Source organism: Acomys minous (genome assembly GCF_964271855.1).
Source record: "Acomys minous genome assembly, chromosome: 5".
NCBI classification, from domain to species: domain Eukaryota; kingdom Metazoa; phylum Chordata; class Mammalia; order Rodentia; family Muridae; genus Acomys; species Acomys minous.
Window position 1 is genome coordinate 25,155,286 of NC_140494.1, and position 71,038 is coordinate 25,226,323.

At 44.2% G+C, this 71,038-nt stretch overlaps 2 protein-coding genes across 8 annotated transcripts in view; one reads left to right on the forward strand and one right to left on the reverse strand.

The window, feature by feature from the left end:
• Positions 1-243: 243 nt before the first annotated feature.
• On the forward strand, positions 244-40,758 carry CUL2 (cullin 2). 7 transcript variants are annotated; one of them, XM_084781966.1, is made up of 21 exons: positions 244-414; positions 16,725-16,865; positions 19,451-19,553; positions 21,761-21,855; positions 24,577-24,682; positions 25,519-25,601; positions 26,167-26,263; positions 26,351-26,461; positions 28,404-28,566; positions 30,073-30,197; positions 31,066-31,173; positions 32,214-32,273; positions 32,782-32,910; positions 33,004-33,090; positions 33,392-33,544; positions 33,794-33,871; positions 35,734-35,800; positions 36,852-37,054; positions 37,325-37,426; positions 39,262-39,378; positions 40,198-40,758. In XM_084781966.1, exons 2-21 carry the CDS (start codon positions 16,747-16,749, stop codon positions 40,327-40,329), a joined length of 2,238 nt encoding a protein of 745 aa, XP_084638092.1. In that variant the 5' UTR covers positions 244-414; positions 16,725-16,746; the 3' UTR covers positions 40,330-40,758. The 7 variants fall into 7 exon arrangements, with proteins under 7 accessions (XP_084638092.1, XP_084638086.1, XP_084638087.1 ...); XM_084781960.1 differs by lacking the exon at positions 244-414 and adding an exon at positions 1,477-1,563; XM_084781961.1 differs by lacking the exon at positions 244-414 and adding an exon at positions 1,481-1,563 and having other exon boundaries at positions 16,722-16,865.
• Positions 40,759-69,106: 28,348 nt separating this feature from the next.
• The window catches only part of LOC311597713 (ral guanine nucleotide dissociation stimulator-like), a 2,441-nt gene continuing 509 nt past the window's right edge, over positions 69,107-71,038 (reverse strand). The window contains exons 2-5 of the mRNA XM_084782017.1: positions 70,995-71,038; positions 70,391-70,438; positions 69,745-69,953; positions 69,107-69,478 (exon numbers count right to left, since the gene is read on the reverse strand). The exon at positions 70,995-71,038 is cut by the window's right edge and continues 153 nt beyond it. Coding sequence (XP_084638143.1) covers positions 69,432-69,478; positions 69,745-69,953; positions 70,391-70,438; positions 70,995-71,038 — 348 coding nt within the window. The 3' untranslated portion in view covers positions 69,107-69,431. The remainder of the gene's footprint in view (positions 69,479-69,744; positions 69,954-70,390; positions 70,439-70,994) is intronic.

The following is a 71,038-nucleotide window of genomic DNA, read 5'->3' on the forward strand; positions in this document are numbered from 1 at the left end:
ACAGTCCAAACTCGCCGTGTGGGGGGTGGTGGTGGGGTGGTGGTTGGGGGGGTGGGACGCAGAGAGAGGGAGGGACCCAATAGGGAAGCCCCGCCCCTAGGCTGGAAAGTTCAGGGTAGAGGGTTGGGTATGCCAGCCACGCCCTTTCACAGGTAAGGACTGGGGGATGCTGGGAGAACCTGGAGGCCAAGTCCACTTTGGTATGTTAAATATGCACCTCAGGCGAAAACACCACGTTTCTAGACTTTCTCAGCTGTCACTCATGCTGGGATGGGCTTTGGTCCTATCTGTCTTTGAGTCACTGTGCTTCGGTAAGTGACCCCTCACACATAAGTAACTCCAGTAAAACTCACTGGGTCACCAAGTTGGACTTCCGTGGTATCCTTTGGTCTGACCGTGGGCTCCCTATCTGTGGTGAGTAAGAGTTTGAATTCTGTCTCCCCTGGAAAAGTTTGTCTGTCTGTCTGTCTGTCTGTCAGTCAGTCTGTTTGTTTGTTTTCAAGACAGGGTTTCTCTGTGTAGCCTTGGCTGTCTTGGACTTGCTTTGTAGACCAGGCTGGCCTCGAACTCACAGCGATCCGCCCACCTCTGCCTCCCGAGTGCTGGGATTAAAGGCGTGCCCCACAACGCCCAGCCTGTATTAGACTTTTAAAGGTTTCTATTTGTCTGTTTAGAGACAGGGTCTCATGTAGGCCAGTCTGGCCTCTAATTCCCTAAGTAGCTGAATATGACCCTGAACTTCCCATATTCCTGCCCACCCCTCCCAAGTGCTATTAATTACAGACTGGTGCCATCACACTGGTTTGTGGGGGAGCTTGGGGCTTTGTGCATGCAAGGTGAGCACTCTTCAGGCTTATAATAGAGTTCTAGTGCCTTCAAAAGGGGTTTCTACAAAGACAGATTCAGATATGCACCCTCTGGACTATTAAAATATATTTTAGCAGGGCGTGGTGGTGCATGCCTTTAATCCCAGCACTCGGGAGGCAGAGGCAAGTGGATCTCTGTGAGTTCAAGGCCAGCCTGGTCTACAAAGGGAGTCTAGGACGGCCAAGGCTACACAGAGAAACCCTGTCTCAAAAAACCAAAAATAAATAAATAAATAAACAATTAAAAATGAAATAACCAACTTTAACTTTTAAAACTATTTGATTCAAATCAGGGATTAATTCTTCTGAATAACAAACAGCGTATCTTTCGCAAAATCCTATAGGAAGTTTGCTCAATCAAAGCTGATCAATACCCAGAAAATAAGAGTTCACACCAATGCCAGATGTATTTACCTTTTCTTTTCTTTTCTTTTCTTTTCTTTTCTTTTCTTTTCGAGACAGGGTCTCTCTGTAGCCTTGGCTGTCCTGGACTCACTTTGTAGACCAGGCTGGCCTTGAACTCACAGAGATCCGCCTGCCTCTGCCTCCCGAGTGCTGGGATTAAAGGCGTGCACCACCACGCCCAGCTTCCCTTGGCTTTATAAGGAGAAGGCAGGAAGGAGTCCAGATGCTAGTCCTAGTGGCATCAGTAGCTCCTACTTGCACCTCACTGCTAGGCTTTGGATCTGCCAGACAGGTATGGTAATTAAGCTCCTTTTAAATTTAAGATGTATTTGATGCTCAGCACTCAGGGGGGCAGAGAGAGATGGACCTCTGTTTTCAAGGCCTGCCTGGTCTGCAGAGTGAGTTTTTAAATTATTTTACAGTTTTTAGAATTACTTCATTCTTCGGAGAGGTGGTGGGAAGGACTACTCCGACGTTCGTTTGTGTGCCACAGCTCATGTGTGGAGGTCAGAGAATACCTTTTGGGATCCGTTCTTTCCTATCTGGGCTCCAGAGGTCAAATTCAGGCTTGGAGCATTTACCAACTGAACTACTTCACAGGCCCCACTGGAATCTTTTATGATGTTGGTCATTTGTTGTTAAACAATATTCCTTTATATTATTTGTAGTGTTGAGGATCAAATCAGAGCCTGGTACATGATAAGCTTTATTTTTATTCTTTATTTTTTATTTTTTTGGGGTTTTTTTCCAGGCAGGCTTTCTCTGTGTAGCCTCTGCCTGGCTCATACTAAGCTTTAAAGTAGTTGGATTTATGTAATTTATTTTCTCTGTATATCCCTGGCTGTCCTGGACTCACTTTGCAGACCAGGCTAGTCTTGAACTTACAAGATCCCTGTCTGCATCTGTCTCCCAAGTGCTGGGATTAAAGGCGTGTGCCAACACGCCCTGCAGGTTTATGTAATTTATTTTGGAGAAAATGTTTGTAAATTCTAAAATTATAGTAACATTAGTTCATTTCTCTTTCCTTTCTTTCTTTCTTTTTTTCTTTCTTTTTTTTTCCTGGAACTTACTCTGTAGATCAGGCTGGCCTCAAACTCAGATCCGCCTGTATGTGCCATCACCTGATTTTATCAGGTATGGAAATAGAATTTTATTTTGAGACCCAGTTTTTCCATATAGCCTTGGGGGGGGGGGCGGCCGCTGAACTTCCTATCCTACTGTCTTGACTTTCTAAATACTGGGATTATAAAGCAAGAGCACCACACCTGGGGCACAGATTGGAAAGAGGGCTTGGAGGTAAAAGTGTATTCAAAAGTCTCCACATCCACATCCCCAGCCACTGACATCTTCACTATAGGAAAGGCAATTAAATGATACAGGCAAGTCGGGCATGGTAGGGCACGCCTTTAATCCCTGCAGAGGCAGTCGGATCCCTGTCACTTCAAGGTCAGCCTGGTCTACAAAGTGAGTCCAGGACAGCCAAGGCTGCACAGAGAGACCCGGTCTTCCTGTGTTTCTGTATGTAAGAAGAGGTGATGTGTTGGGAGGCAGAGGCAGGCGGATCTCTGTGAGTTCGAGGCCAGCCTGGTCTACAAAATGAGTCCAGGATAGCCAAGGCCACACCGAGAGACCCTGAGATGAGTTAATATGTAATTTGTCAACACTGACCTTTCAAAGGGGGGAGTTTACCTATCACTGTTGTAAAGAGATATATAGTTAGATCTTTGAATTTGTCTGAAGGTAAATACAATTCAGGAGTGGTGGCATACTGGGGAGGCTGAGGCAGGAGGATTGCTAGTTCAACACCATCTCGGGCTATAAAAGCCAGGCCTTCAGGAGTAGCCTAGCTAGGCCAGTCTCAAAAACACAAAACCACATACAAGTAAAACAGAGACCCCTTGTTGTGATTTGGATATAAATAGCCCCCTATTTTGTGGGTACTGCATCCCTTGAGCTCAGGAAACTGCAATTGCCCCTTTGACAAGTGCGCTGGGCAATGAATTACTTTGACAATTGAGTGCTAGGGATTCGCGAGTCCCAAAGCGTGGCTCCCCGCGCTTGCCGTAACCTGGACTGGACCATTGCATCCTGCGGGTGAGTGAGTGCTGGAGACAGGAGAGCCGAACGGAGGGCGTGTGTCGGGCAAAGCCCGGAGCCCTGGAGGACGACTGGGTCCCCGAGCCCGCTACCTGCCGGTCCTCCTCCCCTGACCCAGTCCCGCCCCGCGGCCCCGGCCTGGTCTGCCGGACTCCCTCGGGAGCAGGTGAGTGGCGGCGCCTTGCTCCGGGCACCCCCGTGGCCCTGGGGCGGTGGCGGTGGCCGGCCGGGGAGGCGGCCTCGGCGCACAGTAATGGCAGCGCTGTGAGCCGGGGAACGCGAGCTGACAGCCGCCGCCGCCCACCCTCCGAGCCGGGGGCTTCGTCCTTCACGCCTGCGGGTTGCCTCCCTCCCCGGGCCCCTGCCCTCGCCCTGCTTCTGCAAAAGGTAACCCTGCTGAAAGCTGGGGAGCCGGGCCCCGGGCGCAGGGAAACTTCCCTTCCCGGCGAATGGGTGGCGGGGATGGGGCGGAGGAACGGAGTTAGGGGCGACCTGGCGGAGGGGAGCGGGCTGAGAACTGGAGGCCCAGCAAGATGGTGTCCTGTGAGTGACCTCGGCTCCCCCAGACTGCTGACCCTTAAGCCAGGCACCCCCCCTGGACCAGATCCCGGGCCTCCCGGATCCACTGTCGGCCGCCCCTCCCTCGGCCTCATTTTCCTGCTAAGGAGGGAAGGTGAGAGTGTGCTTTCGGGCTTATTTACGTGCGCACATGGAGACCAAAGTCTCTGGTGAAGGGGGTGGTATCAATCTCACACATCCTAGCTGCGAGTGTTTTCACTTTTGTTTCCGCAGACAGGGAAGATTGATAGCGTTAGGGAGGAGTATTTTTACGTGCATGTTACACCTCCTGCCTCAACACTTCTGGCCTCAGTCTCCCCAGCACTTGTTTACGTACTAGGGGGCAAGACACTTCCCTACCGTTAAGGGCGTGCAAGTAGAAGGTCTTTGAATTTGTATTGTTATTATAAGTTATCCTCATCCTCCTTGGTTAGTATTACTGACTGGATGACAGGACCCTTTAAGTTTCAATTTGAAGAAACTACTGAGTTGCAAATGTAACTCAGTGCTGCAACACTTGACTATCATGCACTGCCTTCTGCAAAAAAAAAAAAGTGTGTGTATATTTGATTTTTTTTTCTATAGAAAATATCCTTGCCCTAGAAATCTCAAACCCACATTGATACACAATCTAGGAGATCACTTTATTCTCCCTCATATGTGTCATTCCAAGACACAAAAGTGGTCTAAATTAGTTAAACTTTGGTTCTTTTTGCCCATATACAGTGTTTTGGAAGTCCCTTCACAAACGAACACAGCTTTTTACGACTTCTCCCCTCATTCTATTTATGAGATGTGGGGGGTTTCGTGTTTGGGGAGGGGTTGTTTGCTTGCTTTGTTTTGTTTGAGGCACAACCTCTGTTTTACAGCCCTGGCTGTATAGGACTCACTGTAGACGTTGGGATTCAGAGATCGACCTGCCTCTGCTTCCCCAGTACTGGGATTAAAAGCATGTCTTTTAATCCAGCTGTCTTTTGAGGGTCTTGTATAGCCCTGACTGGTCTGGTATTCAGCGTGTAGCCCAGCCAACCTCACATTCTCAAGACTCCCACCTCAGCAGGTCCTGGGATTACAGGTGGGTGCCATCAGGCCCTGCTTCCTTTAATTTTCTGTATTTTATCAATATATTGAGGTGAAAGGTCATACTACTTGTTTTCTTTTTTGGCTTCTGTTTTTTCAAGACAGGGTTTCTCGGTAATAATCCTTGTAGACCAGGCTGGACTCAAACTCAGAGATCAGACTGCTTCTGCCTCCTGAGTGCTGGGATTAAAGGTGTGGACCTGCCTAATTGCTTGCTTTCTTCTTTTGATTTTTCCAGACAGGGTTTCTTTGTCTAGCCTTGTCTGTCCTGGATCTCTTTGTAGATCTGCCTGCCTCTGCCTTCCTAGTGCTGAGACCAAGCCTCTCTCTGTCTCTGCTTTCTCCCCGCCCCCCACAAACCCCCACCCCAGACAGGGTTTCTTTCTTTTTGTTTTGTTTTTTTGTTTTTTGAGACAGGGTTTCTCTGTGTAGCCTTGGCTGTCCTGGACTCACTTGTAGACCAGGCTGGCCTTGAACTCACAGAGATCTGTCTGCCTCTGCTTCACAAGTCCTGGGATTAAAGGCGTGCGCCACCACCGCCCTGTTCCAGACAGGGTTTCTTTTGTAGTCCTGGCTGTCAGAGACTACAGAGTGAGTCACAGAGATCCAGCGCCTCTGCCTCCCGAGTGCGGGGATTAAAGGCGGCCACAACCAAGCCTGGATTAAACTCTGCTTTCTTAAAGCTTCACTTCTGGCTGAGATGGAGAGACACAACAGACAAGAAACAAATAGAATAGTGCCCTGAAGGGAGTAAGGAGAAGTCCGGAGTGATCCGTTTCGGATACCATGTTAGGAAAGGCCTGTCTGAGGTGACCTTTGACAGACATATTTGAAAAGGACCAGAATAGGTCTTTGGAAGTTCTGAAGAAATGCAAATGGAGAGACCACAGGCAGGAAGGAACTAGAAGCAGCTCAGTGAGGGTGCACCCAGGGGCTCAGTGAGGGTGCACCCAGGGGCTCAGTGAGGGTGCACCCTGAAGGAGAGGTCCAGTCACGCCAGGAGCCAGAGATAGGTTCTGAAGACATTTTAGATTTTGGAATTTGATTTACATTCCAGTCATGTCAAAAGAGTCCCCTTACTCCCATCTGGTTGTGGCCTTGGAACATTAAAGGACAAGCAACAAGGTTTCCAGCTTTGATGAAGATCCTGTTGGACGTGTTATAGTACACGAGATGGGAAAGGGTGGGAGAACCATGAGTTTACAGACTGAGCTGGATTGTGTGTCTTGAGTTGACTCAGGTCAAGTGTTACTGCCAAGGTTAAGGCGTCCATTATGCCATTCTTTGATTTGAAGAATTTCTTCATGGACCAGCTCTGGACGCTACCACTGGGACAGTGAAAAGCAAGACAGATCTGTGCCCTCATGAAAATTGGGGAAAGATGGCTAGAAGTGAGTTTATTTTTTCCCCCCCAAGACAGGGTTTCTCTGTGTAGCCATGGCTTTGTAGACCAGGCTGGCCTCGAACTCACAGAGATCTGCCTGCCTCTGCCTCCCAAATGCTGAGATTAAAGGTGTGCGCCGCTGCCACCACCCCAATCCCCCCCACCCCCCACCCCCCACCCCCACCCCCACCCCACCCCCCGCTAGAAGAGAGTTTTTAATCAGTCTTTAACTGGTGGTCCATTGAATAAAAGTAATACTGAGGTTCAAAATTGGAAAGGTTCCAAAGGGCATAGATTAAAACCCTTCTGCCTGCCTCTTAGTTTTCTCTGGAGCCAGACAGTAGTAACTTTCTTACATGTCTCCAAAGATATATTTTGTGTGCCAATTCAGCAGGTGTGTAAAAATGCTAGTATAGCTTATTCTGACACTTTGTATTTTTCACAGTATTAAACAGTATTTTAAAAGTTAGAAACAGGACCAGGCCCAGTGGCCCACACCTTTAATCCCAGCACTCAGGAGGCAGAGGCAGTTGAATCTCTGCATTCGAGGACAGCCAGGGCTATTAGACAAAAAAGTTACAAACAGGAAAAGGACGCCTGAAGAAAGACAAGGGAGAAATGAAGAGAGCTGCAGCATTTTCTGATGTGTTCTTTGCCACCTTTGAGTATTTCACTTACAGACGAGAAGTATGTGGTAGTTAGGTACCCAGGCCTGTGTGTGGCTATGTCGCTTAGGCTGGCCTTTACTCCTGGGTATTTCCTGCATCAGCCCCTTTCCTGAAGTTACAGGGACTATTGATGTTCACATTGGTATGTTCTTTGAAGAACATTAATTTATTACAAGAAACTTTTCTACCTTGCCTGTATTTCTTCATGTGTGCCAGGAAATGTTTGGTAATGATTAAAAGGAACATTTTCTTTCTTTCTTTCTTTCTTTCTTTCTTTCTTTCTTTCTTTCTTTCTTTCTTTCTTTTTTGTTTTTGAGACGGGGTCTCTCTGTGTTAGCCTTGGCTGTCCTGGACTCCCTTTGTAGACCTGGCTGGCCTTGAATAAAAACAAATTTTAAAACTATTACTATGTATTACTACACTGATCCACCTGACTCTTCCTTCCCGGTGCTGGGATTAAAGGTGTGCGCCATCATACCCGGCTTTCCTTTCTTGAGCCAGGGTTTCTCTGTGTAGCTTTGCTTGGCCTGGAACTAACAGATCCTCCTGCTTCTGCCTCCCTGACTGCTGGGATTCCAAGCCTGCGCCACCATACCTGGCTAGGGACATTTTTTTTTATGTGTACCATCCACTACAGTAAGTTCTTCACAGAATCAACTCCTGGAACTTAGTATTATAAAGACTTAAAACTGGTAAGGGAAAATTGAGGAAAATGCCAGGCCCGGTGGTTCAGGCCTGTGATTGATTCCAGCTACTCCACGCCTAAGTAGGAGGACATGTTCAGGACCTGCCAAGGTTACAGAGTAAGTTCAAGGTCTGTTGGAATTTAACAGAACTTGTTTAAAATAAAAAGTAATCATAGAGGTGGCAGCACACTCAAAATAAATAAACATAGGAGAAGTGGGCTGGGATATATCTTTTTTAGGGGGGAGGGATGCAGTTCCAGACAGGGTTTCTTTGTATAAAAGCCCTGCTTATCCTGGAACTCTAGGCCAGGCTGGCCTTGAACTCACAGATTCCCCTACTCTGGGATTAAAGGAGTGAGCCACCACTACTTTTGTTTTAAGACAGAGTTTCTTTGTGTAGCCTTGGCTGTCCTGGACCAGGCAGGTAGTATGCATGAAGCCCTGGGTTCAATTCCCTAGTATTGCTGAAAAGCAAGAGAAGAGCTGAGTTCTGGAATGTTGGGAGTTGGGGATATATTCAGTGGTACACTTACCTAGGCCTGTCTAGTCACCAGCATCAGAAAGGGAGTTTAGGTAATACGTGATTTGTGTTTAAGGTGTATGGCTGATTTGTCTTTTTGGTTTCTGCATTTAAGAGTTTTTGAAATATCTAGGGTTGAGATATATACTTGGTAGCTGGCATGCCTAGTGTACATGAGGATCTGCCTTGGATCCCTGACAGTGCTGGGCAGACCTGCCTGTAATCTCAGCACTGGGAGGTGGAGGCCAGATGGAAGCTCAAGGGCCTGAACTACCTTACCACAAAAAGAAAACAAAACAACAAAAACAAATACATCTGGTGTCAGTACGTTACATATAGCTTTTAATTGGGACAGCTGGGATATTAAGACATTATGGGTCTTAAAGTTTTGTTTATTTTGTTTTTTTCTAGACAGGTTTTCTCTGTAGCCTTGGCAGTCCTGAACTCACTTTGTAGACCAGGCTAGCCTCGAACTCACAGTGATCCCCCTGCCTCTGCCTCACCTCACATCTACATGCCTCTTCCCACCAAATCTTTGGATAAAACAAAAGGCTCCTTCTGTGACATCTGTGTGTTTCTTAAAATTATTTTTTGGTGTTTTTGAGACGGGGCTTCTTATAACACAACCTGATTGGAACTTACTATGGGACGGAGCAAGTAGCCTTGATCTTTCCCCTACCCGTACCTCCACCTCTGAAGTGAGATTACAGACTGCTCCGGCCACACCCTGTCTGTTCCTGTGACTGTGTAGCTCTCTGGGAAAGTTGTTTACAGCTTTGAATATTTTAGAGGGGAGGCTTTTGTATTTGTTTGTTTGTTTTGTTTTTTGGGGTTTTTAGACTGAGTTTCTCTGTGTAACCTTGACTGACCATGCTGGGCTCAAACTCAAGCAATTTCCCTGTCTCTGCAGGGATTATAGGCATGTGCCACCATGCCTGGGTGAAGTTTTCTTAAGTTGCTTTAAATTTCATTTAATTCTGTAGACCAGGCTGGAGATCTGCCTGCCTCTGCCTCCCAGTGCTGGGATTAAAGGCGTGTACCACCACACCCAGTCATTTTCTAGGTCAGAGAAACACAATCTTTGAAAAAGTATTAGTGCTTTTTGAAGCGCTAATAAGACAGACATTAAATGTGTTGTACATTATGCTTAAAACCCTAAAACGTGCAGGTGTTGTTAGTGTCCAATTAAAGGTTTCAGTTAATCAAGGGATTTTCTTTTATAGACTTAAACATTGTGTTAACCATTGTTAGTCATTAAATTATAGCCTTCATTAACATATGTCAGAATTTTCCATAAAACAGGCTGACAGCTTAGCATTTATTTCTCTAATCGGCTATAAATGTAGGCTTTTGTAACATCTCCAACATTTTTTGGAAGTCTAGAATACACTAAATATTTAATAGGTAAAGTCTGTTTTAATGTAAGCGTTTGTTTTTTAACTGGGTATGTGGTGGTGGGGAGCACTTGGCAAAGCCTGAAAGTGTGCATGGACCAGCAGCTCCACCCCATTATTTTTGCATTATCAATTTAATGTAAGTTGTTTCTCAAGGAAGCAATGCTCAACTTACCTACCCTATTTAAGAAAGTGCTATAGGCTACTTACATTTTTTGTTTATTTTCTCTGTGTGTCCTTGGCGGTCCTGGACTTGCTTTCTAACTCACAGAGGTCTGCCTGTCTCTGCCCCTCTGAGTGCTGGGATTAAAGATGTGTGCCACCACGCCCAGCTCATTTTTTAAAATTTGCAATAATTTTAGAGAAACAGAAAACTTGCAAAAATAAGTTCAAATATTCTCATTAGGCAGCATTAACCTGATCCAGGACCGACACTGATAAGAAGTTTCTAATTTCTGCTCTAGAGAGTTGGAAAATAACTCCAAATTCAAGTGACTGTTGTGAGCCACTTAATCTGGGTGCTGGGAACTGAACTCAGGGTCTCCTCCTTTTTGTTTGATTTACTTATTTTTACTTTATGTGTATGAATATTTTGCCTGTATGCATGTATGTGCAACATGTGCATGCCTGTTGGGTCCCTTAGAACTGGGTTAACAGATGAGTGCATAGATAGAAAAATAAGAGTGCAGAGAAGAGCAGAGAGCAGCACATCAGCTCTGTGCGGGTCATCTGATGATGTAACGTTGCCTTTTGTATTATTTTTATGCTGTTTAGATACATTAGTTAAGGCAGTCATCACTTTGCTCACTTCTGAGACCAACACTTTTTCTTTGAACAATTACATTTATATATGAATACTCATGTGTGCTCATATGACTACCTTGTGTAATTAAGAGGACAACTTGAGCCACTGCTTTCCATCATGTGGCAATGGGGATTGAACTCAGGCTGTCAGGCTTGTAGACAAGCAGCCTTGCCCCTGACCAGTCTCCCTGTTGGCCTGGAGAGAGAAGCATCCTCTGCCACTTTCTCTAAGGTAGTTTCACTCAGGAGCCCTGAGTATAGACTCTTGGCAGTCCGTCCCACTTGGCCTCCGTAGTGCTAAGATTTCAGGCATGTACCACTATTCTAGTCTGTAATTTTACCTATTTTTTTAAAACAGTCTTAGATTGAATTCAACAGGGCCTTACCTATGTTAGGATAGTGTTACTACTGACAAATACATGCCCAGGCAAGCCTGTCTGGTTTTTTTATTTATTATTATTATTATTTGGTTTTTAGCATAGTACACAGAGATTCTCTTAAAAAGTAAGAGCAAATTCCCAAGTATAGAGAGAGTGGGATTAAAGAGGAATTATTTCTGGTGTTTGAAGACGTGGTCTCAAGGAGCCTAGGCTGTCTTCAGATCACACTGCAGCGAAGGATGGGCCTTGAGTTCCTCAGACTTGTGCCTTCGTCTTCCAGCTGCCAAGACTGCAGATTGGTTGTGTTTTGGGGATAGAGTTCCTCTGTTTAGCCTGCCTGTGCTTCCTGAGTGCTGGGATTATAGGCATGCAGCACCACACCTGGCTTCAACTGAATTTTATTCTTTAAAATGCGCAGAATAATAGTGTTCAAGTAAGGCTTATATAAGAGATAGCATATATTAAGAGCTATTATATGTGTGTATATACATGTGTATATATATACACACACACACACATGTATTTATATAGTATCAGTTTCTGAAGTATCTATGGTTTGTAAGGTTGCTGTCATTAATGATTCCTTAATAGACGCTGTTAAGCTCCTCAATGTCCCTCTGGTAGGAAAGTGTGTGTGTGTGTGTGTGTGTGTGTGTGTGTCTGTCTGTCTGTCTGACTAAGCATGGCACCAAGGACCTTGGGTTTGTAGGGAAGTACCCTACTCCAGATCCTTAGCTCATCTATTTTTTTATACTTGCTATATTAGATGGCTTGCATTGTTTTTATTGTAACATTTCAGAATCTTTTTTGGTTTTGTTTTAGTTTGGGTTTTGTTTTTGCTTTTGTTATGTTTTTTGTTTTTTTGAGATAAACCCTGTATAACAGTCCTGGTTGTCCTGGACTCTCTAGCCCAGGCTGGCCTCACAGTCCCAAGCACTGGGTGTATGCACCATGCCTGGCCTTTTGTTTTGTTTTTTTAAGATAGAGTCTCACTATGTAGCTCTTGCTGTCTTGGAACTCACTATGAACACCAAGCTGGCCTCAAACTCTTAGAGATCTGTGGCCCTTTTTGTCTGCAGGACGGAGGACGCTCCCTCCGGGTGACAGGACATAGGTGAGCCAACCCCCTACTGACCCAACAGCCCGCCAGACCCAGATGTGTTAAAACATAGTTCCTTGCAGACCTTAACCCACACAAAAGGTGTCAAAAGCTGGCTCTATATTTAAAAAAAAAAAAAATCAAAGGTACCCTAGAGACAAGCCCTAGAAAGTGTCCTGGGAGTGTCCTGCTATTCAAGTAAGCTTAGTTTAAAAACCTAGACGCTGGAAGGTTCAGCAGCCTGGCCCTCCGCCCCGCCCCATCCCTTCCCCATAGCTCTCTGCCCTTGCCCTTTTTTAAGCTTGGTGAATTAAAATCTAGTTGTTTGACTGTTTTTGTCTTTCTTTTAAATAAAGTGTACTCTATCCCCCCTTTCCCCCTGAAAGGGACACAGATTTTTCTTGTCTCAACCCCGCTGAGCCTAGCTGTCCTGTGCTTCCCTGCTGCCCAGAAGGTCTTCTCCACGACTGTTCTCAGGACAGCATTCTTCAGCTAGCCTCCAGAAGGCTGTAGAAAACTCTGGGACCAGATTCTCAGCCCAGCCTCCCGGAGAAAAGAACCCGCAGAGATCTACCTGACTTTATCTCTCAGGTGCTAGGCTTAAAGGCATGTGCCATTATGTCCTGCACTATTTATATATATATAAATATAAATGATGTGTGTATGGGTGTTTTACCTCCACGTGTGTCTGTGCACCATGTGCATGTGGTGGCCACAGAGGTGTTGGATCCCCTGGAACTGAATTTGCAGGTGTTTGTGGCTTCTGGGCATGAACCCAGGGTATGTGCATGAGTGCAAGTGCCTGTGGAGGCACCACTTCCTGGAGCTTGAGCTGCCTGGCCTGGGCACTGGACTGAACTGCAGTCCTGGAAGAGGAGCAAATGGTAAACCATTTCTCTGGCTCCTTCCCCTGATTTTGTGAGAGAGAGCTTGATTATGTAGCCCAAGCTAGACTTAAACTCACCATCCTCCTTAGCCTCTGATGCTGGGATTTCAGGCATGCTGGGAGCTCACACAGGAAATTGTGTGTTTTACGATGTATTTATATCTTATATGCATGAGTATTTTGTCTGCGTGTGTGTATGGTGCCCAAGGAGGCCAGGAGAAGGTGGTGCATTCCCTGGAACTGGAGCTGTGGAAAGTTGTCCGTTGCTGTGTGGGTTCTGAGAACGGAACCTGGGTCCTGCAAGAGCAGCAAGTGCTCTCAAACACTGACCAGGACAGAAGACAAGGGAGACACATGGCAGAACTGTGCTGTGTGGCGTGCTAATGTGCTCTTCCCTTACCTCACCTTAGTGCATTGCTCAAACATGGTAAGACTTTCATAACCTCTTAATGTACGAAAGATTTATTGAATTATACTTTAATAATTCAGTGGCTTCTCTTAGCATCTTTGAGTCATAGTTTACAGTCATAACCCAAGTCTGTTGTGACTTCTACCTCCTGTCTGGTGTGTGTCTGTGGATCTGCTTGTTCCTGTTATTCCACAGAAATGAAACCATTTGACAAATGCAGCCACCTGCTTGCTGTGGTGTTATCTAGTATCTGTACCAAGGCCTGACCTGGGCTCACCTGCACGACTCTCTGCCAGCCAGATTCACCTACACTGCAGCAGACATCAGCACTCTATTCTCTTATCCTCTTAGTATGGTGTGTGGAGGTACTGACAGCATGTACGTGTTCTTCAGATAATACCGTCCCTAGGCTTTGTAAATTTTTTCTTTATGAATAATGCTTTGAGCATTTTTTGCCCTTATTTTGTGGACGTGTTTTGTATTTCTTGGCTATGTACAAAGGATTAGACATAGGTCAAGTGGTAGCCTTGTGTTCTATTTTTGTATATGTATATTTAAATAGTGCTATAAATAGAAGTTTGGTCTAGAAGCCTTTGCAAATGTAATATAATTTTTTTTATCTTTATGATTAGGGTTGACTTATTTTTTTTTAATTTTTAATTTTTTTTTTTTTTTTTTTTTTTTTTTTTGCGCTTTTTGAGACAGGGCTTTGTGGGTCTCGAAGTCAAAGAAATCCTCCTGCCTCGGCTTCCCAGGTGCTGCAATTAAAGGCGTGCACCACCACTGTCCTGCAGAAGAAAGTGAAACAACGTAAAGATGTTCTTGGCCAGGCGGTGGTGGCACATGCCTTTAATCCCAGCACTTGGGAGGCAGAGGCAGGAGGATCTCTGTGACTTCGAGGCCAGCCTGGTCTAGGACAACCAAGGCTATCACAGAGAAACCTGTTCTTTGAAGCTTTTAGAGGATACACAGTGTAACAGATGACTTTTCCATGTTCCCTATTGGTTTAGTGTTTGGTGTTTCACTAGGTTGGTGAAAGCGTTGGAGCTTCTGGTGCCTTTGCTTCCAGAATGATTCCCCCTCCAGCATGAACTATCACACATTTACCCCATTCTCATCATTAGTCACAGCAGGGAAGTGTTCCCTGTCAGATTCTGTAAAGATAATGGCATACTGAAGCATTAAAGCTACACACCAAGATAATGTCCGAGCACCATGTATCTGTCCCTTACCAAGGAAGTTTTTATGAAGCAGAGTTGGAAATGTTATTACGTATTGGTAAGCAGGAAGGTTAACAGAGAGGGGCCATGAGAAGGAAGCGAGACACGAAGCTGTGAGTGTTTACCCTAGGAAGTTTCTTTAAAGCATCTGGCCATGGATATAGGCTGCAGTTCACCGGGAATGTGTGTGGAGGGGAGTGTTAAGGAAAAGAACATTTTAGGTAGAGAAGCAGGAAGGATAAGGGCAGGACTTATGAGCCAGGTTAGTGAGTCAGCCAAGTGACCTCTAAGCAGACAAATGACTGGATATCTGTGTCAAAGAGCCTCATCAGGGCAAGCTGTAAAGCTAGCTGCCTTACCTAAGGCCTTCCATGGACGCTTGGCTACCTCTGTTGTGAATGAGTCTAAACTGTGCTTCCTGTAGTGGGACAGTTAGATGGCTTATGTAGGCGTGACTTGGTCAACTTTTTGCTTAGGTCATTTTATATTTGATTAGACTCTGAGGGAGCTCACAGTCTGGAAGAGTGTGCTGAACCTCCCAGGGCTACTTACAGGCTGTAACTCAGGTTACAAGGCTGAAAGGCTCTTCCAGAGGTAGCAGCTTTGGTTCCCGCCTCAACTCCAGAAGATCACAGCTGCCTCTGACGCTGGCTCCCTCTTCTGGTCCCCTCAGGCACACTCAGACATGCACATACATACAAAGATAAATTTAAAAAGCAAAAACCTAAGCCAGTATGGGCACGCACGCCTGTACTTCCAGTCAGAGGCAGGTGGATTTCCGAGTTTGAGGCCAGCTAGGTCTACAAAGCGAGTCCAGGACAGCCAAGGCTCCACGGAGAAACCCTGTCTCAAGTAAACAAGGAATTTCGGACTCATCTATTTTTGTCATCACACCGCCACTGTGTAGTGTTGCTGTCACCACCTGAGAATCTGAGGCGGTTCACTCTTTCTGTTGACAAACCTAAGAGTTCTTTAAAAGGTCATGTGAACTTTGCCTTCTACTCTAAAACTCTCCTCTGCTCACCTGCTTCCCCACCCCCCTCCCCCCGAGACAGGGTTTCTCTGTGTTCGCCTTGGCTGTCCTGGACTCACTTTGTAGACCAGGCTGGCCTCGAACTTGCAGTGATCCACCTGCCTCTGCCTCCTGAGTGCTGGGATTAAAGGTGTGCGCCACTGTGGCTGGCCTCCCCTACTTACTTTTTTAATCCTTAATTTTTTTATTATAAAGTGTGTGCCTGGATATATGTATGCATACCACGTGTTTGCCTGCTCCCTATGGACCCCAGAAGACAGGATCGCATCCCCTTGAGTTGGAGTTGCATGTGGTTGTGAGCAGCGTTACGGGTGCTGGAACCCGGGTCCTCTGCTAGAGCAGCCAGCACTAACTGCTTAGCCATCTCTCCAACCTTTCCTGCTTGGTTACATAAACGTAAATTTTTTTCTGAAACATTCATTCTAAAAACTTTACTTTCTGGTATTTTATATTCCCTGGTGTATAAATCATTTCCCAGATGAAGAATACAAATAACAGAATTTGTGGTCAAAGTCTTTATCTAGTGTCATTGCATATTTTTGATGAGAATTTACTTAATTTTTTCTGCAACATACTAAATGAAGCTTATCAATCTTTCACACCACATACTGTTCATAAACAATTTGAATGATTATAAAAAGGCAATAGCTAAAATTTATCATTTCCATGTTAATTTGTGTTTCTACTCCATATATATGTGTGTGTGTGTGTGTGTGTGTGTGTGTGTGTGTGTGTGTGTGTATTTCTTGTAATTCAATTATGTGGCATTTTAAATATTTTCATTATTATTTTAAAAAAGATTTTATTTATTATTTATACAGTATTCTTCCCACATGCTGGAAGAGGACACCAGTTTTCATTATAGATGGTTGTGAACCCCAGTGTGGTTGCTGGGAATTTATTAACTCAGGGCTTTTGGAAGAACAGACAGTGATCTTAACCTCTAAGCCATCTCTCTAGCCCCATTTTTATTATTTTTAATTATGTGTAAGTGTATTTGATAGTATTTGCACATACGCAGGTGTCCATGGAGGTCATAGGCTTGGGACACCCCGGAGCTGGAGTTGCAGGCTGTGTGAGGCATCCAGCCTGGGTGCTGGAACCCAGCCAGGGTCCTCGGGAAGGGTGGCGTGTGCTCTCAACCTCCCAGCCACCTCCCCAGCCCTGATAAAGTGGAATTTTAAAAGTATAACCATTCTTTTGGAATTCATGTTAATGTTGTTTTTAATTAGCAGGTTTCAACACTAAACTTGCACAATGTCTTTAAAACCAAGAGTAGTGGACTTTGATGAGACGTGGAACAAGCTCCTGACCACAATCAAAGCTGTTGTTATGCTGGAATACGTCGAGAGAGCAACCTGGAACGACCGGTTCTCGTATCCTTTGGTGGAAGCCCCAGGAAATAGGAAAGTGAAGCTAAGAAGTGCACACAGGTGTCTGGCAAGTGCTGACATCATAGGTGTAGGGTACCACGCCAGGCTTTGTCAGGAATAACAATCTACCGCCAGGCTTCCGGGAAGAAGATTTAGTAGATACTGTGAAGAAAGATAGAGCACGTAAAGGCATGGAGGAGTCTGGAGCCCATGTGTGCACGTGGCCCTGCTTAGATAAGGAGTCACGAAAGGCCACCACAGGGCCTTGTGGGCTAGTCTTCGGGTTACTCTAACAAAGCCATGAGCAAGTGAACTTGGGAGATTTAATCAACTGTGACTTGTCCCCACTGGCTGGTGGTAAGGTGCTTGTGGAGCAGGCATCTGTCCATCTCATGGAGGTCGGGAAGCAAAGAGGAAGGCCTTAGTATCCCAGAGCATCTGGGCACATTTCTAGTTCGTCCATTTCGCTAGGCCTCACCTGTTTCAGGCTCCAGCATAGCAGCCAGGCGGAGTGGCGCACGCCTTTAATCCCACATTCCGGGAGGCAGAGGCCAGCCTGGTCTACAGAGTAAGTCCAGGACTGTTACACAGAGAAATCCTGTCTCAGACAAACAGAGGAAGGTTCCACCATTTCCTAACTGCAGCTTGGCTGAGACTTGCACATAGGCATTTAGTAGACACTTTCCAAACTCTAGAGGATGGAACTGTAGGGAGCACGGAAATAGCAGCCCTCACTAATTTGCTAAGTGGATTGTGTCCATTTGGGTTGTTTTGTTTGTTTGTTCTCTGTGTATCTTTGGCTGTCCTGGAACTCTGCTCTGTAGACCAGGCTGGCCTCAAACTCACAGAGATCCGCCTGCCTCTGCCTCCCAAGTGCTGAGATTAAAGGTGTGTGCCCAGCCTGAATGTGTCCATTTGTAAACTGGGAGTTTTATATAAAAGTGCAGCTTTGTCCTGCTCTCACCAGCGCTGCCCTCTTAGTCTCCCTGGCCTACGCCTGCCCTTGTTATGGAACCTCTGTTCTTTAGAGAAGCTCTGATGTCCTAAGCCAGGATGGTTATTATTAAGCTGAGCATCGATACAATAGAGAAGTTCCTTTAGCCTGGCAGGAGATCATTTAACTTACTGTAACTGCACTGTCAGTGAGAACTAGTTGTTTGTCCTGTGTCCCAGATACTGACCATAAAGTGATGCTGCTGTTTCTGCAAGGCTTCTTTTGTGTTTTGCAGCAATGCAGTGTTTGTCAGATCATGAGGATGATGTTATTACTGTGGTGATTTGCTTGCATGTAGCCTGCACCTCCTGCATGCCTGGTCCTGGTGGAGGCCAGAGGAGAGCATCAGATCACTTGGGCGTGAGATGCCAATGTGCGTCCTGGGAATTGAATTCAGGTCCTCTGGAACAGCATTCAGCACTCTTAACCACTGACCCATCTCTCTAACTCTAATTACTGTCTTTATGAACTTGCCAGGGTCACAGAGATAATTGGAGCACTCGCTTAGACAACATTTAATTTTATCCATCTATTTTCGCAGCCCAGTATATCTAGAGTATGATAAAGATTCCACTGATTTCATCTCTTAGATAATTTTCTGCGAAACATTTTTAATTGTTCAGCAGCAGGAATCTAAAAAAGAAGTAGATTTTTTTTTTTGTATTTTACAGAGTAGCTGAGTGGATTGTAAGAGCTTCAAAATAGTTGACTTACCTGGAAAATTACTCCTTAAGTAACAACCATTACTTCATTTTGCCATATTTTTGTATGTACTATGTATACATGTCTATGTACAGATGTGTGCATCCTATGGAGACCAGAGCTCAGTTTTCAGTTGTCATCTTCAAATTGTCTCCCTTGGTTTAAAATTACTTTTTTTGGTATGGGCATGTGGCTCACACCTTTACTTCTAATATTCTAAGAGGCAAATGCAGGCTGATCTCTGAGTTCCTGGCCCAGCCTGCCTGGCTGCAGATCAAGTTGTAGGTCACCTAGGGCTACATGGTAAGACCCTGATTTAAATAAATAAGTTACAGGTAAATTAGAGGGACCACAGCTATATTCAGAGGCTCAATATACTATTTTGAGCATCTTTCCTATCAGTATCTTGGTTCCTGTCCCCATTATCAAACCATTGTTAGGTTTCCATAGAGAAAGTTGAAATTCTTAACTGATAGACATCATGCATTATATATAATATAATGTAGTTTTAAGTTGCTGATCGTAAATTGTTCCAACATACTGTGTTCTTTAATAAGGTTTATTATGTATATATGTGGAATTACACTAACATGTGGGTGCTTTCCAAGTCCAAAGCGTTGGATCCCTGGATTTTAAAGCAGTTAGGTGCCCAAAGTGGTTGCTAGGAATTGCACTTTGAATCACTGTAAGCCGTAGGTTCTGTTAACAGCTGACCCATTTCACCATCCCTCATATTGTGTTCTTTTCAGTAGAATATTTAGTTTATAGAGGTATATTACACTGTCCGTAACATACAGTTACAGGGTTCCACACACCCAGCTTGATGTTTCCCTTGTCAATGCCAAATATAAGTCTCATGTTCTGACTATGAAAACCTTAATAACCTATCTAGAGATATCTATGCTTTATGTGTGGCGTATCCTGAACCACTTGGAGAAAGACTTTATGTGGAAACAAAAATTTTTTTGGAAAATCACGTTCGGCATTTGTACAAGGTAAGGGGTAATATAGTTGTGATTTGCTTTTTTTTGTTTTTTTCCGAGCCTGGACTGTTGTGATTTGCATAATGCTTACACCTGCAGTTATTTGACTAGCTCACTGATTTCCAGTGGGAAACATTCATCAGATTAAAAAAAATATATTTTTAAAAAATTTAATTTATTGGGGCTGGAGAGATGGCTCAGCAGTTAAGAGAACTGATTGCTCTTCCAGAGGTCATGAGTTCAATTCCCAGCAGCCACATGGTGGCTCACAACCATTTGTAATGAGATCTGGTGCCCTCCTCTGGCCTGCAGGTGTAAATGCAGGCAGAGTACTATGTACGTAATAAATAAATACGTTGATCTTTTTTAAATTTTAATTTATTATAAAAATTATATAAATTAACCCCCCGAAGTAAAAAGCTGGGCTATAGTGGCGCACTCCTTTAATCCCAGCAGTCAGGAGGCAGAGGCAGGCAGAGTTCAAGACCAGCCTGGTCTACAATGCTAGTCCAGGGCAGCCAGGGCTACACACAGAAACAAGATATAAAAAGTAAAAACACACCTGTTAATCAGGCCATGTATCTTCCCATTCCCCACCTCCTGCCCTCTTTCCCTATTCTCCTCAGGCAGACATCTGAAACAGTGCTTTCCTACTTGTATTTAGGGTCTGTGCATTAAAGCATCATTATTTGGTTCACAGGAGAAATCAGTTTGGCTCCTCATGGTCTGTAACTGCTACATAATGGAGCCACCACCACCAACCCCATTTAGATGAGCTGCTGTGTCCCCTTTAGATCATTGGAACTGGAGGAGATAAAGTTATAGCCGAAGCTTGAATCTTGGACTCTACCTTGATGTTGTGGGCCACCATCAGATCTCACTTAATGGCCAAACAAATATACTGCTTTTAATTCATGCATATTGTCCATTGCACATGTTCTTTAGGGTGTATGCATGTATCAGCTCATGGCAGTGCTTTGATAAAATTGTTTCAGTGTTTAGTATGTTACATAGAGTCAAAGTTTGACTATTAAAAGCTAGTGAGTGAACTTGGCTATCCATAGTTGATGGCCATATAAGATATTAATGTTGGAATTTTTTTAAGTTAGGCGGTGATTGTTTTTGTTTTTTGAGACAAAATATCATGTTATCCAGGATAGCCTTAAACTACTAAGTAGCCTAAGCTGGCTGACCTTGACCTCCTGATCAACCCTAACTCCCAGAAACATTGAGGCTATGTAGGTCTTGTTTGTTGTATCTCTGGAGAGCCTGGATATCACGTAACTGTATTTAAAGGTCCATGCCACCATGTGCCACATGAATTCTTTGGGAAATAGAACTGAAGGTGTTTGTGGCCAAAGCCTATAACCCCGGCACTGGGGAGGCTCAGGCAGGGCTTCTGTGAGCGCAAGGTGACCCTAGACTACACAGTATTCTGGACCATGCTAGCCTACGAAGTCTTTTTGTTTTGGTTTGGTTTTGTCTTTTGAGACAGGCTCCCTCTGTATAGCCTTGTAGACCAGGCTGATATCACAAAAACCTGCCTGCTTCTATCTAAGTGCTGGGATTAAAGGTGTGTGTCACAGAGATTGGCCAATTTAGCTAGCTGGTGGACTGCTTACCCAAAGTGAAAGCCAGGCTTGCTCCCGCGCAGTACACACCAAACGGGTTGTGTTGGTGCACACCTATAATCCCAACCTAAGCAACAAGAGGTTCTATCTCACAAATTTTAAAAATAATTTAGATGCAGAAATCCATGAGCATAATAGCATTGGTTTTTATTTTATTTTGTGCTGCTGTAAATTGAACACAGGGCTTTACCTATGCTAGGTGAGCAAGCATGCTGCCCTGAGTACAGTTTCAGCCCATCTCTATCTGGAAAGTCACTTTTCAGGGGGGGGGGGTTAGAGTTAGGGTTTCTCTGTATAGCCCTGGCTGTCCTGGACTCTTTGTAGACCATGCTGGCCTCAGATTCATAGAGAGCCATCTGCCTCTGCCTCCTGGAGCGCTGGGATTAAAGGTGTGTGCCACCATGGCCAGCTTTGATAGTCACTTTGTATTCTTCCCCAGTTTCATTTGTATAGTTAAGAGATAATTTATAATTGTGAGTGATAATGCTTGATTTGTATTATTTTTATAAGTTTGAGTCCATAATTTTATAATTCCATTGAAATAAAAATGATTAGTACTTTCAAAGCAAAACATTTTTTTCTGTTTAGAGAGTTCTGGAGTCTGAAGAACAAGTGCTTGTTATGTACCACAGGTACTGGGAAGAGTACAGCAAGGGCGCCGACTATATGGACTGCCTGTACAGGTGAGAGCCCCTGCCCGCATCACAGCGCAGCTGAAGATGCCTTTCATGTGTATGGGTGTCTTACTGCATGTGTGTGTCTGTACCACTGGCATGCCGGGCGTCTTCAGGCCGGAAGATGGTGTCAAATCCCTTTGGACAGGAGGTATATATGGTTGTGGATGTTAGGAATTGAAACCATGGTCCTGGAAGAACAGCCAGTCCTCTGGACCACTGGGCCTTCTCTCTACCCCAGTAATATTTTTAGTATATATTATTCTAATGAGTTTCATTATGAAGGAGTGATTTATATTTTCCACTGGACAACGGATTACGAGTAGGGATTTTGTTAGCCAGGTCCACAGTCAGAAAAAGTGTATCTGTGAGACTGGCAGGTGTGTAGACCATTACCCTGTGGAAAAGAAAAGTAAATGCTGTGACTGTTTTCTTCGATTTGTCTGGAGCACGTGTTAAAACCCCAACAGATGCGTGCAAAAACTTGGGTTGGAAGATGCTTGCTTAGCGGAGTGTCCGACCCAGAAGAGGAAAGTGTATTTTCTGAGGCCACTCTTAGACTACTTGGTAGGCTTTTTTTTAAATATTTTTATTTAATTTTTAAATCTATGTGCATTGGTGTAAGAGTGTCAGATCTTGAAGTTACAGACAGTTGTGAGCTGCCATGTGGGTGCTAGGAATTGAACCCGGGACCTTTGGAAGAGCAGCCGGTGCTCTTAACCACTGAGCCAACTCTCTAGCCCCTACTTGGTAGTTTTTTAAGGTCCTTCCTGTCTTTGCCTCACTGTTCCATCTGCACTTGCATTCCTTTCTCTGGATGGCTAATTCTGACAGGTTTTTCCTATTTTCCTTTCTAAAAAAAAAATCCTCTTTTCTGCATGTATGTGGCGTCCGTCTTGTATTCCATGGTTCTCTGAGCTGATCCTATTTGATTCAATCTCTTAGACAGTAGCAGTAAGTGATCGCTGCAGCAGCATAGTGATGGAACTTAACCAGGAGGAAACAGTCAAGTCTGTATGTACCTAAGCTAGCGTGGCTGGGCCACCACTAAATGCCACAGTCTTGGGGATCCTTGTGTACTTAGTCCATCTTTGAGAATGTCTGGCCACGACTATTGTTGAGCAAAGCAGGCATTTGCTTATTGACAGAGTAAATAAATACCAAACACTGACATGGAGAGTCCGCTCTAGCAATCACTGTGGCCTGATATGATGCAGTGATAAGACTTGGTAGTGCCCCAGGCACAGTGTGCTGTTCCACCCAGCTCTGCAGCTCTCGGGTCTCCTTGCTGTACGGTTTACTAACATAATTAAAAATCCAGTTTACTGTGAAGTACAGGTTATTGTGGCCTTAACTTTTTTTGAAACCACTTCTTTTACCTTGAGCATCATTATGACGGTAACCCCCAGTTAGAGGCTAGGCATTGTTGGAATTTGAAGAGGGTGTGTGTGTGCACTTTCACCATTGCTTCTATGCACTGTGCAGTAGAGGGTCTCCTCAATAGTTTCCTTGAACTTGGTGGTCCTGTTCATCTAAATCTATTTAATACTATTACATAAAACCACGTGATCAGCCAGTTAGTTAATAAGGCAGGTTTGAGGTTAGCCAGCCTTTGGGGCTCATTTATTATATTATACTTTAGTCTTTCCATATATCTTCTGCATATGTTTTTAATATTGAGACAAGGTCTCATGAGCCTATGCTGACCTTGAACAGAGTCTAATTGATTACAGGTGTATGTCACCATGGCTGGTTAATGTGATGTTATTAAAAGTGTACTTACTTGATCAATGTGTAAAATCACTAACTTTCTACTGCGGCACTGTAGTAGAGCTGATGCCTGTGGGAGTCAGCTGCCTGCCCTCTGATGGTCATTCTTTGTTTTTTTGGTTGTTTTTGTTTTTTTTTTCCCTTTGGTTTTTCGAGACAGGGTTTCTCTGTGTAGCCTTGGCTGTCCTGGACTCACTTTGTAGACCATGCTGGCCTCGAACTCACAGCGATCCGCCTGCCTCTGCCTCCCGAGTGCTGGGATTAAAGGCGTGCGCCACCACCTCCCGACTCTGATGGTCATTCTTTTAGTTGTATTATGTTGGTAGGGCGAGCAGTAATGAGATCCTCTCACAGATGACATAGTTAGCAATATTAGAGGAAAACACCTATGTAGAGTTTCTCTTGGTGGTAGATTGATGTTGTCCTTTAGGTCTGGCTTTTTGTTGTTGTGGTTCAGTTTAGTTTTTAAAGAAAGGGTATCTTTGTAGCCCTGGCTGTGCTAGAACTAGCCCTGTAGACCAGGCTGGCCTGGAACTCACAGCCTGCCTCTGCTTCCTGCGTGTGGGGATTACAGGGGTCCTTTCCCTTAGCTGAATGAAAGGCATTGTTAGAAATGCGGTTGGAAGGCAATGGGGTATGCAGTGAAAATCAAAGCAGAGCATACCTTCTTTTTCTTTTCAGTCTGAGAGATGAACCCTGGGGAAACAGTTTTTGTTGCTTATTCCTGCTGTCTGAAATGCTGAAGTGGACTCCTTATGTTCTAGAAAGCCATGCAGAAAGTCCAGGGCTAGTATTGATACCATTTCCAATTCCTTCTGACTTTATATATTTTCTTCGGAGCTGTCACTGAATTAGTCTGTGTACTTATGACCCTAACTAGTCATAGAATTGTAAGCCAGCCATTTGCTTTCCTAACTGATTTTGACTTGACACCCATAGGTACTTGCATTTGATTTTCAGGTATCTCAATACCCAGTATATTAAAAAGAATAAATTGACGGAAGCCGATTTACAATATGGCTATGGTGGAGTAGATATGAATGAACCACTTATGGAAATAGGAGAGGTAAGAACTTCTTTAAGTGACTGCAAACATAATTTTGTACCTGCTCCCGTGGCATGGTAGAAACCAGAGGCCAACTTTGTGGCGTCGGTCTTCCCGTCCCCCTGTGTGGGAGCTGCAGGGTTGGGTCTTCCCTTCCCCCTGTGTGTGAGCTGCAGGGTTGGGCGGTCTCCCTCTAGCATTTCAATATTTAACAGTCTGTAAGGTTTTCGTATGTTCAGACTGTTGAAGCCATCTGGGCAGAGGAGATGGCTCTGGGTAGCGCACTTGCCTCCTAATGGGGTAAGACTGACAAGCTGCGTGTGATCCCTGGAACTGACATATGGTGAAAGGAGAAATCCAACTCCAGAAGCATGTGCTGACCTCCACATGTGCACCACTGGCGTACAGGTCCACAGTAACAACAACAACAGTCATCACCAAGGCATATCCATATGCACACAATAATAATAATCTGTTTTGCCTGGCAGGGTGGCACAGGCCTTTAATCCCAGCACTTGGGAGGCAGAGGCAGGCAAATCTTTGTGAGTTCCAGGCCAGGCAGAGCTGTTACACAGAGAAACCCTGCCTCATATTTACTGTTTTGCCTGCTTTTGCACCAGAAAAGGGCATGAGATCTTGGTAGAGATGGCCCCTAATATTATAGTTCTGATACAATGATTCCTGCTTTGAATAAGTTATTTTGCTTCATTCAGTTCTTACTTTTATTTTAAAATACCCAGTAATATTTCTGTTTATGGGTATTTTTATTAAAAAAAAAAAAAAAGCCCAAAACCTTGAATGAATGTTAAGGGGACAAGTACCTAATTCAGCCTTGATGATTTCGTTTTTCCTGGCAGCTAGCATTGGACATGTGGCGGAAGTTGATGGTCGAGCCCCTTCAGAACATCCTCATCCGAATGCTGCTCAGAGAAATCAAAAAGTGAGTGTGGGTTTTATCTCAGGGAGTTGGTGTTTATTATTGTGATCTGATAAATTGTTTTTTGTTGGCATGTAGTGGTTGCTTATCAGTTTTTTACTCTTAAGGCTTTCCTGGTTATTTCTTATAGCTAATGAATTCAGTTACTTTAATAGTGGCTTGCCCCTTCTCCCCAAAGGCCACCTGTAAACCAGTACTTTTTTTTTTTTTTTTTCAATTTGAATGCTATTTGGCTGTCTGATTGTTGAGGCTGGAACTAGTAGAGCTGTGTTGAGGAAACAAATCCCTTAGAGGAAGGCCTCTCTCCTCCCCATTTACTGTCTGGTAAGATAGGAGAAGACCCGCCTCAGTGACAGTCATGGCACATCATCCCCATCAAATCATTTCTAATGATTTCTAATGTGTATCAGCCATAATAACGATGATAGTGAAAAATTGTTTGAAGCTTCATGCATGCATTTTTGGCAATGTAAATTTAGTTAGGGCAGTAAGTTGCAGCAACACATGGCATGCTCTCCCTGCAGATGCGCCTGTGGTCTCAAGCATATTCTGTTTTACTTTGTTTCAGTGATCGTGGTGGAGAAGACCCAAACCAGAAAGTAATCCATGGGGTTATTAACTCCTTTGTTCATGTTGAACAGTATAAGAAAAAATTTCCCTTAAAGGTAAAAAGCTTATTTCAAATTACGATGAGATCTTTAAGTTCTGAAATTGTTCCAATTTTTACTAATACAATTTTAATTGATTTTCAGTTTTATCAGGGAATATTTGTGTCTCCTTTTCTGACTGAAACAGGAGAATATTACAAGCAAGAAGCTTCAAATTTATTACAAGAATCAAATTGCTCACAGTATATGGAAAAGGTAAGAAAAAACATACCACGTGCATTTTACCTGTTACCCATCTGGCAATATTTTAACAAATTTAATATTAATATTGTTTTAGTAGAAAAGGTTCTATTTTATTAAGTTCTATTAAGGAAAAAGTTGCTATTATAGTTACATCATTAAAATTGATATAATATGAGCTGAATAGCTTGCTCAGTGATGTATACCTCTGGTAGAAGACCTGAGTTTACTTCCCAGCACAACCCAGAGGACTTCTGCTGTGGGCTGCATGGGCACCGGTACTCTGCGCACACACCCACACAGAAATACATATGTCTACACATTTAAAAAATAGTCTTTAAAAGTAAATATAAAATGGACTGGGAGTAGTGGTGCATTGCCTTTAGTTCCATAGTCCCAGCTCTCGGGAAGCAGAGGCAGGTGGATCTCTGTGAGTTTGAGGCCAGCTTGGTCTATAGAGTGGAGTTCCAGGACAGCCTACACAGTGAATAAATAGCCAGGTCTACACAGAGAAACCCTGTCTCAGGAAAAAAAAAAACCCCAGCAACAATAAGAAAAAAAGTTAATATAAAATGAATATTGTACTGCTGTCCAATATGGTTGTGAGAGGGCAGCTGGGGTTGGATTCAGTCCTTCCATCAAGTGAGTTCTGGTCCTTAGGCTCGGCTGTAAATGCCCAGACTCACAGCCACCACGAGGCTCAGGTTCAGTCCCTAGCACGGTGAGGTGTGCATGCAATCCTAGTATTAATAGCTGAGGTGAGAGGTCAAGGAGTTCAAGGTCTTCAGCTACATGAGGAATCTCAGGCCAGCCTCGGTACATGTGACCCTTTCTCTAGTACAAATAAATAAATAAAAGAGGAAAGAAAAAAATGGAGAATAAAAATAAATTGAGTCACGATTAACTATTGGTCCACTAAGTTTTTATTTGTATGTAGACTTCCCTGCTGGGCCTTCTGGAGGTCTAATAACTTGTTAGCAGTCATACATCATTTATAGGAAAAAAAAAATATTTCTAAGCTGGGCGTGGTGGCGCACGCCTTTAATCCCAGCACTCGGAGGCAGAGGGAGGTGGATCTAATCAGAATTCTAACCTCCCCACCCCCAAGAGCTTCTCTGTGTAGCCTTGGCTGGCCTAAAACTCACAGCAACCTGCGTGCCTCTGGAGGCAGACATAGGCTGTATGTGTTCAAATCCAGCCTTATCTGCAGAGTGACTTCCAGGGCAGCCAAGGCTACACAGTGAAACCCTGTCTAGGAAAACAACAATAACAAAAACCTAGACACCTTTATTTTCTCTAACTACCCATTGCTCTTGGCATTACTAGTATGCATCCCCTGGTCTTGAGCCTCAGTTCACTGTTCTGATGAGATCCTCCAACGATTTCCCTTTCTTATTTCCAGGCAGACAAACCACAGTCTTGTAAAGGCCGCATCAGTCCAGAAACTTATTCCTTAGTTTCACCTCAGACTGATTTCCTAGTCTGCACAACTGTATTTATTTGTGCCTTGCTAGCATAGTCTTCATGGCTACAATATAATCATTTTGCTTTGTTAAAGAATTAGGTTCTTTACCTACTGTCTTTTAACTTTATTGACCTGTATTTTATTTGGATTTGGTTCCTTTTCATAGTCCTTAATAAAAAGTCTTGGGAAGTCTTTACTGTCCCCGTTGGGGATTGTTTATGTAGTTTGTTCCCATGTAATGCACTACACTCCTGCTTTGTGTTGGCTGCCCTGTACAGCGATGATTTGGGCTGAGGAGGGAAGGTAGTTCTTGTTCAGAACGCAGTGGGTGATTACAAGTGACAGCTTAAGTAGACCTGAAACGATTCGAATATTTTTAGTTGAAATGGTTGTGTAGAGCTTACCTGTGCTCCCCTGGAGGCATCAAGAGATGGCTGCTGTCAGACTTGGCATCGTTGCACACGATTTGATCCTAAGGATGTATTTCTGTAGGTTCTAGGTAGATTAAAAGATGAAGAAATTAGATGTCGAAAATATTTGCATCCAAGTTCATATACTAAAGTGATTCACGAGTGTCAGCAGCGGATGGTAGCAGACCACTTACAGTTCTTACACGGAGAGTGCCACAACATCATTCGGCAAGAGAGAAAGAACGGTAAGTGCACCCAGGGGTGTGTGAGTGAGCATCAAATGGTTCTTTACTGACTCTACAGGCCGAACCTTTTAGAAAAGCATTTTCAAAGTACAGTCTAAAGTAAAAGGGAAATCTGTTTATGCTTTTGTATATGGGAAGGACCCCTTTACTTAATATGTTGAGAATTCCTTATATCAATAGGAAATAAAATCAGGAAGGATAGAACAGGTGCCAGTCTAACTCAATTTAAAGCAATAGTACACTGAGAGATAGCAATAAATGGTGGAAAATATGTGCGTTTTTGTTGTTTTGGCTTGTATGTGTTTTGTACTCATTTGCTGTGTAGTCAGAAAGTAAATAAATACAGGGCACATTAGGAAACATGTAGAATACGCTGGATGAGAGTGTAGCTGGAGGTCTCCATCCTGCAGAGCTGTGTATGTGCACGGACGCAGTCCAAGTCTGCTAGGCACAGGCCTCCTCCTCCTCCTGTGTGTGTGCAAAAACACACAAGACAACCTACATGCCCAGTGATGCTTATTCTAGAGACTATTACAGAAGAGTAGAAATCAGCCAGCAAAGTTGTAGGCTTGTCTGTAGTTCAGGCCAAGGGAGCTCAGCCTGTGGTCACATGATCTCACGGAGGAGCAGCAGCAGTAGTAGTGTTGATGAGGGCGTTTCTAGGTCTAGATAATTCATGTCCCTTTTTAAGTCTGGGTGCCCATGTGTGGGGTATTGTGTGTTCATCTGTAATACTTCACAGAGCCACTTAGGTAAGATATGTACAGTTGTCTGTATGTATATTACACCTCAACATGTTTGACATAAGCCCAGTACATGGAGGCAACATTTCTCACCATTGCGTGGCACAGGAGCTATTTTCTTTCTTTTTTAAAAGATTTATTTATTTATCTTTATTTTTTGTGCATTGGTGTTTTGCCTGCATGTATGTGTATTTGTTGGAACTGGAAGAGCAGACAGTTGTGTGTCACCATGTAGGTGCTGGGATTTGAACCTGGCTTCCTTACTGCTTATTTTTCTGCTTAGAAGGATCTGCCCACAGGATTGACACAACCATACCACGTTTAGGGATTTATACTACACACATTCTTGTCCATATTATTAATTACAACATAATTTCCCATTAATTTTTAAGTAATTATAATAAAGTTGTGAGTGGGTGGAGTTGCTTTATGTACCAGAATAAAATACTTGTAAGTTAAGGCACTCTGCAGCTGCTGGTAGCACACATGATGCACTGTAGCGCTTGAGTAAAACAGGGGAAGGATGTGTGTGTCCACCGCCATTACATAGTAAGCAGCAGTGTTGCTTTCTTGTGGGGAGGGCGGTGAGGCAGCTGGAAAGTGTGTGTGTGTGTGTGTGTGTGTGTGTGTGTGTGTGTGTGTGTGTGTGTGTTCGTTCAACTGGTGCATGGCTTTTATCCACCTTCCTTTTAACTTGAACATTTAAAGCATGTCTCACATAATACGGTTGTTCAGGAACTTACTGAGTTCTTCTTCCTCTCAGATATGGCAAATATGTACGTCTTACTCCGTGCTGTGGCCACTGGTTTACCTCACATGATTCAGGAGCTACAGAATCACATCCACGACGAGGGCCTGAGAGCAACCAGCAACCTCACTCAGGAACACGTGAGTTGCAGAGACCTGTGCAGGTTTTACAGGCTTTCCTTTGGCCTTGGTGGGTTATAAAAAGTAAGACGTCTATAGTGTTTTAAATCTTGTTCTTCTTGGGATTATTGAGTTGTGGGAATACCATTAACATCACCTGCCTCCTAACAAGAATGTTTGCCGTGTAGTACTTGTTAACCTGCTGACAGGAAATCTTTTGCACTTCTTTGTGAGTGGCATTTTAAAAAACCTCCCCTGCATCTCCACACCGCAGTCACATACCCTCATCTTTCCTGACCTTCAGTATTGTCACTGTTATTACTAGCCTTGTTCAAAATGTATTGCTAGGTTTGTAGATTCAGTATTCAGAGTGACACTAAACTCATTTCAAGGTGGAGATGTGAAAATATGCATTTGCAGTAATCCTCATTCAGTCATTTTCTTTCAGAGGGAAACACAAATGAAGTATTGCTTCCCTCTGAGTTGTGTGTGGGCGGTTAATTCTACCCAACTCCAGGGCTCAGTCTCAGGCACAGGCTTCTAATCATTTTCTCTCAAGAGTGCAGTTTGCTGCTGATAGTTCTGGGATTTAGGGATTCACCCTGCGACCTTTAAGGCGTGATGCTCTGACATAAGAGAGTGTGGATTTATGTACAGAGGACTTGTTAGGCCTGGTGTTGAATGGCAGGCCCGTTTTTGATAGAAAGAGTCTTACATTTTGTTTTTTGTTTTGAGACACCACCATGCTCAGCTAGAGTCTTAGATTTTTAAGACCAATATAGCCAGATTTGTCGGGGGTCGGTATGGTGTAAGCATTTACTCTTCAGCCAAATTTTATTCTTGAACATCTTAAAAATATGGATTTATAATCTGCATTTTATGTTTTTAGATGCCAACACTATTTGTGGAATCAGTTTTGGAAGTACATGGTAAATTTGTTCAGCTTATCAACACGGTGTTGAACGGCGATCAGCATTTTATGAGTGCTTTAGATAAGGTAACTTTTGTTTTGTTTTTCCAGTCAGGGTTTCTCTGTCCTGGAACTTACTCTGTAGACTAGGCTGGCCTTGAACTCACAAGAGAGCCACCTGCCTCTGCCTCCTGAATGCTGGGATTAAAGGCGTGCGCCACCACCGCCCGGCTCAAATTCTCAAGTTTTAAAGTGGTTACAGTGAACACCTATAGTTTCCTATGCCCGTTGTATTCAGTTATTAGTATACTTGTATGCATAATTGTATACATTGAAAGTTTCTTTGTATAGTCCTGACAATGGGCTGGTGTTTTTCTTTACCGTATTTAGGCTGTAATCTAGGTTTGAAAGACACCAGGAATTTGAGTTAGCATTTGACATAAGCATCTCACTTATGTAGCTTGTGAGGTATTAAGAGGTATTGATCATATGTCGGTAATGAATAGCGAGTAGCACAGGTAACTCTTACTATATAATTTGGTTTCTGGGGTAGTCAACTTTCTGTCACTGTGACAAAACACCAGACTAAGCAGGAGTTTTTTTAACTCAAGGTTTCACAGGTTTCTGCCTAACTCATTGGCCCTGTTGCTTTGGTAAATGAAGATGTTTATCTACTAGTGACTCAAAGAAGCAGAGAGAGAGAGGTGGGGGCGGGGGCAGAGGGGGGGAGAGAGAGGGAGAAAGAGGGAGAGAGGGAAAAGAAGGACCCAGAGGAGCCATCTGCACCCACCCCCCACCTTTCGCCATTATCCCTTTTAACACATAGGCTTAAGAGCTGCGGAGGAGCTGGGGGCAGGGGTGGAGACAGCGATTATGGGGCCTCCTGTCCAGCTAGCTTAGTCCAATGATCCCTAGGTCCCAGTGACAGACTGCCTCAAAACACTAGGTAGACCATGCCTTTTTGCACATGGGCATGTAAGGAGAGCACCTTTACACTCACATTGGACAGAGAGGGAGAGAGGTAGCTCAGCTGTGGTGTGGCACGCATGCTTACAGCTGATCCTTAGCTGCCCCGTGTGTCCTTGTCCACTTCTGGTGACTAACCACTGGGCTGTTTTCTTGTTTAGGCTCTTACGTCTGTTGTAAATTACAGAGAACCCAAGTCTGTTTGCAGAGCGCCTGAATTGGTGAGTTCAGATGCTTAACGTAGACTCATGCGAAGTCAGTAGTTAGTAGCATGGCACATCAATCTGTTTTGTGTACTTTTCTCAGAATATGACTACTGTCTCCACTTATAACTTCAGCTTTACATGCAGAATGCATTAGACCACGCGCCCTTTACAAAGAACAGCACAGTTATATTAAGAAGAAGTGTGTGCTGCTCGTTGTGGTCACTAATTGCTGATTAGGTTCCTTTTTCTTTTTCCTTTCTTTCAAGTTCTAGTGCTTTTTGTTTCTAAAACTTACGTGATGATGCATATTTTCCATGCATGATTTTAAAGCCTAACTTTAGGATGTAACAGCTGACAGCGTCTGATGAGCCCTCTGCTCTGCTCTGCCCCACTGCTGGTGCCTATTTGCTGGCTTGTTTTCATGCTTAGACCCTTACATCCTATTGATGCTCTGTGTTGTCACCTTTGACGTGTCTGTCCTAAGGGTCCTCTTTGTAAGATTTGTTACCACTTTATTTTCTAGCTTGCTAAGTACTGTGACAACTTGCTAAAGAAGTCAGCCAAAGGGATGACTGAGAACGAAGTGGAGGACAAGCTCACCAGTTTCATCACTGTTTTCAAGTACATCGATGACAAAGACGTGTTTCAGAAGGTAAGCCAGGCTCAGCGTTGAGGCTGCAGTTGGCAGCTTTGCTGTGCTTTGACTTCAAGTGATAATGAAAGTAACCATGTACGTTGCCTTCAGTTCTATGCAAGAATGCTGGCCAAGCGTCTAATTCACGGGCTCTCCATGTCCATGGATTCTGAAGAGGCCATGATCAATAAACTAAAGGTAACACAAGTCTTTAGTATAATAGTGTAGAAATCATTGTACCAACAGCCACCTATACGGATTGTATGTAATGACTGCATAAATCGCACCAGTCATTAATGTGTGTGCATAAAGTGGGCTACGTTAGAGGTTAGACATAAATGTATCTGTATACACAATGTTGTATGTCAGTGTGAGACTCAAAGGGCCATAGCTTTCCAATGATTTAGAATGATCTCTAAGTTCAGTATATTTTAAACAAACCCCATGGCCTCCTAATTCATCCCTGGTTCGGCTATATGCTTTGTACTTTGTTTTCCAGCAAGCCTGTGGTTATGAGTTTACAAGCAAGCTGCACCGGATGTACACAGACATGAGTGTCAGTGCTGATCTCAATAATAAGTTCAACAATTTCATCAGGAACCAAGACACAGTGATAGATTTGGGGATTAGTTTCCAAATATATGTCCTTCAGGTATGGCAGCACTTTTTAAAGTTTTGAATCTTTTGACAATGTTGTAATTTGACAATGACTCCTGATACGCTTGGTCACCTAGTGAATTGTGGAGTGCACTTGATAGGCGGATGTCCTGATGGCGAGGGCCATGGCACTGTTAGCTTCCCAAGAGCAGGAAGGGCCGTTTCCGCAGCTCAGCATTTAAATGCCTGCTTGCAGGGTCGATGTCTGTCTACTGAGCCTCTTGTTTCACTGTCCCCATTCTAGGCTGGTGCATGGCCTCTTACTCAGGCTCCTTCATCCACATTTGCGATTCCCCAAGAATTAGAAAAAAGTGTACAGATGGTAAGTGTGCAGGAAAGATACAGGTAAACAAAGGTATTGTAATGACTTCATGTGTAGTGTGTGTATTTCTGTTTGGGGTCCATCTGTGATACACTACCCTACCAGCTCTCAAGTAAGAACTTGTATAGTTCATAAACTTTTTTGGTAACACACAATGTTAAGGGCTTTTTTTTTTAAAATAAAGATTTATTTATTTTACATATAGTGTTCTCCTGCATGTATGCCTGCACGCCAGAAGAGGGCACCAGATCACGTAGCTGGTTGTGAGCCACCATCTGGCTGCTGGGAATTGAACTTAGGACATTTGGGAGAGCAGCCAGTGTTCTTAACATTGCAGCCATCTCTCCAACCCCTAACATTTCAAAGCCTTCATAACAATTTTTAAAGATTTGTTTTTGTTGTAATTGTCTATTTGTCTGTAGTAGACTTCCAGGAAGGGCTGTGGACCAGCACCCGCAGGCCCATTGATAGACCCTGTAATTCCACTTGTGGGATCTGGCACCCTCTTCAGGCCTCTACAGGGCCAGGCACACATGTTGTGCAGACAAACATGCAGGCACAACACCCATACACATACAACTAAAGTATAAACAATAAGACATGGTAAAAGGAAACCTGTCCTGCTGCCATGACCTGTATTAGGAACCCCCATCTTGCCTTAAAAAGACTGCTTCTCAGTGCCAATGCCACTTGCTTTTGTTGAACTGGCTTACATCTTAGAATCTGGCTTATATTCAGAGTACTGCACTGTTTGTGCAAGTATATGGAATAATTAAGGTGTTCTGATTGTTTCCCTACATGCGCAGGTGCCCACAGAGGTCAGATGACATTGTGGGAGACCCCAGAAGTAGAGTTACGAGCAGCTATAAGCCATTTCTTGTAGTTGGGTGGGAACCAAACTGTCATTTGCAAGAGCAGTATGGGTTCTTACCTACTGATTCATGTCTTTAGACTCCTATCTATACAGTTATACATGTAAATGTGCTAATGTCAACAAAAGGCTATGTATGGGTAGAGAGATGCCTTGAGCCCCAAAGCTTTGCCTATGTCATTGTTGACACGGGTATTAAATCAGAACCCCCTTTGTGTTGACCACGCGTATGGGAGGCTCTGTGCTGGTAAACATAGGCATGGTTTTCGTATTGAAATATATTTGGTCTTTAAATAGCATCTATAAAGTCTATATTAATATTGTCAACAGTGATAAGTTGCTATTGATATTATTTCTGATTTTATGAAAAGAAGTAAACTTTGCAGGTGCTGAGGTTGGGGAATTCAGCTGGGATAGTACTGAGGCTCAGTGGGTGAGGTGACCACTGCTCAAGCTTGAGGACTTGGGGACCTGAGTTTAGGTGCCCAGGGCTGGGCATGGGGAAGTCACAAGGACACTGAGGGCTCTTGACTGGCCAGTGTAGCTGAGATCGCAAGCCCTGTCTTTAATGTGGGAAAGCAGCTGAGGAAGACATACCCATGGTAACTTCTGCCCTTCGCATATGCACGCACACCTGCGGGTAGTGAGCTGCCTGAGCCACTCGCCTTACCCTCCTAATGCTGTGTCCCAGAGTGGCCTTTAACTCCTGGGCTCACACGAACCTCTGTCAGCTTTGTACATCACTGGGGCTGGGAGTGCACTTGGCTATTACTGTTTATGTGCAGGAGTCCAGAGTGAGCAGGCACTACTGATTCTGCAGTCACCATAGCTTTGTACCAGCACCTACATAGCAACGGGGCCGTGCACTGGAGCCGATGCTCCCGACAAGGCTTATCATTACATGGATCAAGATGCTTTTACCTTTTCAGCATTGTGATCAGTAAATTTCAGGACCCAAAAAAAAGCTTGACATCTCTCTCTCTCTCAACAGTTTGAATTGTTTTATAGCCAGCATTTCAGTGGAAGGAAACTGACGTGGTTACATTATCTCTGTACAGGTAAAGAACCTTTAGTTACCATTTATTTAATGATTTTTACCTAATTGTGTTAATAGAGAACTGTTCATGTAGCCCACTTTGCTCCGTCTCCTTTTCTGGTACCGTTAAAGAACTAGTTTTAAAATGCTGATAATGTTCATTTTAAGACATTCTTTGAGTTTTGTAATGGCAGTGCATTTTTATAGCCAATCATTTTATAGATACTAGAGAATTTGTTAGAATTATAATTTCTGTTTGAGTTATACATGGATGCACATGTGAATGTGCTCACCCTTTGGGTGAAATGGAGGTTAAGCATCAACATTGCTTGATTTCCCACATAATCTCTCACTGAACCTGAAGCTCACCAGTTCAGTTAGACTGACTGCCCAGCACTCTTCAGAGAGATTACAGACGTCTACCCTGGCCTAGCTTTATGTGACAGCTAGAGATTCCAGCTCTGGTCCCAATGGGTGTGAAAGTAAGCAATTTACCCTCTGAGGGTTTTGTTGTTTTGTTTTTAACTTTTAATAAATTACCTGTTATAGATGATGGCACCTTTAATTCCAGCACTTGGGACACAGAATTAGTTGAACTCAGTGAATTTTAGGCCATTTGGTGTGCTCTCTCTCTCTCCTCTGTGTGTGTGTGTTCTGTGTGTGTGAAGCACACCCAGGCATGCCACAGAGGGCAGCTTTGGGAAACCTGTTCTCTTCTTCCACATTGTGGCCGTGGGTGCCTGGGTCGAACTCAGGCCAGCACACATAGAGAATGCACATGCATGCAGCGTGGTGGTTCCTGGCTGGCTCTGTCCTTTTTCTTTTTCAACTCAGTTTTGCTTCTGTCCACTCTCCCTGCCGGGCCTGCGTTAGCCTCTCTGTTGGTGTGGTGTAAAGTCACTGCTTATGCTCTGACGCGGTTGGGATGAGTGTTACTATATGCTACACACCCAGCACCAGCATGACAACCTTATGTCCTGCAAACAGAATAGGAGTATCAGTTATGACAGCTTTGAAATGAAAGCCATTTGGGTGGTAAGTGTAATTAATGTCAATTTTTGTTTTAATTTTAGGTGAAGTTAAAATGAACTATCTGGGAAAACCATATGTAGCTATGGTTACCACCTACCAAATGGCAGTTCTTCTTGCCTTTAACAACAGTGAAACTGTCAGCTACAAAGAGCTGCAAGACAGCAGCCAGATGAATGAAAAGGAGCTGACCAAAACGATCAAGTCACTACTTGATGTGAAAATGATTAACCATGATTCAGAAAAGGTACCGCCTTACCGTGTGAGCAGGCCACTGGGTTTCCAAAAACGAGCTCAACACGATAAGGGTGGGGTGGGGTGTCAGCCGGATGCATCCTCAGCTTCAGCTCCCGCTAGAGTCACTCACTTGTCACAGTGAGGTTCCTGCAGCGGTTTCAGATAGAGATGATGGATAAAATGACCCGATCTGCAAACAGCTACTTCCTAAGTAGAAACTGATTCAAAATCTGGTAAATGTGAAATCAGGAAAAAAAATTTTTTTTTGTTTTAAATACAGGAAGAAATCGATGCTGAATCTTCGTTTTCATTAAATATGAGCTTCACCAGTAAGAGAACAAAGTTTAAAATTACTACATCAATGCAGAAAGATACACCACAAGTAAGTGCTTATTTGACTGTCTTTTTTTCCTAGAAATACTCGGTGGACTGAGTGAGTCTATTCTGGCAAACTTTGCACTCTAAAATATGATAAAGTTTTTCTGGCTTATTCTGGCTTGCATTTGTTGCCCTTACAATTACGTGTCTGCCAGTCTGTTGTGCTTGGAAAATAGACAGCAAGGGTGCTCCTCTGGCCCCGCTAACCATAGGTTTGCTTGTGACAGTTTTCATGTGTGTATACAATGCGTTTCTCCCGTTCCCCTCACACTCTCCTGCTGTCCCCCCTCCTCTCAGTCACCTCCTCTACTTCCCAGCCCCATTTTCTTGAAGCATAGTTTGGGCCTGACATGCTGGGTCCCGGAAAGGCCGGAAGGCAAAAGCTTTAGGAGGGTTAGACCCCCCTTGCCTTCTCCAAAATGCTCTTCTTGAAGTGATATGATTTCAAGCTTGAAACTCATTTTTGTAAAAGAAAAAGTTAGGAAGTGGTTGTGAAATGTGTCTAGAGCCTGCCCTGAGGTTTGTCTGGTGTGTTGTGCCAGCAGGAGAGGCATTGCGACTCTTGGACTAAGCAATGTGGCTGGCTTGTTGACTGAATCCAGCAGTGGACATTGCTTTAGTGTGGAGTGGGCTTCACTCACGTTGCTGACTGCCTTTTGGCCTCAGCGTGGGATGGAGGTAGACGTCACGTCCTCTGGAAGAGCTTCTCTGTGGGGGAGACATGTGTGTTATAATTGCCACGAGTCTGGAACTCTAACGTGACCAGGGTCTCCTCCTCTGCAGAGCGAACAACAGTCTAAGGGATCCTCTGAGTGTTGCTGTAAAATCTAGTCCTCTGGCGGGTCTGCCTCGGCAATCTCAGCCGTTCTTGTGTTTTGCTGGTGGTTACCCTTTCTTGCCTATCTTCTTTTCTCTGAATGAGCCGGAAGGACCCTCCCCTCAGCCCCAGCCCTAGCAGATCCCGTTCCTGCTACAGCTTCATCTGAAAGCACCTTGGCACGGAGGCTAATTGCTAAGACAGATATTCTGTGTAACTTAATTCCATTTTCTATTTATTTATATACACTACATTATAGTTCAGAATAGTATAAACTTCAAAAGCAACCTACCCTTGTCTTACAAATTATCTCTAACCCACCAGAGGTGGATGGATATCTTGTGATTTGGGCACAGTCCTAGTGTATGTTTTCTTGTTGCTTTTTCCTAGCTTATGTTTTCATGTTTGATAGTAGGAGGTAATTTGGGGTGTGAATTTCTTGGAGCCATTCTCCCTCACTAGCTTCTTCCTCCCTTTTCTGAGATAGCACTTTTCCACTGGACTATAATAATAAGTCTAGGGTGATTGACCTGTAGTGGCACCACACACATACACACACACACACACCCACCACCACCACCACCACCACCACCACCACCACCACCACCACCACCACCTTGCCTGGCTTTTACATGGGTGTTGGGGGTAGAACTTGGTTCTTCTATGCTTATATAGCATATAGAAAATACCTCACCATCTATGCTTTAAACATTTTTGTGTGTCTCTGAATGTTTTGCCTGCATGTTTGTTTGTACACCTTATTCATTCCTGAGGCAAGAGTCTCGAGGGAGAGACTTGTCTACAGTGTGAATGCAGGAAACCAAGCCCAGATCTTCTGTGAAAGCAGCAGATGCTCTTAACTGCTGAACCATCTTTCTAGTTAACAATTAGATAATTAGTTAATAATTAGAATCAGTGGATCTAATTATTAACTGGAATTTAGAAATTCACCAATAGAGATCTAAAACAAATTCAATGACAATGTCTAATTTGTGGCTACTCCTCATTTTTCATAAAAACAGGAATTGGAGCAGACTAGAAGTGCTGTAGATGAGGACCGAAAAATGTATCTTCAAGCTGCTATCGTCCGCATCATGAAAGCCCGAAAAGTGCTTCGGCACAATGCCCTCATTCAAGAGGTAAAAGGGGGAAAGCTCTCAGAATTTTGTAGTGTACTTTGTTAAGATCCAGACAGGACTAATATTAGCCAAATAGCATAAAGAAATGTTTGTTTTAAAGAGTTCTCGAAATTTTGGTGTTAGAGCCAGATTTGTTCTGTTTTGAAGTAGAGATCCTTAACTGGTCAATTTGATTAAATTACCTGTCCACCTGGAAAAGAGACCCTTCAACAAATGTGTCAGGTGGGGTGTGGTGGTGCATGCCTGTAATCCCAGGCAGAGGCAGGTGGATCAGTATGGGGCCAGTCTGGTCTACAAAGCAATTCCAGGACATCCAGGGCTACACAGAGCAACCCCGTCTCAAACAAATAAAGAGAAAGAAAGAAGGAAAGAAAGAAAGAAAGAAAGAAAGAAAGAAGTGTCAGTAGTAGAGTAGGTGGTGACACCGATTGTCATTTTGCTTATGTTTAAGCTTTACTGTTTTGCCATGTCAAAGACTTTGCTGACAGCCTTTTGGCTCAGTGTGGGATGGGAAGTAGATATCACACCTGCTAGAAATACAGTGCAAAATGTATTTCCTCTATAGAACAAGCATTACATTTTCTTTTACTTTGCACACAAACTTCCTATAGTCATGTAAAACTGACAGCTGGTTAGTGGTCTCCTGTGCACTGCTGCACATCTGTCTGTCACAGAACCGGGTTTCAGTTCAGCATTCACACGCCCTTCTCTTTTAGGTAGGACTGTTGGCTGCTGGTAAATGTGAGGTTCTTTGCAGCTAATGGAAATGGATGCTTATGCTGATTAACCACAATAGCTTGACACCCCCCCCCCCCACAGGTAATCAGCCAATCAAGAGCCAGGTTCAATCCCAGCATCAGCATGATTAAGAAGTGCATAGAAGTTCTGATAGACAAGCAGTACATTGAGCGCAGCCAAGCATCTGCAGACGAGTACAGCTACGTCGCGTGACACCGTCTCCTGGTGCGGGTGTCAGCTCATTGCCATCACCAGTCGGTGTGCTCCTGTGGGAAAAAGCAGGCCTGTGCCTCCATGCGTTGGTCATTTGGCAGCCCCTGTTTTTCTGCTGTTTACAACATCACCAGTGCCACGTCATGAGCGTCAAAGAAAATGCCTAGAGATATTTCAAGCTCATGTCATTATGACATTTCTTAAAACTATTAAAGGAATGAGTGAAGTATTGCTGAAATGTGGAATTTGGTTGGGTACCATGCTTTCTCCCCTTCACGTTTGCAGTTGATGTGTTTTTTTTTAAATGTATCTTAAAGGACATAAGAAAAACTTAAATATTGTAATATGACAGATAACCTAATAATTGTATCTACATTAAAATGACAAACATGATGTTGCTGCTTGTCAAATAAAAAAAAAATAAAGAAATATTAATGCCTTTTTCTATGTGGATAGAATATCAGGTTGAACAGAAAATAAGACACTTGTAAATGCCTATGAGTAACTCAAGCAGCTAACAGCATTCCGAACTGGTGATGAAGTCTCTTGGGTTCCTGTTTAACCTTCAATTAAAACTTCCAGATTTTTATTTCTGAATACGTAAAATTGTTAAAAATGCTCTTGTGAATTTGAGCTAAGTGGCATGAGCAGTTTTTGCATTTTGAGGATGTAATTCCACTAGTGGTTTTGGTGATGTGCTGTACCACAGAAACAAGTAGTGGCTACTGTGCCACGTCTTCCAGCCTGGCAGAGGAAGCTCATGGCTACTGTTGGTCTCCCAGAGCTGGAGACAACGGTTACAGTGAATTCCTTCTAGCTCTCCCTGCCCATCACTGGCACCCTTCCCCAGCGCAGGGGCCTCCAGCATCACAAGGTGATGTTAGTGCCCCTCAGCACTCTGGTATGTTACACCAGACACCTTGTATAGGGACATGAAATTTCATTAGTTTATTGTAGATAGCAGGGGAGTTAAAATACTCTGGCCTACCATCCCTATATCACACTGCTGTTCTAAACCAGAGTATTTATATCTCTAACAGATAAGGCCTTAAACCAACAATGATAATATAATAATATTCTGAACAAATAAACAGTACTTAATTTGCATTCTCATGTGGTTCATATTTAGACTTACTTAGTGATTGGTTGATTTGATTGCACATTTTCTTGTTATCTCAAGCATTCAAAAAACTCCACTAGATTTCTAATGACTTCTGCTGTCTTTATTATTTTGCCTTTCTACTTCCTGAGGAGAATGGGAAAGCATGTATTATTGTACATTCATGGTCCAAAAGCAAGACCCTTGTTTTGGTAACTTGTTGGTAATTTTCCAAATTTTAGATATTAAATCATAACCTGATATTGAAAAATGAACAAAAAATATTTGCAACAAATTCAAGTTTTCTTCACATTTCCTCCTTATTTATGGACAAGCAGGAGGAGGAAAAAAGCTCGAGTAAGTTGAGGCTCCATTGAGAAGGTGGAGATGTGTTCACTGAGTTCCGTTCAGTCTACTCCCCGTCCCCTACACAGGAGCCCCCGGCAAGAGCTCCAGCTTGGCCTGGCTGGCTCCAAGAGGTTACCCATCAGGTTCACAGCCACAGCAGAGGAAGAGTGGGTCTGCTGGGGGAAGTTAGGAGGAGGGGGAAGGGGATTTTTTGCTTCATAGCAAACAAAATAAATGTAGTGGATTCTCTCACATTTTTAAAGTCAGTTCTGACTATGTAAGATGACTTGGGGGGCCATTCCTGAAGACTGGAGCTTCATTCCCAAGACCCATGTTGTGTAAGGAGAGAACCAACTCCTCTAGGTGCTGTCTGACTTACACACACACACACACACACACACACACACACACACACACACACACACACACACACACACACACACTCCAATGCAGTACAAAGACTTAGGTCAATACTAATATAATGTCTGTCACAATAGTTTCTGTTCTTTCCCTTTGAAATAATATTTTGGTCACTGGGAGTAAATTTATTCTGTGGCTTAGTCTAATGAAGATTTCGTAAACTCAGTGTTTTGTTTGACCATGTTCAGCTTATAACTGATGTGTACTCTAATGCTGTAACATTTCTGTCTGCTTTTTAAACATTTGAATACAAACAAGCAAGTGTTCCCCACATGTTATCTTGTTTAACCTTCAGATCTAACCTTTATAAATAGGCTAGGGTTTTTTGTTTGTTTTTTGTTTTGTTTTGTTTTTTTTACCTGTCTGTACACACACTTAATTTTGGTTCTTAATTTTTGTCCTTGTTTTTATGATATCTATTAATTTGGAGCTGTTAGTCTGGTTACAGTTATAAGTGTAAGTAAGTACTGATGGAGAGCCCCAGGTGCCATGGATGGGACCTACAACATTTCAGTCTCCACCATCACTGAAGATGTAATCAGTTGACCAATCTGTGTATAATGTTCAGTGTAAGCTGTGGCTCTCTTCCTTCCAGGGACCTCAGTTAACTACCTACATTAGAATGAACAGTACTGTGAAAATAAGTAGGTTAGGACACTAGTGGTAATGACAGTGGCTGGCTCCAGAGGGACAAAGTGGGTGGGTGACTTTCCTATGAATTAATGTGTTGGGTGACTGGGCAAGAGACAATCAAAATGACAGCTAGGATTAGGGCTATGGGTGTATTACTGAGCTCCAGCCAAAGAATTGTTTTTGAATATTTTGAGTGTTTTACCTGCGCGCGCGCGCGCGCGCGTGTGTGTGTGTGTGTGTGTGTGTGTGTGTGTGTGTGTGTGTGTGTGTGTGTGTACCATGTGTGGTTGCTGTCACAGAGGTCAGACGGCACTATGGGAACACCCCTGGAACAAGTTACAGGCAGTCGTGAGCCACTGTGTGGGTGCTGGGAGCAACACCTACTCTTAACTGCTGAGCTATTTCTCTAGCCCTAAGAGAATTATTTTTGTCCTCTTCTGTTCTCAAAAGATCGAACTATGCTGTGATGTGACACTGTTTTTGGGAAATGTGAGCAAATGCCTACTTAGCCCAGATAAGGAACCAGCAACAGACCAAAGTAAGGATAACTGCAAAGTAGTTGGTGAGCCAGGGAGTTCTTTTGGACTTATAGAAGCAGAAACAATAGCTCCATAACCAAGCCACCTTACCCCACATGCCCTACAAGACCTGGACACCTGGAGTGCACTGCACAACTTGGCAGGTGGTCTCCTGGTCTCTGCTTCCAGGAGTTTCTGGTCTGAGCCCCTTCTAGGTGGCTCAGCTTGTCTCAGTTTGTTGGCAGCTCAGCAGTGCTTGAGCCTTTTATGTGTGTGCATGGGGAAGGTGGGAATCTTCCTGTGAATCTAGTCGGGACTGTTCACTTATTGAATTTAGCACACTTTCCTGAAAGGAAACCTTCCTAATGCTGTGGTGTTCCTTATGTTGTGGTGACCCCCAACGAAAGTTATTTTGTTGCTGCTTAATAGCTAATTTTGTCACTATTAGGGCTCATAGTGTAAATATCTGATGTGACTCCTCCCAAAGGGGCTGTGATCCACATGCTGAGAACAGCAGTGTCAAAAATGAGTTTTTACAGGGTGCCGTGTTCCATCTCTTTCTCTTTTTTTCCTTAACCTTCACAAGTGTTATTATTTGTAATAAGAATGATGGTGTTAAAAATAAATTCATATAAAATTTGTAGATTTTTAAAGTAAATACACACTTGCCATACATCTCCAAACAGCATGGCCACATTCTCCGTATCTCCAGCCTTGTTTCTGCTTTTGATCACTGTATATACATTATAACATATACTTTTTTTTTGGCGTGTGTTTGTGTCTTTAATTTTTTTTTTTTACCTTTTTTTCTTTTTCTTTTCTAACTTATTATAATTTGATCACTTCCCATTGGTGGAGAGGCCCTGTGGCACACAGAGGAAGGGGACGCAGGCTATCCGGATGAGATCTGATAGGCAGTGGCCATATGATGGGGGAGGAGGCCCCCTTCAATCAGAGGTCTAGGGGAGGGGAATAGGGCAGAAAAGGGAGGGAGGGTGGAAACGGGAAGATACAAGAGAAGGGATAACAATCTAAATCTTAAACAGCTTCCCCAAATTGTTGCCTTTAGGAAACTACTCTAAGAGGAGGGCATCCTAATCAGCTAGCTGATTAATATGCTAAACTCATCCATAATACCCTCAGACTATGAAAGAATGCTTAGCCAGGCATCATATATCCCATGGTCCACTAAAGGTGACATGTCAAAGTAACCATTACACCTAGTTTAATATACACTGATTATAATTTGTTCTTACTTCTTGTGACAGGTTGAAGTGTGTCAGTCCAAAATGAGTGTCCATTCAGAACACTCAGCTGTAACCTCATTTGGAAATGCAAGTTTGTTGTTTTAAATGAAAATCCCAAATCATTCAGTTTTACCAATAAAGACCCAGGAGCCAGATGTGAGATGAAAACCTTCTAGATCATACAGGCAGAGAACACAGCCATATCATGACAGAAAAGGCCAAAAAAAACCAAGGCCAGAGGCCAAGGAGCTGGCGAGCTCAAAAGCTAAAGAGCTAAAAGCTAAAAGCCTCTTCTACTTTTTTTTTAAAAAAAAAACAGAATCTCTCTGTGTAGCCTTGGCTGTCCAGGACTCCCTTTGTAGACCAGGCTGGCCTCGAAATTAACAGCAATCTACCTGCCTCTGCCTCCCGAGTGCTGGGATCAAAGGCATGCGCCACCATGCCCGGCTATCTTAAATGACCATCAACTCAAAGTTCGCCCTATTCTTTAATCCCTATCAGCTGGTTTCTTGCTCTACCTCTTGGCCTAGGGTTAACTTTATTAAATCCTGTATACAGAACACCCTTGGAATAAAGGTGTGTGCTAGGGCTCAACAGCACCAAACAAAAGACAGGTTTTTATAGGTCCCAGTTACATGGATCACAATGGGATCAAGTATCCCAAATATACAACACGGGTTGTATAGGTAGAAATGAGGTCATACTAGATTGAGGCAGGCCTAGTGTAAAAACCGTTATCCTCATAAGAAACTCGAGGGACTTGGACACATACAAAAGACCATCTCAAGATACATTCTGGAGTGATAAAAGCACAAGCTGAGTAGTTTCCAACTACTACTATCTAGAAAGAAATAATGCAGGGTCTCCCTCTGGAACCTTCAACAATAAAATGGTCCACATCACAACTTTAACCAGATTTCTGCTCCCAAGAATGGTGAGACAATTTGTTTATTGATCGTCCTGTTTGAGACAAAAGCTTCACTATGTAGCCCTGGCTGGCTGGGACTCACTGTGTAGACCAGGCTAAGCCTCCAATTCAGACCCAGCTGCCCCATGTTGAAGTCACAGTGATCGGCCTGCCTCTGCCTGCTGAGTGCTGGGACTAAATGCATACATGTATATCACCACCGTGCCTCGTGTCCACAAAGGCCAGATCAAAGTGTCAGATCTCCTGGGATTGTGAGCTGTTATGTGACTGTTGGGAACAGAACCTAGGTCCTCTATAAGAGCCACATTCTCTTAACCATCTCATTTCAGGCTGGGTGTGGTGGCACCCGCCTTTAATCCCAGCACTTTGGAGGCAGAGACAGGCCTGGTCTACACAGTGAGTCCAGGACAGCCAGAGCTGCACAAAGAGACCCTGTCTCAAAAAACAAAAACAAACAAAAAAAAATCACCTAATTTCTGTTACTTTAAGTCGCTGAATTTACTGGTCCTGGAGGCTGGGCTGGGCACATTATCAGAGGGGTAGAAGCCTGGGAGAAGCAGCTGAAGAAAGCAAACTGGCCTGCTGGTGTCCCAATGAGAACTGCCTTAGAACCTTGCTTCACTCATTTCTAAACAAGGAGGGGAAGCTAACGAATAGACACAAGTAGGACACAGACCTTCAGCCTGTGTAGTTGCCAGGCTACTCCCAAGCCTTCTGTCTTGTGGGCTCCATAAGAGCTGAATTGTCTTAAAGGCTGAACTTTGCAGGGCTGGGGAGATGGCTCAGTCAAGTCAATAAAGTGCTTGCTACACAAGATACAGAGAGCTAATGAAGACGCCTGACATTGACCTCTGGCCTCCACGTGCATAGAATTGTAGTCATGTGCACACCGGTGTAGAAATGTGCTATTATTAGGGGCCTCTTCTGTTACCCACTCTAGCTCCCAAATAAATGACACAGAGACAGATTTATTCAATAAGTCTTAAGCTCTATAACTGGGCAGATATTCATCTATTCTAACTCCATTATGCTGGTCTGGCTATGTCCTAGCCACATATCCTTTTACTTGTCTTCTCAGTCTTGGCCTTCTGCTGTAATTCTCTGTCCTCATGGCAAATTCCTGAGTTCTTCTCTTGGTGACTTCTTCTCCTCCTCCTCCTCTTCTCTCTTTTCTCTCTCTCTATCTCCTTGAGACCCCCAGACTGGGAATGGAAGTCCTACCTGCTCTCTCTTCTGCCCAGTCATTGGATCATATGAGATAACTGGGGAATAATTTTTACAGCACATTGTGACCAGTGATTCCTTCTAGAAATGACAATGCCCCGCAAGTGGATCGCTGTGAGTTCGAGGCCAGCCTGGTCTACAAAGCAAGTCCAGGATAGTCAAGGCTACACAGAGAAACCCTGTCTCAAACAACAACAACAACAACAAACCCCAAACAACAACAACAAAAAAGAAATGACCATGCCCATGTCTGGATTGCAACCAGATCTCAGAGCCACAGTGTGCAAGAACAGCCCCCAACACACCTGTATGTACACACTATGCCTTCTGACCCCTAAAGATCAGCCAGCCATTCCTACACTGAAGCCAGAAGTCAGTGGATTCTACAAGTGTCCCAAGTCTGCAATCACCATGTCCTTAAGTTGCGTCTTCAGTTGGCCCCCACTGTGTCCTCTCTCCTGGCTTTCCAGTGACCCCAGTTGTGCGGACTGTTTTCTATTCAACATACCTACCACATATACCCTTTCACAGCCACTGTGCTGGGGTCTCCATGAAGTGACCTTAGTTCAAAGTGCTTCTTGGGTCTTCTCCCTTGTATCTACTGTGGAAGGGACACCAGCCTGGGCTCTTGTCCACTCCCTTAGTTCCAGTTGAGCCATGCAGCTACCTTCTGAGTCTGGCACCTAATTCCTAAGCCATGATGTGATGTGATAGGGGCACATGGGGCCATCCCATCCTCCCAGGCCACCTGCTCTTCATACTCCGTTACCATCATCTGTGTTTTTGGAAAGCTTCTGTCGTCCCTGATGACTAGACACCTACTTGAGAGACTTCCTGACTGGCATTGGATTTACTCTGACCTCTGATGTTGGCTCCTGAGTTGGCTGCAGCCCTAGCTAGACTCAGATTCCACTGATGGTATTCCAGTGCTGGCCCCACCACTTGCCCCTGGACCACTTTGGTGCCTTGCCTCCCTGGTGCTTCATGCTCATTTGAGTCTCGTTGGTTCTCTGAGGCTACAGAGGACACGTGTGATTTCTGCTGACTTGCGTAGAGATTCTTCAAGAACTCTTTCTGCAAACTGTGTTTCCCTTTGACAGTGGCTTCTCAGTCTCTTTTTGCAGCAGGCACCAAACTCCTGACAAGCACTTGCAGTTACAGCAAACCCATCATCCGCAAGCCTCCTCAGGAAGCACAGGACTGCCTCTAAGACGAGGATCTGCACATCAGTGGCACAGACGATTCTAAGACAGCCTTGGGCTTGGATGTGGTTAATGGCTTATGGCTTATGGTCTAGCATGAGTTCCACTTCCAGAAAAGTTTTTCTTGGATTTCTACCCCACCCCCATCCTCTCATCTCTCTCCTGGGCCAGCTGGCCTTAGACTTTATCAGTCCTCACACTTCAGCTTCCAAATTGTTGACGCTACAATCATCCTGATACAGGATTTTCTATCATGTATCGCTAAAATACACTAATCAGTATGGCCTCCTATATACATATTTTTTCCCTAAACCCACTTAAAAGAGTCTCCAGGATAGCTGGGCCCTGTAATTCCAGCACTCAGGGAGGCAGAGCCAGGTGGATCTTTGGAGTTCGAGGCCAGTCTAGTCTACAAAGTCCAGGACAGCCAAGGCTACACAGAGAAACACTGCCTCAAAAAACAAAAACAAAACAAAACAAAAACAAAAACAAAGTTTCTAGAATCCATTGGAGAATTTAATACAACAGATGCTGTCCTGCTTTTTCTTCCTTCCTTCCTTTCTTTTTTTTTTTTTTTTAAGATTTATTTATGGGGGCTGGAGAGATGGCTCAGAGGTTAAGAGCACTGACTGTTCTTCTAAAGGACATGAGTTCAATTCCCAGCAACTACATGGTGGCTCACAACCATTATAATGAGATTTGGTGCCCTGTACACAAAATAAATAAATAAATCTTTTTTTAAAAAAGTTATTTATTTAATGTAATAAGTACTCTATCTGCATATACACCTGCAGGCCAGAAGAGGGCATCAGATCACATTATAGATGGTTATGAGCCACCATGTGGTTGCTGGGAACAGAACTCAGGACCTCTGGAAGAGCAGCCAGTGCTCTTAACTGCTTAGCCATCTCTCCAGCCCCCATGTCCTGCTTTTTCTAAAAGGATGAGGACTGAAGGGATACACGTCCTTTTGCCATGGAGCTGGAAACCTGTTCCCTAGAATGGATGCCTCTGTCTCAGAAGCTAAAGGGTCAGAAAATATCTAGGACCAATTCCTTCCAACCATCACCTTTACATGAGTGCCTAAAATTTCTCTTGCCAGCCTGGCATGATGCCTCATATCTGTAATCCCAGCACTTAAGAGGCCAAGGCATGTTGACTGCCATGAGTTATAGGCTAGCCTGGGCAAAAGTGTGAGGCCCTTCGTCAAAAAAACGATCAGGCCTGCAGAGATGGCTCTTGCAAAGGACCCATGCTGGGTATCTCCTAACTGCCTCTAACTCTAGCTCTATCCAGGAAATCCAATGCCTTCTTCCAGATTCTGAGGGCACCTGGATCCTCACCTGCATAGAACCAGACATACACATACACACAGCTAAAAATAAATCTTAAAAAACAAACAAACAATTATTTGGGGGCTGGAGAGATGGCTCACTAGGCAGTTAAGGACCCTTGTTCAGTTCCCAGCAACCACATGGCAGCTCACAACTTTCTGTAATTTTAGTTCCAAAGGGATCTGATACCGTCACACAGACATATATGCAGGCAGAACACCAATGTACATACAATAAAAATAAATAAATTTTAAAAATCAATCAATTAATGAAGTAAATTAATTTTTTTTCTTTCAGGAATACATTCAGGGTATAGTGGTAGAGCAAGGTCCTGGCTTCCAGCCTCAGTTCAGAAAACAACAACAAAAGTTAGAAAAACTGTCCTACCAAGTGTGGTGGCGCACGCCTTTAATCCCAGCACTCAGGGAGGCAGAGGCAGGTGGATCTCTGTGAATTTGTGGCCAGCCTGGTCAACAAAGCAAGTCCAGGATAGCCAAGGCTACACAAAGAAACCCTGTCTTGGGGGAAAAAAGTGTCCTTATGTTTAAAGCATCATAGTTTTTGATCGTTCGGAAAGCTGGTTTCCTGCAAGTGCTCCTAGAGAGAGATGCCATTTTCTTAAGGCAAGGTGTGTTTCTGCCACTCAAAGATAGGTCCAAGCCAGAACTCTGGTTTAGGATTGTGTGTGGGGTTGGAGAGACTGCTCAATGGTTAAGAGCACTGTCTGCTCTTCCAGAGGTCCTGAGTTCAAATCCCAGCAACTACTTGGTTGCTTACAACCATCTATACTGGAATCTAATGCCTTCTTCTGGGATGAAGATAGATTCACATAGAGCACTTATATACATAAAATAAATAAATAAATAAAAATTTAAAAAAATAGGTTTGTGGGGCTGGAGAGATGGCTCAGAGGTTAAAAGCACTGGCTGCTCTTCCCAAGGTCCTGAGTACAGTTCCCAGTGACCACATGGTGGCTCACAACCATCTATAATGAGATCTGGTGCCCTCTTCTGGTGTGCAGGTGTTACATGCAAACACAACATTGTATACATAATAAATAAATAAATATATAAAAAAACAGGATTGTGTGTGAAGCATCCGGTATGATGGAGATTACTAGTGACTCTAGCAGTGGCAGCCCAGGCTGGGCTCGGGGAGCAACTGGATCGGGAAACAAAAGTATGGGGACACAGCTCCCCAATCCTATCGCCATCCACCTAACCTGCATCAGGCTAGAGATCTGTCTCCCTCTGGTGGTGGCAAGTCGAGTAATCCACCCACTCAAACAGGTGATTTTCTTCTAGAGATATGAACTAGAATGACAGTATTTTTGTCATGTTGTCATGGTAACCAATGCAAGAGTCAGGCTGCAAGAGCTGATGCTAGCGAGCCTGTCTTGTTCAAGAGGGCTGTACTTCTGCATCCAGCCCACAGGTGCAACAGAGATCAATGCCTTGTGTTGAGCGATTCTTCTCCACTTAGTACCTGGCAAAAACTGACCCTGAGAAAGTGACTTAATGTCTCTTAGTTATCAGAAGTTATAGCACTGTGAAGAGTATATCTCAGCTCCCTAGCTATGAGTCTAGCATTAAGCAATGTTTGCTTTTGGTAGGCTGATGGCCACAGGAGATGGTAAAATATACTGTTGTAGCCTGGTGTGGTGCTACACACCTGGGAAGTTGACTCAGGATTGATTTCAAGGCCAGTAAGACCTGCTCTTGAATCCATTGCTGCTGCTTCTTCTTCCTCCTCCTCCTCCTCCTCCTTCTTCTTCTTCTTCATCATCTTCTTCTTCTTCTTCTTTCTTCTTCTTCCTTCTTCTTCTTCATCTTCTTCTTTTTCTTCTTCTTCAAGATTTATTTATTTATTTATTATGTATTCAGTGCTCTGCCTGTGTGTGCACATGCACAACAGAAGAGGGCACCAGATCTCATTATAGATGGTTGTGAGCCACTATATCGGTGCTAGCAATTGAACTCAGGACCTTTAGGAAGAACAGTCAGTGTTCTTAACCTCTGAGCCATCTCTCCAGCCCCTTGAATCCATTTCTATTTCCTTCTCTTTTCATCTCTTTCTCTTCCCTAGGTCTTGCTATATGGCCCAGCCATATACCCTTGGTGGGTTTGGGAGAAGATCTTACTGGCACAGCCTTCCCGAGTCCTGAGTTCAGATCTGCACACCATCACACCTGTCTTTAAAGGTGTTTTCACGAATACATTGTGGGGGGCGCCCTTGTGCACTCTGGTTTCAGATGCTGATTTCAATGCCCTGCCCGCCCTCCGCCCTCCCCCCCCCCCCCCGCCAGCATTGTTATGAATGTTGAACTATCTCTTGTAACGATGTGATGATAAATGTTCCTCAATTATCCCAATTTTATTGGCTAATAAAAGTGTTGCTGTCTATGACTGGGCAGAAGAGAGGTGGGCAGAGTTTGGGTTCCCAGGCTTGGGGACAAGAGACCAGGAGGACAGAGAGAGAAACAGAAGATGAGCAGGAGGAGAAGAAGCTGGGGAGAAAGGAATCCCCACGGGGCATGAAAACACGGCCATGAGGACAGAATGGTGGAGCAGAAGCTGCCCGGGGAGTCATCAGAGGAGCAAGTGATTGGCCTCATGTGGCTTTTAAGGGTAGTAGGATTGGAATGGAAAAGTAGCTTTGATTCACCAGACTGTGACTGACTGTCTTTGAGGAGGCTTACTGCTGAATGAGCTCATCCTTTCTTGCTCTTTCTGAACTCTGGCTGGCTGGTTCAACTCTGCAGTTGTGGCTCAAATGCCTCTCCAAGCTGACTGATACAATGTAGCTTCTCTCAGCTCCTCACTGAGTTGCTCTGCTTGGCCTCGAAATAGTGCTGGCAATTTGTTCTAATCTTCTGGCTCCTTATTCTCTGGCTTCCTCTGCCTCTCCCAAAGGAACTCCATCCACTCCCCCACACTGCACTCAGCCGAGCTGACTGAACGGGTCTGAGCTGCCACTGACTACACTGCCACTGCACCACCTCTCAAACGACTCCTCACTGACTGCTACCTGAGTGACTTCAGCTCATCTGAACTGCCTCTCCCTGCTCTCTCTGCCGTCTCAGCTCTTGAGTAGCTTCTCTTTACTCTGTTTCATGAGAGTTGGGCGACTCTCTGACTCATTCTGTCAAATCTTTCTTGATTTGTCACTTTGTCTGCTCCTCAATTAGATGTCATTAAAAAAAAATGGGTGCTTCCTTTTACAGACTAACCTTGCCTTTATAGTTTGGAATTAAAAGGGAGTGCACAGTTAAATTAATATGTGTCATTCCAGCCAGATCACGAAGACCTAGAAGGTCATTGGGTATGACCCCTTGCCACAGCAGCCATGTTGCTGGAGTAAAACTTCTCTACGCTGGAAGTGAGCGTTCTAGAATGGAAGTACGATGCCAGCCTCTGTGCTTCTGATAATCTACCAGTCTGGAAATAAGCCCAGACCAAAATGCCTTTCTAATAACATCTCTTTTCAAAGTTAAAAAGTTTCTAGTCAACAGTTTCATGAGTGTGTAACTCAGTGATGAGAGTATGCCTAGCTGGGAAAAACATGCAAAATGACGTAAAGGAGGGAGAAAATAGACCTTTGAGTCCAAGGTATTAATGTCTCAGGCTATCTTGTAAATTGTTTTCTGCACAGTTTTGGCATTGAACTGCACCAATCGATACTTGTGAGAAAGCTTAGCAAGTCTGTAAGAAAACTGCCAGGACCAAAACACTCCCAACCTTCTCTCTTCAAGCTGTGCAAAGTGTGTGTGTGTGTGTGTGTGTGTGTGTGTGTGTGTGTGTGTGTGAGCTCCCCACACCATTTCATTTTATCTTAATCCTTCCTCTGAGAACATCCTCTTGTAAATCCTCCTCACAGGGTCTCCTCAGGCACCTACCTCAGGCCTCCTCAACCTTGGGCTCCAGTTCACCAGCTTCTTGGTCCTGTGGCAAGGCCTCTGACTCTGCTGTCTATATTCTTGGAGACATGGCAGGACATGTATCTTGAGAGTTTCTGCCAGTCTTGAGACTTACCCATTCTGAACCAGCTTACGGCCTCCTTGCTTCTGAGCATGGCCCTGCTCAGATCTGACAGCTCGTGGAGGTACAGTATAGGCAGCATAGTCAGAGGCCTGCGCTCTCTTGTCTTAGTTCTTTCAGGGACCCTCGGGGAGGACTCACATGCCCAGTTCATACTCAGGCCCTATGCACATGGGCGTGGTGGGCAGAGGTGTGAGGACCAAGTGAGCCGAGGCCTCCTATATACTGCATGCCCAGGCTCTGATGGAGGACAGCTGGAAAAACCTGCCTGGTATGGGCTGGGATGAGTATACAGTGCTGGTTTTCAACCTGTAGGTCGTGACCCCTTTCGCGTCCACTGACCCTTTCACAGGGATCACCTAAGACCATTGAAAAAAAACCACATACTTATATTATGATTCGTAAATGTAGCAAAATTTACAGTTAATGAAGTAGCGACAAAGGCAATTTTATGGTTGGAGGTCACCACACCATGAAGAACCCTATTAAAGCTGCAGCATTGAGAAGGTTGAGAACCCCTGGATTAGAGTCTCACAAGAGGTGTTCATAAGCCCTCCCCCCCACCCCCAGGTTCCCCTGTGCTCTCTGCTCGCATGAACCACAACCTCCTGTAATTCTCCCCCCATTGCAGCCAAGGTCCCAGGCCTGGAACAGTCTAGTAGAAATCAGAAAGTGTATGAGACCCAAGCTTTGGCCAGACCTGACATTGGCCCCCAAAATCCTCTACTCTAGGGACTAAAGCTCTCCCTCTAGACACAACCCATGCTCTATTCTTTATTCTGTCATCTTCACTAAAATAGCAAAGGGTTCCCACCTGGAGGCTGGCAGGGTGTCAACTGCAAGACGCCATGCCCACCCCACCCCCAGCACTACAATTAAAGCCCTGGGATTGGGAGGCTGGGTCTCTGAATTAAATACTGAGTGCCTGCGGATGTCCTTGCACACAGCGAAGGCTTCATTTGTGTTTGTGAGCCTCCAGATATCTCCTTCAAAAGACAGTCCGCGGCCACCCCTCAGGGGACCCTGATCTGGATACTTTAGTGTTAGGGTACACCTAAAGGGACCCCAAAACATCTTGCACAGATGGGAATATTGTTTTGTTTGGTCCTCAGATAACAAGGCTCTGGAGTAGCAAGTTTGTTTATGACACCTGGAACAGACACACACACACACACACACACACACACACACACACACACACCAGACCTCAGCTCAGGTCGGCTTGTTCTCCAGGGCCAAGTCTGCAGTAAACACTGCCTTCGCTTGTGCCGCTGGGTCCTGGCAACTGTTAGGAGACCAAAGAGGCTCAGGCTCAGGCAGAGCACCAAACCTTCTCCAACAGGGGCCTAGGCAGCAGTGCGCAGTCCTGCAGTCTTAAAGACCCCTCAGTAAGGAGGAGAAATGGCCACCTGGCTTCTCCCATGGCAAATGAGCTGGTAAAAAGCAAGCAGAAGTAAATGCTGACATATCAGAACTGAGGTTGATAACACTGGTGCCCATGCAGCATGGAGAAGCATGGCATACTGGCTGCCACCTGCATCTAAGGTGAGGGAGCTCCTGATTTTCGCTATCTTTAAAGTGGCCACGACATGTGATTTTTTGCCCCCAGCCTATTGTCTCCGTCTAAGTATGAGGTATTTGGGGGAATATTTTGCTTTTGTGTGATGCTGTGATCCGCTGCAGGGACACATACTAGGCAAGTGTTCTGCCACTGAGCTGCACCGTGCCAGTAATTAAGAGTGTCATTTCAAGCCTGGCGTGGTGGCGCGGGGCTGTAATCTCAGCACTCAGGGAGGCAGAGTGGGCTGGGTCCCTGTGATTTCCGGGCCAGCCTGGTCTACAAAGCGAGTCCAGGACAGCCAAGGCTGCACAGAGAAACTCTGCCTTGAAAAAAGCAAAACCCCAAAACAAGAACAAAACCAGCCAAACAACAAATAAAAAAGTGTCCTTCCTTGACACGTGACACTCTTAAAAACATCTGGATTTCCCTGTAAGTTATCTGTCCGTGCTGCCATCCTGTGTTGTTTTAATGCCCCGTCCTGTTTTCTACCCAGCCCCCATCTCTTTCACTTCCCAGCATCCTCCCATCTCTTCCTCTTTCCTCCGCGTTCATCTTCCCCTGTGTTCCCGTTTGACTCCCTTGTCAGCTCACCCACTCAGTCTGATGATCTTGGCCAATGATTAGTGTGCCAGTGATATGACAGGCTAACACTGTCTGCGGATGTGTTGGGACTTCACAGGTAACTTACAACGATGGACAGTGGACAAGGTTCAAATACTCCCAGGAGATCTGTGCCCTTAATCAATGCACACTCTAGACAGTTCTGTAGCCATGCCTCTGCAGTGTTCTGGTGGCGGCTGTTACAGACTCCCCACATGCTATGTGCCTGGGGACTGCAGACATTCCCTCTTTAGTCTGACAGCTTTCCAGCAGGAAAAGCAGTGCAGGGGAAGACATTGCAAAGAGATCCCGAGAGGAAGCCTGGAGCCTGCCGCAGCTCCTCACCACTGCTCAGCTTTCCCTATGGTGGCTGAGTCTCGCCACTGCCCCCACGTGGAGGAAAAGGAAACAGCAGATGAGAATGCTAGAAGAAAAGCTACCTTTACTGCAGTGTAATTATTTTATGAAGAAGAACGTCTGAGGGTAGATTTTACTGGGATAAGAGCTAGGCACGAAAAAAATGAATGACTAGATAACAACTGTCCATGCTCTCTGTACAGCCCATAATAACCTCTCCAGTGACTGAGTCTGAAGTGAGTCAGAGGCAGCTGCCCAGTCTCCATCCTTGCAGGCACCATGGAGACCATATGCTCCCCAGGACACAGCCAGACCCAGAGGCTGGTAGCAGAGCCTGCTGTGAGAGAAGCCGCTGCCCTGAGCCTCCCTCTCTGTATCCAGGACTGTGTTCCTGCCTCAGCTGGGGTGCGCATCAGTCCTGTTGTGTTTAGAGGACCTTGTTTCCTTGGTGTCTCTATTCTCTCTGGCACTTACAACCTTTACACCTCCTCCTCTGCAGGGTTCCCTGAGCCCTGAAGGGAGGCATCTGATGGGGACATCCTCTTCAGGACTGAGCGCTCCGATGCCCCTCACTAGCTGCACATTGTTCAGTGCTTTCCAAAGCTCTTAATGTAAAAATTCAGTATAATGATACAAAGCTAGCATTCAATTTTTCTATTTTAATCAGAGATATCCTTAAGGTATCAATCTGCTCTGAATAAGATTTGCAAACAAACAAAAGACAAACAAACAAACAAACAAACAAAAAACCAAACACCACCAACAAAATTAACTTTAAAATGCAAGGATTTTTTATTTCAGTACTTAGGAAGCAGGAAGAGGTAGGTCTTTATGAATTTGATTCTAGCCTGTTCTAAAGAATTCTAGGCCAGTCAGAGCTACATAGTGAAAGTCTATATGAAAACCAAACCAAACCAAACCGAACCATCCAAACAACCAAACAAAAAACAAGAACAAAAAAGCAATCATCGGAAACAACCTAAAGCCCCAAACAAGGATTCTGTCTGGCTTGTGGCCCACACCTCTGGCCACCAGAGGGCTCTCTTGCCTCATCTAGTCTCCTCATACTAGCTATGGTTGGTAGAAGCACAGGACAGCCTGACCAGGTACTGTCAAAGCGTGCCACTTCCTTCTCTTTGACACCCTGCCCCCCACCCACCCATGGTTGAAAAGCCGCATTTCTTCTCTTCCTGCACCTACAGAGATAGAAAAGAATTTTCAGAAATTTTCAGGACCAATTTAGACGGACCTGGACCCCAGGAAATGGTCTTGGCAGTCACTGTGGCTGTTCAGGACTGTCTCAGGCAGATCCCGCCAACCCTGTCCAACCTTTCTCTACTAGTGACGTACACAACCGGAAGACTCAGAACCCCCCTTTTCCTAAGAAGCCCCAGGCTCTAATCTTGGGGTTGCTGCCAAGCACCTGACACATTTTTTTCAAAGTGAGTCAGGCGGTCCAGGGACCCTCGGAATCCCCAGCCGCTCTCCTAGAGTGCACCCTAGATGCTTAGAGAACTTACTGACTCAGAGGCACCGGAGAATCGATGAGCCACTAAGGTGGCTTTTGTGCTGCCCTGCCGGCACACGCCTTTAATCCCAGCACTCGGGAGGCTGAGGCAGGAAGATTCCTGTGAGTTTGAGGCCAGCCTGGTCTAAAAATTGAGTCCAGGACAGCCAGGGCTACGTAGAGGAACCCTGTCTCAAAGAACCGGAAAAAAAAAGTGGCTTTTGAGGGTCAATCGGCTTCAGATAGTCGCAAAGAGATTCAGAATATTAAAGGCTTCGAAGGTAAGAATTTGTCTAAATTAATGGAGATTGCTCAAGAAACTTCTAAAAGTCCTTGTTACAATCCGGAAGCCCCATCGAAGTCACAACAGAGGCCTCTGCAGGCCTGAAAATTCCTCAGGCAAGCCTGGAGAACTCAACCTGGATTCTTGAAGACCAATGTGCCTACTGTAAGGAGATGGTCATAGGAAGGGTGAATGTCCCCCAAATCCAAAGAAATACCCCAAACCAAAGCCTGCCCCAGAACTGTCAGACTGAAACAGTCCGTGTTCGAAATCTCCTCCCAAGTCCACGGAAACACCCAATTGACTTCCTGGTGGACGCAGGCACACAAGCCTCTGGGACCCATCACAGACCAAACCACCCCGGTCCAAGATGCCGCGGCCAGTAAATCCTACCCATGGACCACCAAACGGTATGTGGACTTGGGCACAACGTCCTGGTGGTGATTCCTCAATGTCCTCATCCCTTGCTGGGGAGGGACCTCCTGACCAAGATTGGAGCTCAAATTCATTTTTACCCAGAAGGCAAATCTCAGTCCAGGTAGACCCTTGGTTTGTGTTCTCTCCTTGGAGGATGAATACCATCTACAGCCGAGGGAGGAGCGCCCCAACTGTCTGTCACACCTCCTAAAATCCATCAATCCCTGATACCCCAGGTATGGGATGAAAACAACCCTTCAGGTCTGGCTTCCACCTGTTGGGGTAGGTCGAAAAGCTACTGCTAGCCTCATTAGAATAAAGCGGTACCCTCTATCACCGGAAGCCCTCCAGGGTATCAGGCTCCGTATCAACCGTCTTTGAGACCATGGGATCCTAGTTCCACATCACTCTCCCGGGAATATACCTCTGTTACCCGTTAAAAGGCTTGGGGGAAAGGATTCTTTATCGGTACAGCTCTTAAGGGAGGTAAACAAGAGAGTGGAAGACATATATCTGATGGTTCCAAACCCCGAGTCCCTTACCACCGGACAGACAAATGTACACAGTCTTAATTTAAAGGATGCCTTCTTTAGTGTCCCGGTAGACAAGGACAGGCAATCCTTCTTTGCCTTTAAATGGTAAGATGCAGAAAATGGATTCAGTGGACAAGTGACATGGACAAGACTGCTGCAGCAGTTTAAGAACTCACCTACTAACTTTGATGAGGCCTCCACCAGGACTTATGTGAGCATAGTCAGGCTATACCAAATGTTTCATTACTCTAGTGTGTGGATGGTTTTTTCATATATATATATATATATATATATATATATATATATATATATATATATAGTCATAATTTGTTAACATTACTTCTCAACTGTAATCCCCCTGCTCTTATCTACCTGTTCCAACCCGCCCTCTTTCTTCCACCTGATTCCCCTCCCCTAGACCCCTGACAGGTGTGGTCCTCTTCCCCCACCTTCTGACAACAGCCTATCAGGTCTCATCTGCGTAGCCTGCATCCTCTTCCTCCGTGTTCCCACATGGCCTCTTCACCAAGGGGCAGTGATCAAATCACAGGCACCAGAGGTCATGTTAGAGGCAGTTCCCCGTGCTCCCCTCCCCTTCTCCATGTGGAGAATGAGCTGTCCATCGCCTACCTCTGAACAGGGGGTCTGGTTTCTCTGCTTGCAGTGTACTTGGCTGGTGTGCGGGGATTACAATTGAGAAGTAATGTAAATAAATTATATATATGTAAATAAATTATATATATATATGAAAAATCATCCACATCCTAGAGTACTGAAACATTTGGTATAGCCTGACTATACTCATGTAAGTCCTGGTGGAGGCCTCATCAAAGGTGGCGGATGAGCTCTTAAACCGCTGCAGCAGTCTCGTTCATGTCAGTTGTCCACTGAACCTATTTTCTGCATTATTGCCATTCAAACTGCCTATTTCTATGCCAGTACCAGGCCGCTTTTATTACTGTTGCTCTATAGTATAGCTTGAGATGAGGGATTCCTTTGGAAAATCTTTTATTGTATAGGATTGTTTTAGCTATTTTTGTTTTGTTTTGTTTTGTTTTTTTGTTTTTCCTTATGAAGGTGAGAATTGATCTTTCAAGGTCTGTAAAGATTCTGTAGGGATTTTGGTGGGAATTGCATTGAATCTGTCTATTGATTTTGGCAAGATGGCCATTTTTACCGTGTAGATTCTCCTGTTCTGAGATCATGGGAGATCTTTCCATCTTCTGATATCTTCTTCAGTTTCTTTCATTAGAGACTTGAAGTTTTTTTCACGCAAGTCTTTCACTTGCTTGGCTAGAGTTACACCAAGATACTTTATATTATTTGTGGCTATCATGAAGGGTGTATGAAGGAGAGATAAACCTGTTTTTTATGATCCCAAATGTGGGATCTGAACAGTCTTGTGAGAGAACAGGTGAGGTTAATCCACTAGAAGACCAACCACCTCATGGGGGAGCTTGATTGTTGCCAGCTGAAAAAAATCCCGAGAACAGACTCTGGGAGGAGATATATAAATGAGCCAAAAACTGGAGGCGGGGCTTTTTTTTGGATACTTGGAATAGTTTTGGCTGTTCATTGCTCCACTTCAAGGCACTCCTAGAGAGAACCTCTCGAGGGAAGGCTTCAGGGCTCTGGGCTCCTGCTGAGGTTCTGGGTTCTGCTTACTCCAGGTTCCAGCAGAAGAAATCCTGCTGATTACGCCAGGAGAATCATTCCTCGGAACTGATATCCTTACGGTGTTGTTATTGTGTTCGTTAATCCTCGTTTCCTGTTGTTTTGGTTAGTCTGGTTATAAGTGACGTACACTCAGTTAATGAGTTGTAATAAAATATATTGGTTAAGAAAATTGAGCCTATGGTGTACTTTCCTAATGTCTTTCTTAGCCTGTTTGTCATTTGTATACAGGAGGGCTACTGAATTTTTTGAGTTGACTTTGTATCCAGGCACTTTGCTGAAGGTGTCTATCAGCTGTAGGCGTTCCTTGGTAGATTTTTTTTCCCTTAGGGTCACTTATGTATATTATCATGTCATCTGAGAATAGTGATAGTTTGAATTCTTCCTTTCCGATTTGTATCCCCTTGATCTCCTTTAGTTGTCTTATTTCTCTAGCTAGGACTTCAAGTACTATATTGAGGAGATAGGGAGAGAGTGCGCAGCCTTGTTTTGTCCCTAATGTCAGTGGAATTGCTTTGAGTTTCTCTCTGTTTAGACTGATGTTGGGAATAGGCTTGCTGGATATTGCCTTTACTATTTTTAGGTAGGTGCCTTGTATCCCTGATCTCTCCAAGACTTTTAACATGAAAGAGTGATGGATAATGTGGGTTTTATTCTTTCAGTTTTGCTTATATGATGGATTACATTGATGGATTTCCGTATATTGAACCACCCCTGCATGCCTGGGATGAAGCCTACTTGGTCATGGTGAATGATAGTTTTGATGTGTTCTTGGATTTGGTCTGCGAGTATTTTATTGAGTATTTTTACATAAATGTTCATAAGAGAAATTGGTCTAAAATTGTTTTTATTTGTTGAGTCTTCCTGTGGTTTACGTATCAAGGTGACTGTGGCCTCATAGAATGAGTTTGGTGATGCTCCTTCTGATTCTATTTTGTGGAATAGTTTGAAGAGAATTGGATTAGCTCTTCTCTGAAGGTCTGGTAGAATTTTGTGCTGAATCCATCTGTCCCCGGGCTGCTGCTGCTGCTGCTGCTGCTGTTGTTGAGAGACTTTTGATGACTGCCTCTATTTTTTTTAGGAGATATAATACTATTTAGTTTGTTTACCTGATCTTGACTCAATTTGGTAATTGGTAGCTATCAAGAAAATTGTCTGTTTCATTTAGATTTTCAAATTTTGTGGCATATAAGCACATAAGGAAGTCTTTGAGAGTATGCCTTACCAACATATTATTTCAGCTACACAGAAAGCATGTTAATGTTAATAAAAGGAAGTTATTTTTTTCTGAAATCTAACAAAAACTTTTTCAGTATCTCTTCATCCATTACAAAGATCAGTAAGTTAAAAGTGTCTCTTTGTCCTGAAAGGTGTATGTGTCTGATGTTATTGCAGGAACCGAACTACCATGGCTTATGGAAACCAGGTCATATGAATGCCTTCATCAGGGCTCCTATTCCGAGCTTACAGTGCAACCCTCTAATCTTAATTTCTATGATAGAAACAATGAATGGAAGGTGAACTGTTTGGGGGGCTGTTATTTAGTTTTTGTTGCCTAGGATCCTGAGCAGGAAAAGTGTTTTGAGTCATCATCCCAAAACGAATATTAGCATTAAATCATCAAGTCTTTGGATTGAGAAGGCACATCTATGAAGTTAATGGGATCTGCACTACCACCACCAAGTCAAAGCAGCATACGGCAGCAAATATATCTTTTATATTTATTGTCAGTCACATAATTAGTATTGCCTAAAATGTTGTCATGACTACTACCAGAAAAATAAAAGTTCCTTTTCAGTGACAGAGAAATGTACAATATTAATAAATATATAATTATGGAGTTTCTCTGAAGCTGTTTACTTTTCCCGGCTTTCTTTCTTACTGTATCTTGTAAATTTGAAATTTCATATATAAGCCTAAAAAGCACATTTAAAATAATTATTATGGTCCTGCACCCAAGTCACCTCCTCTGAATTCACTGTCTCCTTGTGCGTGTTTAGTGTACTTTTTCATAATTTTGTCTTTGCTGCTTTTTCAGGAAACTATACTGTTTTATAGTCATTTCTTTTGATTTTTAGCAATGCAGAATGTGTGTATGTGGACTGATTCCTGCCATTCCATTTGTGTTGTAAGCTACAAGGAACAAGCAAAATGTACAACAACGTAAGAGGCATGAACTGGTGGAGACTTAATCACTCTTCTGTGAGTCTCTGCTTTTTTTTTTAAAGGAAAAGTAAATACAAGTGAGTTTTTTCATATCAAGAAAATATCAGCAAAATATGTTACATTGAAGAAATTATGAGGAATAAAATATTAATAGATGACTATATAAAAACCAAGTAACTGCTGTCTTATCTGATAATCCTTTTTCTGTGGATATGCAACCTTTAAAATCAGTACAATTTTTATTATTACATTATACATGTCAAGTTTCACTCAAAACTTCTAATTCTGTTTAATATGTTCAGGCACTTGATTTTAAATGTTGTGTAAAGACATTTTGCCCATGTCCCGAATTTGTCTAGAGTTATAGCATCTTTATTTCATCCAATCTCTATTTTGGTATTTATTTTTCAAACTGTTGTGGGAAACTGGATTTCCTCTTTACTTGAAATCTCTGACCATGGCCAATAACACTAAATATGCATGTGCTGTATTAACCTAGATAAAATATCCTGACTTTTCTACACATTATATTTTCTAGAATCTGTATAAAACAGGACTTGAAACACAATGATGCTTATCAATTTAATGAATATCCATATGCAGAAGTCAAATCTAATTTTAAAAAATGGGGTACAGAACTAAACAGAGAATTCTCAACAGAAGAATCTCTAATGGCCTAGAAGCACCTAAAGAAATGTTCGGTGTCCTTAGTCATCAGGGAAATGCAAATCAAAATGACTCTGAGATTTCACCTTACACCTTTTAGAATGGTTAAGATAAAAAACTCAAGTGACAGCACATGTGGGGAGGATGTGGAGAAAGGGGAACATTCCTCCATTCATGGTGGGAGGGCAGATTATGGAAACCCATTTGGCCCTTTCTCAGAAAATTGGGAACAGTGTTATCTCAAACCCCAGCTATATACCACTCCTGGGCATATACCCAAAAGCTGTTCCACCATACAGCAAGAACATTTGCTCAACTATGTTCATAGCAGCCTTACTCATAATAGCCAGAATCTGGAAACAACCTAGATGTCTCTCAATCAAAACAATGAATAAAGAAACTGTGGTCCATTTACACAATGGAATACTACTCAGCTATTAAAAACAAGGAAATCTTGAAATTTGCAGGCAAATGGATGGGACTAGAAAACATCCTGAGTGAGGTAACCCAGACCCAGAAAGGCACGCATGGTATATACTCACTTATAAGTGGATATTAGCTCAACATAGATGTCCTCTGAGAGAATCTACCCTGCATGGGATCAGGACAGATACTGAGACTCACTGCAGGATTCTGGGTGGAATGCTGAGAGTGGTATTGAAGAATTGGGAATGGAAGGACCCAGAGGGTTTAGGGGCCCAACAAAGACACCACCAAGGCTGGCAGATCTGGATTCAGGGGCCCTGCACAAAATGCTACACCAACCAAGGAAGATGCATGCAGTAAACCTAGACTCCTTGTTCAGATATAGGCAATTGATAGCTCATTCTCAATGGATGTAGGGGGGAGCGGGGACCGCCTCTGACATGAACTGTGGTGTCCCCCCCCCCCCCGATTTGATTACTTCCCCTAGGTGGGGAGGCCTGGAGGGCACACAGAGGAAGGGGAAGCAGGGTATCTGGATGAGTCCTGATAGGCTGTGGTCATATGATGGGGGAGGAGGTCCCATGTTGTCAGAGGACTGCGGGGGGGGGGGGGGGGGCGGGGAATAAGGCAGAAGAGGGAAGGAGGGTGGGAACAAGAATATACAAGATGGTGGATAATATTCATAATGTAGTCTGAATAAATTATAAGTTAAAATGTACATCCCTAGAAGAACACTGAACTACACAACCATATTATATATGCAAAGCCATTTTTCTTTTGTATTAATTCTAATTTATTCACATTACACCCCGATTGTTATTCATCCACTCTTATATTCCCATTCCCACCCTCTCTCCTGCTTCTGCCCTATTCTCCTCCCCTAGACCTCTGATGGGGGGGGGGGGAGTCCCTCCTACCCCACTGTCTGGCCACAGCCTATCAGGTCTCATCAGGACAGCCTGCATCCCCTTTCTTTGTGTGCTCACAAGGCTGCCTTGCCTAGGACCAGTAACTAAATCATGGGCACCAGAGTGCATGTGAGAGGTTCAGCAGAAGTCGCCCCTTAGCTCTCCCCACATGGAGAGTCAGCTGTTCACTAGCTACATCTGAACACAGGCTCTTGGTTCTCTGAATGCATTGTCCTCAGTTGGTGTGGCAATTTTTCAGACACCCCCCCACACACACACCATGCGTCCAGATCTGCAGGCTTTGATGGTTTCCCAGGGGAGCACCTGCTCCCTCCTGTACCTTCTGTCCCCCCACTCTTCCCTACCACTCTCAGCACTCCACCCAGAATCCAGCTCGGAGTCCTGGTATCTGTCCCAATTCCCTGCTGTGTGGAGTCTCTCAGAGGGAATCTATTTTGGGCTAATATCCACTTATAAGTGGGTATAAACCATGCATGCCTTTCTGGGTCTGTGTTACTTCACTCAAGATGACCTTTTCTAGTTTCATCCATTTGCCTGCAAGTTTCAAGAATTCATTGTCTTTTATAGCTGAATAGTATTCCACTGTGTAAATGGACCACAGTTTCTTTTTCCATTCTTCAGTTGAGGGACATTGCGGTTGTTTCCAGAATCTGCCTATTGTGAATAATGCAGCTATCAACATAGTTGAGCAAATGTCCTTGTTGTATGATGGAGCATCTCTTGCGTATATGCCCAGAGGTGGTATAGCTGGGCCTTAAGATAGAACTATTCCCAATTTTCTGAGAAAGTGCCAGATTTATTTCCAAAGTGGTTGTACAAGTATTCCCTCCTACCATGATTGGAAGAGTGTTTCCCTTTCTCCACATCCTTGCCAACATGTGCTGTCACTTGAGTTTTTGATCTGATGGGTGTAAGATGGAATCTCAGAGTCATTTAGACTTGCATCCTCCTGATGACTAAGGATGGTGAACATTTCATTAGGTGTTTCTTGGCTATTTGGTTGACATTCCTCTGTTGAGAATTCTGTACCCCATTTTTAATTGGATTACTTGGTTTGTTGGTGTTTAATTTCTTGAGTTCTTTATATATTTTGGATATTAGCCCTTTGTTGGATGTAGGATTGGTGAAGATCTTTTCTCAATCTGTTGATTTGTTCTATTGACAGTATCCTTTGCCTTAAAAAAGCTTTTCTGTTTCATGAGGTCCTATTTATTAATTGTTGATCTTGTGACCTGAGCTATTGGTGTTCTGTTCAGCAAGTTGTCTCCTGTGCCAGTGAGTTCAAGGCTCTTCCCCACTTTTTTTTTTCCTAACAGATTCAGTGTGTCTGGTTTTATTTTGATGCTTTTAATCCACTTGGACTTTAGTTGTGTGCATGGTGATAAAGATGGATCAATTTGCATTTCTTTACATGTGGACATCCAGCTAGACCAGCACCACTTGTTGAAGATGCTGTTTTCCCCATTGTATGGATTTTGCTTCTTTGTCAGATATCAAGTGTCCATAGGTGTGTGGGTTTATTTCTGGGTCTTCGATTGATTCCATTGATCAACCAGCCATGCCATTTTATTACTGTTGCTTTATAGTACAACCTGAGATCAGGAATGAAGATTGTACAGGATTGATTTTCCTATTCTGGGCTTTTTCCATATGAAGTTGAGAACTGATTTTTCTAAGTCTGTAAAAAAAAAATGTAGGTATTTTGATAGAGATTGCGTTGAACATGTAGTGTGCTTTTGGTAAGATGGCCATTTTTACTATGTTGAGCCTCCTGCTGCACCAGCATTGGAGATCTTTCTGTCTTCTGATATCTTCTTCAATTTCCTTCCGCAAAGACTTGACTTTTTTTTTTTTTTCATTTAGGTCTTTCACTTGCCTGATTAGAGTTACACTGAGATACTCAATGCTTGTTGTGGCTATTACGAAGGGAGTAGTTTCTCTAATGTCTTTCTTAGCCCACTTGTCATTTGTATACAGGAGGGATACTGATTTTTATGAGTTGCTTTTGTATCCATCCACTTTGCTGAATGGGTTTATCAGCTGTAGGAGTCCCTCGATAGAATTTTTTTCCTTTGGGGTGAGAAATATGGATCTATTTCCACCCTTCCAAGTGTGGAGTGCAGTTTCCCTGCCCACCTGCTGCTGCTGCCCCTCTCTTCTCCATTCCATATTGTGTGACACCTTCGCCAAGACCAGGCGGTGGTAACTGTGCGGATCTGCATGGCTGTGTCTTCCACTCTATCCACTGGTGTACATTATCACTTCTTTTGTTCGTCTTAATTTACTACCCGATTTCTGAATTGCTTTTTTTTTTTCCATTTTCACACTTTTATTTTTAGGATAAATACATTAAATTAAATTAATGTTTGGCTCTTACATGCTTTCCACCCCCAATCTTCTGAGATGATCCCTGAGCCTAGGGGGGAAGAGTGTGACAAACACGTCCCAGTTATGTCTGAGCGCTCCACAGACACTCTCTGAGCTTTGACCCGTGGTAGGTTTCTATACTAGCTTTATTCTACTGCACCAAACACTTCTCTGATGAGGACTGAGAAAATATAGAATTGCGTTTTTAGAGGGCAACTTTGATGTTGTGTTCATTTACGAAAATAATACCAGAAGACTTTCTCCTAGAGCCTCTGAGCTCCCAAGCCGTGGATGCTTGGCTAGGTTCACCACGTAGAAGAGCCCTCAAATCCAGGAAGTGGATGAATGCTCCCATCACACCCATACTGCTGTTATATTCATGGGCATCTCTTGCCAGACATATAGTTATTATTCTTTATAGACCCAAAATTCAGACCACTTTAAGCAGTAAAGATGACAGAAGACAAAGAATTTCTTTAGGGAGTGGGGTGTGACCTTCTCTGACTCCTCACGCCTCAGGCTTACCTCACGCCTCAGGCTTACCTCACGCTGCAGGCCCTGTGCAACATGGCCCTGCCCCTCTCCCTATCTAACCGAGGCCTTAGAGTAAGCCCCAGGCACAGAGCCAAGGGAGAAATTAGGGTGGTGAGCACCAGTCACAAAGCCACCAAGTCTCAAAGGACTCTTGTCTTGTAGAATGTCTGTCATACACAGCACTGGTACACCCAAGAGTTTACAGGTACACTGCCACCTTCTGCTCATTAATTTATAAAATCTAAGATGCACTTTTTAGCCTCGATTTACTTATGACTTCACAGTCCCTCATTACCTCTAATGAGACTATGTTGAGTGGAGAAGGAGATCTAACTTTCACACAAACTCTGGTGCCCCATATTTGAACATGTCCCTTGGATGGAGACGCCTGGTGGCACTCAGAGGAAAGATAATAGGTCACCAAGGAGAGACTTGATACCGTATGAGCATATTCAGGGGGAGGAGATCCCCCTCAGACACAGACTTAGGGGAGGGGAGGGGAGTAGGGGGGAAGTGGGAGGAAGGGAGGAATGGGAGGATACATGGGATGGACTAACAACTGAGATGTAATATGAATAAATTAATAAAAAAAAGTATTTAAAAAAAAGAGACTATGTGAAGACTCACTGTTTTCATATCTAATTAATCTGTGACTTGTGGGAGCAGTTTCCATTGCTGTTCCTGTGTGGACACACAGATATCTTATCCGTCATGTATTTCCTTTAATATCTTGTCACAGTCAGTCCACAGGTACTCCTGGCTCTGGCCCCTGCTGTGATGGACTGGCACACTCTGACTCCCTGTTTCACCAGGAAGCCTGATTCTACCCAAGTCAGGATGGGAGTCTCTCAGCTGACTTCCTGCACAACCGGCACCACCCCATCTGACCCTGACATCCCTTACTGAAAAACTCCCACGCTGTGAGGTGGGCTCTCTGAAATATGGACACTACTTATAGGAACTGAGACTTATGTGATCTTTTCCCATGCACAATGTCATGGTAACTCATGGGTAGGGCCCTTCATTCCTAGGAAGCTACGATGAACAGATTTGTGACCACTAGAGGTCCTGTACACAAGCACGTTAGCTGCCCAAGGTCACATATGCTGGACACCAGTGGGTGGTGTCGTCCGTGCACTTGTCTTGAAGAGAGCCACAAAAGCATGCCGAGTGAATCTGGGTAGTTTCCAGTCATATCCACCAACAAAGGAGCAAACACAGAGGACACTGTGACATTGCCACTCACACACTGTCCCCCAGCATGGAAGCAAGAGTCCTTCAAGAAAATCAGAATGGTTTAAACATGAAACACCCCTGAAACTCTGGCCACTCCTCCCTTCAAATTGTGCACTGAATACAGGCAAAGGTGAGTGTGTGCTTGGGAAGCAGGGATCCAGTGACATTCCAATCTGTCCTCATCAGACCTTGAAAAGTACTGTTCCTGAGATTCAGGAGCCTGAATCTGAAGCTGAAACCCCTTTTAGGGACACCTAGTCAGCTGACCTCAAAGCACATGACCTTAACCATCAGGACCTCAGGTGAAGGCAGTCACTATCTATATTTACTCTCAGGCATCCCCCAGTCTCTGCAAAAGCAGGGGCTTTCCCCTCCATTCCTCTAGGATGGTCTGTCTCCTTGTAACCTCTCACAGCACCAGTGTGATCTGTTGGGTACACTGTTACACGTTGTACAAGCATGCTGAATGGACACAGTAACCACAAGTAAGGAGATGAAAAACAAAAGCTAACAATTTATTAAAAACCAATACCAAAATATAAACAAAACACTGAAAAGGGCTATAGGCATAAAAATGGCTATTTGTCAAGGGAGGGAAGGGAGAAAGGGTGTGGCACGGCCATTCTCTAAAGAGGTGGACCCACTGCAGCAAGGGCGAGGGTGGTGAGGAAGGCACACTGTATCTGCTGACGTGATACACAAGTGCCACAGCTGCTGTCAGGTGTGCTGGCTGGACTCTGCTGCCACATCTGGCTCCAACAATAGAGATGTCACAGAACCTTCGGGTGATTTCTCTGCTCTCAGACTCTGGTACACAAGCTGGTCCTGTTCCCAGAGTGTTTGGTTTCACTGCCAGTTAACACACTTCAAGCTCTGGGACTTCAGAGGCGTGGCTCCACTGATCTAAGGATGGAGACAGATGTGCTGCTGAAATAGGCATCTCAAGAAGCAGCATTGGGGCTGCAGGAGGAGTCAATATCCCAGGTTCCTTGCAGCCTTTCCAAAGACAGGAGAGACCCACGTCTGCAATGAACCCAGACCCTGTCCTACAAGAGGACACATACCCACCCAGGGTCCAGTGACAGCTCCTGCAAACAGGAGACTCACAAGCCTCTGCCCAGCACATTGGCTACTGCACTGTCCTCACACACAGGGGCTCAAGCACCCACCTGCATCTTCCTCATCCTCTCTCTGTGACTCACTGGCCTCTTCTTTCTGCAACTCCGTTAGAAGCGTGTGGACACGAACGATGAGATCTGAGTAAGGCATGTTCACAATCAGGTAGGTCTTCAGCTTCCTCAGAATGGACAGGTCTGAGGTCTGACAGAACTCCTCAGGGTTCTTATCTATCCACGTGTCCAGGAAGGTGCAGAGGGTGCTGGGGGAAAAGAGATGGACATCACAGTCACTGGCCAGGCCTTTCCTTTTCCAACTTTCCCTTGGCTCCCTGCAGGGAGGATGCAAGGAAGAAGCTGTCCAGCCCTTGTGCCCATGAGTACTGAGGGTGAGCATGGCTGTGAGGTCCGTGTGAACAGGGAGTTCCACACACCCCTTTCCCGGCCTCTGATGGAGGCAGCTGAGCAAGCCTGCCTAGCATGGCTTAGGATGAGGACAGAGGCTCAATCTCACAGGGGCACGTGCGGTGCCATGCCTCCCCCATATCACCACCCTGCAGGCAATGCTTAGACATTACTATGGTAATAGAAACCAGAAAAGACTAGAGATCAAAACTTTGACCACCCCTAATCCTTTGAACCCAAATGACCCCACCCCTTGGAGACCCAGGCCCTGCCTCTTGTTGAAAAGCCCACTTACTTCTTCACTTGTTCATCCTCTTCACAGGAAGGGTGGAAGCATGCATACCTACAAGAGACCAGAAAGGATGGCATCTGTAAAGTCCCAAGACCCCCCAAATTAAAACAAATCTGAGGGAAAACCGATTCCTAAAGATTCATCGACACAGAGCCTGGGCATTCTGCCTGCTCTCGTAATTATTAGTTCAACGGCATCCAGTAGGTGTTTCAAATCTGCTCATGCAATAGACGAGCCCAAATGTCTCTATCTAGACATCTCATTGGGCACAGGGTCCCTCAGATTGCCCTCCAGTGTCTCCACTCTGGACACCTAGCTATGGTAGCCCAATGGAAGTTCTAGAACCTTCTTTACACGTGGAAGAAGTGCTCTCACCAAGGCCTTAAAAATTTGGGAGCAGAGACAGTATTTTCAAGGTACAAATAACAGTCACATTCATTAGGGTCTCAGCTCTGGACAGTCCACTCCCTTGGGCCAAGCCTGAGAGATGCATTTTCTGACTTCATGCTGCTGGGTCCTGACAGTACTGTAGGCTGTCAGTAGACAGAGTGCTTCCCAGAACCAACAAGAGGACCTGAGACCTCTGGGCTTGGAGGTGGACACTCACCGCTTGAACAGCAGGTCCAGCACCTGCTGGGTGGTGGCAAACCT

What these genes read in the sequence shown, in the direction of transcription:
- CUL2 (XM_084781966.1), top strand. Translation starts at nt 16,747, where the DNA reads ATGTCTTTAAAACCAAGAGTAGTGGACTTTGATGAGACGTGGAACAAG. An exon ending in TTATGAGTGCTTTAGATAAG is followed by an intron (nt 31,174 to 32,213) that starts GTAACTTTTGTT and finishes TTTCTTGTTTAG; the next exon opens with GCTCTTACGTCTGTTGTAAA. An exon ending in TGCAGAAAGATACACCACAA is followed by an intron (nt 37,427 to 39,261) that starts GTAAGTGCTTAT and finishes TCATAAAAACAG; the next exon opens with GAATTGGAGCAGACTAGAAG.